General features: G+C 37.4%; 1 protein-coding gene across 1 annotated transcript; it reads left to right on the forward strand.

Moving 5' to 3' along the window:
• The first annotated feature begins 1,267 nt into the window (after positions 1-1,267).
• On the forward strand, positions 1,268-57,237 carry IFIH1 (interferon induced with helicase C domain 1). Its single transcript, XM_024735969.1, has 16 exons — positions 1,268-2,073; positions 9,201-9,369; positions 13,836-13,976; positions 28,285-28,389; positions 33,601-33,821; positions 40,833-41,043; positions 42,326-42,543; positions 43,705-43,821; positions 46,248-46,371; positions 46,899-47,171; positions 48,465-48,724; positions 51,193-51,342; positions 52,157-52,318; positions 55,582-55,772; positions 56,242-56,335; positions 56,733-57,237. The coding sequence occupies exons 1-16, from the start codon at positions 1,618-1,620 to the stop codon at positions 56,910-56,912; spliced, it is 3,072 nt and encodes a 1,023-aa protein (XP_024591737.1). The 5' UTR covers positions 1,268-1,617; the 3' UTR covers positions 56,913-57,237.
• The last annotated feature ends 14,852 nt before the right edge of the window (positions 57,238-72,089 follow it).

The raw sequence follows: 72,089 nt of genomic DNA on the forward strand, positions 1-72,089 counted from the left end.
TACTCAATTGGGTATTTTCTATGCCTCCGGTAAATACAAAGATTCTGTGTTTCACTTATCCAGTCCAAAACTCCACCAAGCTTCCCTGGCCTATCCAAACTTCATTGAATATGCATTGCTAGCAGATTCCTTTTCCTAAATATATCTTTTTGACAGCCTAAATGACCCCTTCCTCCTCCATATAATTCTGGACCATGAGGTTCTCATTATGAAGCAGATAAACTACCACCCACAGTCATCCAGGGTTGCAGAACACCTGAATGAGTAGCCGCGTGAAGGACTCACATTTATGTGGCTTCTGTACTGAACCAAAGCTGCCACTTCTCAGTGTGGGTGTCTCTTCCCTCATGACATAGACAAATGTTGATGTTTACTACAAGTTGGTACATTAGTTGCTAATTAAGTTCCTAGCTGCTTCAGCCAAAACTTGCTGTATTGAATCCAAGAAAAGAATGGCAGCTACATCAAAAATAAGTTGTTGGGGATTTTGTTTTGTTTTATTAAAGGAAAGTTGTATATTAAAGAATATGGGGAACTTACATACTAGGAGATGGGAAACCTTCAGTCTTGGCTTCCTCCTAAGCTGAGTTGGTGGTTCAAGTCCTTCAGCATCTGTCGTCACTAGGCCTTGGTCAAAGCCAAATAAATACTACTATCTATGCATGAGGCGATAGTTAATTGCTTATCATTACTTGCTCTTTTGCATACCCACCCACAAATTCCCAAAGAGTTACTTCTTGGGGACCCACAGAAGGGCAGGTTTGTTCTGGAAAGGGTACAGAGGTCACTTCATCCTGGGGTTCAGGGCTTAACACATCTCTGAAAAGATGTCTTCTTAGCTTCATCTCTCTGCCTGTCCCCTGTAATCTTACCACTCAGGCGCGGCCAGGGGCTGCCTGCATTCACCAGCCAAGGCTAACACCTTGCTGCTGACATCAGGATCTGTGGCAGTTTCTCTTCCCCTCTGGGCTGGGAAGCCCCCAGTCACGCGCTTGCACCCCCTCCACATCTTAGCTGACAAGGGGTGATGCGAGACGGCCCTGGGAAAGAAGTCTGAATTTTAAGGCCAAACCCTGCAAGGTAGACGAAATACCCGCTGGCATTGCTGGAGCGCTGCTGTCTTACTCGCTGGAAGAGAGAATTCCCTTTCCTTTTCTTTTTCCCACAGGGCCCTTGACCGAAGGACTGTGCATACCGGAACCGACCAAAGGGTGGCTCCTCCCAGAGCAGACACTCCCCGCCCGGCGGATTACGTGTGGAAAGTCCTGAAGCAGAGAATCGAAACAGAAACCGCAATCAGGCAAACTATATAACTTCCTGGCGGAAAGCTGGCCCAGAAGCTTCCACCCCAGTGCGCAGACGAGGCGCACCGGTCCCCGGCCCCTGCGAGCGAGCGCCCGCCGCCGCCGCGTCCTGCCTACCTGCCCGCCTGCCCAGGTGCGACCGCGCCCTCGCGCGCCCGCCTGGGCGTCGTGCAGGCAACCCCGTCGTTGCCAGGAGCATCGCTGCAGACCCTGCCGCTCCAAAGCAGCGGGCCACACATCTCATCCGCTGAGCTGAGAACAGCAACTTGTCCGTCTATTGGGGAGAATCTTCTCCGGCCTCTGAGAAGGAAAGATGTCGTCGGATGGGTATTCCGCAGACAAGAATTTCTGCTATCTCATTTCGTGTTTCAGGGCCCGAGTGAAAATGTATATCCAGGTGGAGCCAGTACTGGACTACCTGACCTTTCTACCTGCAGACGTGAAAGAGCAGATTCAGAGGACGGCCGCCACCACCGGGAACATGCAGGCAGCTGATCTGCTTCTGAACACCTTGGAGAAGGGGGTCTGGCCCCTCGGCTGGACTAGGATGTTTGTGGATGCCCTCCGGCTAGCAGGCAACCCCTTAGCCGCCCGCTACGTGAACCCTGAGCTCACCGACTTGCCCTCTCCGTCCTTTGAGAATGCTCACGATGAGTGTCTCCAATTGCTGAACCTCCTTCAGCCCACACTGGTGGACAAGCTTCTGGTTACAGATGTCTTGGATAGATGTGTGATGGAGGAGCTGTTGACAGTTGAAGACAGAAATCGGGTAGGTGTCAGTTCAAATGGAGCTGGACTTGTAGGCAGATACAGGTATTGCATCTCGGGGTTGTTCCTCCATTTGCCCCATTCCAAATGTTCTTTGATATCTTTTGGTAAATTTGGATCCCTCCTTGAGAAGAGAATATCTAGGCTTTTAAAAACATAATTTTGAAAACGGCTACTTTTCTAATTCTTTCACTGAAATAAACTAAAGAGGAGTTAACTTTAGAATAATAATGTATGCTAATAGACGACATTTATTAAACACTTACTGTGTGCAATTAGTATCATTTGCAAAATGTATTATCAGAGTTCATGCTTGCAATAATCTATTGAGGTTTTTTTATGTTATTAACTGTGCCGTTTTACAGATGAGAAAACTGAGGCAGTTTAAATAACTTGCCGAAGTTCTCCCAGGAAGACATTAGCAGAGCTAGGGATTTAGTTCCTGATGGTGTGAAATTTTATGTCTTATTTTATAAAGTTCCATAGAACAGGGTTCAGCAAACCATGATCCATGGGCTAAATCCAGCCCGAAAGCTAAGAATGGTGTTTAAATTTTTAAATTTTCAGTTCATAAAGAAAGTTTTATTGGAACACAGCCAGTGCTCATTCATTTACATGCTATGATTGCTCTCCCGCTTTAAGAGCATTTGTACAGAGACGTATATCCCACAAAGCCTAAAATATTTATTATCTGGGCTTTAAACAAAACATTTGCCAATATCTGGCCTATATTATGCACTATACCATTTAATTTTGGTCCAAATGGGGAAACTACATAGTACACACACACAGACACACACACTTTCTTTTTCTTTACTCAAAGTTTCAACTCTCTGGGAATCAAAAATTGGAGATAATTAACTGAAAAAATATGTTGCTAGTTGCAGTTTTTCATATTAATAAAAGAATAGTGGACTTTTTACGTGGCATTTTGACAGGATGAATTTTACAGGTGACTTTACACTTAATGTTTTATTGTTCATTGTTTTTCAATGAGCGAGGATGTCCTGTGGAGTATAGAAATGCTTACCTATTTAAATCTGACTTACTCAGGGTGTGCGTCAAAAGTCTTATTTTGAAAGGCATGTAGGCAAATAAACCCATTTTGAGGGTCAAAGTCTAACATGCTATGATTTTTGACACTTTCTTTCTCTCTTTCTTTTTAATTCATCAACTGTTTGTATCCTTGTTACAAAGTTCTGGGCACGGGACTCCTATCAGCCTATGATGTGACTTGGTCTTTAGTGACTAAAGTTAATACTCCTTCGTCCACTTGACAGCCATAGGGCCTGTCCAAAGACCCAAGCATGCATCTAATTCTGAAGACTGGATTTCCCAACTAGTAAATTACATTACACTGTTGTCGGTAACGTTTATGTAGTTTTGTGTATTGAGAACCAGCTAGAACGCATTATAGTAGTCCAGCTGGATATGACAAATGTGTACATCACTGTGGCAGAAACTTAATTTGGAAGACAGTATGCAGCCTTCAAGCCAGCTGGAGATGGAAGATGGCATTTCCAGCCACAGTAGCTGTTAGGAAGTCCAGAAGCAACAGAGTCCAGTAACACCACAAAGCTGTTTATGTTTGGTGGGTACGATGTCCCGATTGCCAGCGAAACAGCACTTCTCCTTATTTACTCTAAATATGTCTGCCTATCAGCATCACTTTTGTCTTGCCTGGATTGAATTTCTGCCAGCTAGTTTTTATCCAAGTTCTTGATTCTGGCAAGCTTGGAGGCAGCTAGCAGGAATGCAAGGGATTTGACACAAAGAAGATATTGAGTAAAGGGACATTTGTGTAGTGGTAGCAGTTAAGGCCAAAGCAACCCAAATCCTCCCTCAGAGTCGTATTTCAAAGGAGGCCCTGAAAGCTAGAGGAGCTATGTATCTGAGGCTTTCAAAGGAGCAATAGTGTCTGCGTGAAACTTTGGAATAGTTTTTGTACACGTCATTTTACAGGTACCATCAGTCTCAAAAGGAATCAATGGCGGATGATGGAAAGGCACCACTAGGTTTAGAAGAATCCACAGCATGTTGATATGGGGTCCTTGAGGAATGTTTATCGTATAACAGCAAAGTGTAGTGGGGAAAGCATGGGAATTTGGAATGGCAAGACCTGGATTTGAGATCTATCTCTGTTTCTTACCATCTGCGTTACTTTGGACTACATTATTTGTTTCCTGATCCTAAGTGTACCCATGAAAATGGACATAATAATAATTTCCTCTCTCATTCACAGTATTTTATTGAACGTGAGTGAGAAATAGTGTTTATGAAAAAGCTTTATAAATAAGAAAGAGCTGTTTGGTTATGATGGTGACTTCTATTATTTATTTGGTCACATTTCCTTGTGAATTTAAAGTTTCAGGGATTTAGGTAAATACCCCATGTTGAAATTGAGATCTGCCTCCTAAAGTCCCTGGATTAAACTGTGATTTGAGGGAGAAACAATGCTTTTCATCTAAGGATGAAACCAGAACCCAGTTAGGACTAAGTATAATATTGGTGCTTAATAAGTATTGATTGATTGGATTTATTTCCAAGGAATTGTCTGGAATAAGAAATGAAAACACTTGGAGTAATGAATTGCCTTGCCAGGCATTGGGGAATGGATGGGTGGATGATGAATATAAGATCTCCAAATCTGCTTTTTTGACACCTTAAAATAGCATTTAACTAAGAAATCAGAACTTCTAAAAAAATATTTTATTTTAATGCTTTTCCTGTTTTCCGGTTGACACTTTCTACTTGATCTTGGATTCTCACCTCCACCTCCCAATCCCTGCCCCTCTTACATAAGCACTTCTAAAAACATGGTCCTAGATTTAGTTTTGTGACCAGCAGGTACCCAAAGAAATTTATTTAATCGACTGATTATTCATTCATTTGGTTTAAATTTATGGAACGACACCTTGCATCAGACACCATGCTAGTGCTGAAATGATTAGAGAATAACACAAATACTGTCTGTGCTTTCATGGAGTTTACGATGCAGTGTTGATCAGTGTTCATTCTTCTAACAAATAATTAAAGAATGTCTAGTATATGTGAGGCACTATTGCAAACACTGAGGACTCAGTAATAAATACAAGAATCACTTTATAGATCATTATAATAGAATGCTCCCTAACAGCAAGGGGGTGTCCCTGTACTGGCCTGCTTCTATTTAGATGCTAAGTGACATCGTAGCACATCCATGACTTAGACAGCCATGAACTGTGGATCATGTAAACATCTCTATAGTGTTTTTTAAAAAAAATAATTAATTTGTTTATTCATTTATTTATTTTTGGCTGTGTTGGGTCTTCGTTGCTGTGCAGGCATTCTCTAGTTGCCTCAGGCGGGGCCTACTCTTCATTGTGGTGCGCGGGCATCTCACTGCAGTGGCTTCTCTTTTTGTTGCAGAGCAAGGGCTCTAGGTACGCCGGCTTCAGTAGTTGTGGCACACAAGCTCAGCAGTTGTGGCTCACGGGCTCTAGAGCCCAGGCTCGGTAGTTGTGGCACGTGGGCTTAGTTGCTCCGCGGCACGTGGGATCTTCCCGGACCAGGGCTCGAACCCGTGTCCCTTGCATTGGCAGGCGGATTCTTAACCACTGCACCACCAGGGAAGCCCCTCCACACTGTCTTAATATCAATTTGAACAGATTAAGTAAGCTGCATGTTTCAGCCCTGCCCAGTTCAAAGCATCAAACATCTATAGTCCTAGAAGACACTCTGTACCTTTCATTTACACAGTAGAACCGCAGATAATATCACCAGTCCAACTAGAAACCCTCCAGTTCCATCTACATGAAGTTGATATTAGAGTTAATCTCCTTCTAGCTCATTGTAATGTCAGGTAAATTAGGATGGGTAAGAATTTTATTAGCAACAAAAAGTACAAATAAGAAATTAGTTATGTCATTGTGACAATACATAGTCATTCAGAAAGACATTAACTTTTGGAGGGAACTTGTTCTTTAAAAATTCTTTGTTTTTAACGTAAGAGTTTTGCTTCCTGATTTACTGGTACTGAGGGTTGAGCTCTGCTATATTAAAAGGTCACCATTATATTTAAATAGCTATCTATGGTTGTTCTGAGGGGGAAGAAAGCATTTTTATCTAACTTTACAATTGTGTTGGCAAGCCAGTGCTTAAACGAAATATCTTTGGTTTCTCTACTGATTTCTGTTAGAAAAAACATAGATCAAAGAATTCAGGGAGCTTCCCTGGTGGCGCAGTGGTTGAGAGTCCGCCTGCCGATGCAGGGAACATGGGTTCGTTCGTGCCCCAGTCCGGGAGGATCCCACATGCCGCGGAGCGACTGGGACCGTGAGCCATGGCCGCTGAGCCTGCGCGTCCAGAGCCTGTGCTCCGCAACGGGAGAGACCACAGCAGTGAGAGGCCCGCGTACTGCAAAAAAAAAAAGAATTCAGGATATGAAAGCATTGAACTGTATTACCCACAAACTCATATTTATTTTACACTCTATAAATTAGTTAACAATGTATCCATAGACATTTTTAACTTCATATTCAGAGAATACATTCAGTGGGGAAGGAACATGAGTGGGAATCATTATATGTCCTGTTTCAGGCTCAAGTCTAAATATTCATTTCCCAAGAATTTCAGTAATCAGGTGTATATATTGGGATCTTTTTTTTTTTTTTTTTTTAGGTACGCGGGCCTCTCACTGTTGTGGCCTCTCCCGTTGCGGAGCACAGGCTCCGGACGCGCAGGCTCAGTGGCCATGGCTCACGGGCCCAGCCGCTCCGCGGCATGTGGGATCCTCCCGGACCGGGGCACGAACCCGTGTCCCCCGCATCGGCAGGCAGACTCTCAATCACTGTGCCACCAGGGAAGCCCTATTGGGATCTTATATATAGGAGAACAGATTAAGTAAAAAACATCGTGTGATTGCTTTAAAGGGAATTGATGTACTTTCTAGCACCCAAACTAGGAAGATTTCTTAAAAATTCAGAATCTTGATGACCCTGCTAAAATTGCACGGGTATTATATATGTAGTTCCACATTCAAATAATAAAAATACTTGCAGGAAATAATGGCATAATGATTCTCAAATGCCTGAACTCAGTAAGGACAAAGCAAGCTTGACAAATACAATTCTACAGTAAAGATCGACTAACTGGTTAATAGTCAAAGAAGATTTAGTGGCTATAATATGCTTAGGTTTTTAAGTGTAAGTATTTATTGCAGTGCTTCACTTGTTCATTTTAGAGAAATGCTTTCTGATTACTACTTCTGTGGAATGAGTTTAAAGCTGATAAAAGGCTGAGATAATTAAAAATGGAAATGGTTGAGTTAAAAATAAGGTGCTCAAACCAGTCTCATTTAGCATCTTTAGAGATTACTGCTTAAATTAGCAGGTAATAAATAGAGATGTTACAAACATCAGAGAAGACAAAGAATTTCCATTAGAAAATTAACAAAATTAAAGAAAAGTAGGAAATGAGCAAGAATCTGCTTAGAGATGCTGTGGGGGAGATGGACTGAAATCGCCTAAATTTTATTAAGTCAAGTAGTCATTTTAACCACTTCTTGTCAGAAAATGAACTTAAAATTGGAGACAATTACCAGCTATAATTACAGCTCAGTAAGGCAGTATTCAGCCTCTGAAGCCAATGCCTGGGATCTAATTCTACCTCTGCCATTTACTAGCTTTGTGGCCTTAGGGAGGTAACTGGACTTCTCTGAGCCTTGGATTTCTGATCTGTAAAATGGGTTAATATCGGCATCTTCTTCAGAGTTGTTGGGTTGATATATGCAAAGCATGTATAATAACATAACTATCTATTAGCTGATGAAATGAACATAGTCTTTGGGTAGAAATCATGTGGTATAATCTTGTACTAAGTAGTGTCTGCTGGTGAAATGTTTGTAAAGATAGATGCTTTTCCCAGTCATCATAATAATAAACACTGAATTCGTACCAGACATTGTTCCAAAAATGTGAATTCCTGAAATTAAATGGTTATTGGATATATTTATAGGACTAGAAAATACACAAATTCGTAGGAAACAATTAATCTAGCTGAATAGTCCATATTATACATGTAAAGATGGGCAAATGTTGAGAAAGACCTTTGAGAGTATGTAAGTTAGTACTTCTTACCTAAGCTGCTGATTAGAATCAAGAGGTGCTTTTGAAAAAAATTTCTGGTTTCCCCCCATGGACAAATCAGAATCTCTGGGGGTAGATTTCAGACATCAGTATTTTATAAAGCTCCTCAGGTGATTCTAACATGCAGCTAGGATGGACAAATGCTGTCATTTCATTTCAGTTGCTTCATTTTACACATGTAGAAACTGAGGTCTGGAGAGGAAGTGGCTTGACTAATGGCCCAGCAAGTTGATGGTGTCCTGCCTAATTTCTTTCTGGTCTAAATGTGATCTTTTCTCCAAATGTTTGGTGCTGTATGAAGAACTGGGGAGATGCACTGTAGTAAGGATTACACAAATGATTCACATTTTAAAAGATTTACTAGATTAATCTAAAGGAGAAATTAAATGAAGGTTAAAAATAGTAATGAATGGATATAGAAATGCTTCTGCCCAATACTTAAAAAAAGGAATATAGAAATAAATGTCTTATAATGTTAAGTAAATACAAATTTTTAAAAAGATGTATTATAGCAGTAATAAATAATACAAATATTAAAGAATATAAATCTCTGATAGTAATTACTTATTCCATAGTGGTAATAGTGAAGAAAGAGAGGTCGGATAAGAAATGTTTGATTTCCTGTTTATAGGCTCCATGAGTTGAAAAGATATAGCAAGCCCTAGATATACAGAAAGAAATTGATGCAAATAGGCATAACATGGCTAGAAATTAAAGACGCCTTCTTTTGCACACTTATTCAGAATGGCGGAGGTAAAACATGTTTCCTAAGTGTCAGCTTTGAATATCTCAATAGTGTATATTTAAAAGGGGGATTGGCCCAGGGATTTTTTTCCCCCTAGAATCCAAAATTTCTGTAAGCGGTATTGCTGTTTTCTTTAGTATTTGAATATGAGCCTTTCTACATATGCTTGATTGTGCGATTTTTCTAAAGGCTAGTTCCTGTTTAAATTTATTCATAAGATAGTTGGACTTCTTTAATTCTGCTTTTTTCTTAAAACAGGTTTCTGCTGCAGAAAATAATGGAAATGAAGCAGGGGTAAGAGAGCTACTGAAAAGGATCGTGCAGAAAGAAAACTGGTTTTCTACGTTTGTGACTGTGCTGAGGCAAACAGGAAACTGTGCGCTTGCCCAGGAGTTAACAGGCACCGATTGCTATGAAAGCAATGCAGGTATTGCTAATTCTGCAAAGGAAGGGTTTTTGCGTTTCGCCCAGTGACTGAGAGTTTAATGAAACCTGTAGACACAGTGCCAAATACTAGGGTATGTAGAATCAAAATTTCAAGTGATTTTGAGAGGTATGTTTTCTTCGTTTTACAAATGAGGAAACTGCTGCTTGGGAAAAGATGAACCTTCCAAAGACCACAGCACTCAGCAAGCTGGGCTGGAATATTGGCAGCTGACTCCTTGTCCAACATGTTTTCCATTTCCCATCTTATTTTGGAAACAAAGTAATTGTCTGAGATTTTTATCAAGATAATTTCAACATTGCCTAGACAAATAAATTGGAAGAAAATATTTTAGTGGTTATTACAACTGCTGCATAGTCTTCTGGACATTTATATAAATTTTTAAGGAATTTATTAAACATTTGATAAAAGGTCTGTAGTTGCTAACATATCACAGTGTTACTTTCTGTGAGTTTTTAGAAGTATTCAATTATAATAATAAAAATAACATTTTAGAGCTCTTTCACATATATCATTTGTAAATCTAATATAATCTGCCATCTTATTTTTCTTTACAGAGTATGTATCCTGTGCTTTTAAAAATATCGTATGTAAGACAAATTGAAGTTTAATTGGTAATGAATGATTACCAACTTATAATTGGTATAATTTATTCACAATTATATATAATTTAAATGATTATAATCATTTCAAGCTTACTTCACTTCTTTTATTCAGTCATTCAGTCAACATGTAATGAGTACCAGACACTGTTCTAGGTGCTGGGGATATGGATTTAAATGAGACATACAAAGTCCCCATTCCCATAAACCACACTTCCTAGTGGAATAAAAAACACAGTGAACAATTTTCTAAGTTACTTATGCAAAAGAAAAACAGATAGTTACTAAATTATTAGAGTAAACAGCATATTATGATTTTATGCTGTATTATTTATGAAATAGCTTAATTTTGCTCAGTGGTTAGAAATACACACAATATATATATACACATATATATCTAGTGTATATATACACATACACACAACAGTGTGTACGTATGTGTGTGTATATGTATATATAGCAAGAGAGACAAACATAAACACACACAAATATTTTTACTATGAAATATTGAAAAGCCCAGAAGAATTACAAAATAGTATTAATGGACCTGTGTGTAAATGAATCGTGGGGAGTGAAGTGTAATCCATGTTTAGGGAAGGTCTTCTTGCTTCAGCCCAAAGCAAATGCTGTATGGTGTCATATGTTTGGGATGGCCACAAAGTGAAAAGCTCAAGAGGTTCCCCTTTTTGAGATTATCTAGGGATTTGAGGGGGATTTATTCAGCCAAATGTGGTTAATCCAGCTTTCAAAAGCCAAGCAGTAATTCCATGATCTGTCCACTAGCAGGTCTCCCAGTTTCCACTGTCATTGTTTCTATTTCCACAGCAAAGTGTAACTGTATTTAAAAAAAAATCCCTCTCGGTAGAAGCACCTTGATTTTGCTTCAGTTCTCTGGAATGGGCTCAGTGGTGCCACTTGCTTGCAACATCAAGATTATGGGTTCTTTTGCGTTTATATATTATGGCCCAGCTATTATTTCCACAGTGTAACTCTAATGCCAGTTTGCTAATTCTAAAGGGACTTCAGGCCAAACTTACATACAATAATGGGGCCAAATTTCTCCTACATACCTCAAGGATGAGCTGGACCCCAGTGCAGATCACACCCTCTCATGATGAGTTCCCTTTCAAGACCTCGTGGGACCATTTCCATCCATGACAAACACCCTAGGACTTGAACTTCAAAGGGAAATGACTGCAGTCTCAATTTTTTTGTTCCCTGGGAAATTTTGGCCTCAGTGTATCGAGGGATATTAGAAAGAGCAGCCTTGCAGATCACAAAAGACCTTGTTATATCCATCCCCCAAAGTAGAGGGTACTTACCCAATTTACGGTTGTGTACTAGTTTAGGAAAAAGTCTAAAAGATCAACTCTAAGTGTCTTCTAGCTTCTCCTGACATAGACAACGTCTCGCCATATTTCTGTCTTTTTTTTGTTGGGGGGGAGCGGAGCAACAAGTTACATACAACATATTTCTTTCTAAGATATTTTTAAGTTCCACTTTACAAGGTGCCTTGTTGGAAGCGAATGTGATTTTTCAAATTCTAATGCTTTGAACGATAGCAATCCTAGGTAAAGTATATATACACGTAATACCTGTATAATAAGACACCTCATCATATACCTCATCTAATATTCACATGCCTTCCTCTTTACTTTCCTTATAATATGCCATAACTTCGTATTATGATTAAGTCTTTACATGTCTGTTTCAGAATGGCTTGGGGACTAGTTTATCCAAACTCTCCTAGCCTGTGCACATAATGTCGGCTGGCCAAGGCCAAACACTTTATAAAAGGGATAAAGGCCTTCTGAAAAGAAAAAAGTGGCACCAATTATCCATCATCCTTTTCGCCCTCCCTGGTCCCCTGACAGGATCCTCTTACATTTGGGGCTTTTCCTTCTTTCAACCAAAGTGGGTGATGATGGATGTTACCCCAGATATGTGGGCTCTTACAAAGACAGGGAGCCCAGTAGAAAGGGATTTCTAAGCTTCTTTTGAAGGTTGGATGGAAGATGCAATCCCCTTCTGGGACTCAGCATCCTTACACTCTCACTACCCCTACCAGCAGTCAGGGTGCTTCTGACCAACTCATTCCAAGTAAGTAGGGCTTACTTCTCATGTCCTCCACTGAAAATCCAATCAGGGGAGTCAGGAATTTAAATATTGTTTGCTAACCTGTACATATTATTAAGGGAATCTAACCATTTTTCTAGCAGGTCTTGATGCCCAGAACAAAGTTAGCTGTCATTATTCAAAGTTAGCTGTGGTAGGAGCTGCTGTGGATGGAATCGAGCCCCCCGCCACCAAATTCATATATTGAAGCCTTAACCCCCAATGTGACTGTATATGGAGCTAGGTCTTTAGGAGGTAATTAAGGTTAAATGAGATCCAAAGGTTGGGGCCCAATCTGATAGGACTGAGGCCTTATACGAAGAGGAAGAGAGATCTCTGTCTCTTTCTCTCTCCCCACCATGTGAGTTCACAGTGAGAAGGTGACATTCTGCAACCTCAGGAACATGCTCTCGCCAGACACCAACCTGCTGGCACATTGACCGTGGACTTCCTATTTCTAGAACTGTGAGAAAATACTTTTCTGTGACTTAAGTCACTCAATCTATGGTACTTTATCATGTTGGCCCATGCTGACTAACACAGGGGCCTGGGCTCTGGATCCTGACACTTAATGAGTCCTGGCTCCTTCATGTCCCTGGATGTGTGACTTTCACCGGGTACTTGCCCTCTCTGTGCCTCAGTTTACTCCTCTGTGAAATAATATTACTGATTACCCAGGATTATTTTGAGGGTTAAAAGATTTAACATTTGTAAAGCACAAAATAAATTGACTATTATTATTATAAACCCCAAACATACTTAATATGTACCTACAAATATTATAAAATCATCTTGTCTAAAGACAAACTCCAAAGTCAGAACAGTTTTCTTCAGGAAATTCTCCATACACACGCACACATTTTCTCCTTATTCTTTAAGATGGGTTAATCGAAAATGACACTTTAAGAAATTTTCTTTATGGCATCAGTCTCTGACACATTGTACTTCAGAAGGGCAGAAACTCTTGCCTTTCTTTGTAACCTTCTTTCAAAGGTCTTAAGAAAACACTCAATACATGTTGGCTGAAGAAAAAAAAGGTCAGGTGGAAGAAATGGTGGGAAGGAGAAAGGAAGGATTCAGAATATTTCATTAAATTTCTAAAAAAAATCTCCAGAAATTCAGAATACATGAATGTAGGCTGACATTAAAGCATATGTACATCTCGTGTAGAACACGCAGTGAGAGAACAAAAAGGCTAGAGCACAAGCTGAAGAAAAACTACCACCAAGTTTGCATTTTCATTAATGCAGTCTTACATGTGACTTTGTATCACTGAACAAGGGGCTTACTTCCTAAAGTTGATGGTCAGATAGGAAATCGTCACACTTATGATTAGCATAATACTTATTATATTGGCTTTTTAGATAAAATTTAGTCATCACAAAAGAATTATTCACTGTGTTCATATAAAAAAATAAAAATACTTTGTCACAACATAAAAACATGTTCCAAGCCTTACAAAATGTCAAAGTATTGTAGTATATTTAGGCAGATCTCTACTAGGGACCCCACTTGGTTTTCAAAATAAAAATAACAGCTCTTTATATTGTATAAAAACTTGCATTGCAATACAATTTACATTCCGTTTAGAATTTCAAAGTATTTAAGTATATTCAGGTTAATCTCTATTAGGAACCCCTATTCTGTTTTCAAAATAACAATGACGGTTATGTATACTGTATAAAAACTTGCATGGCACTATTGTTTATATTCTAATACGTTTATTCACAGAGTCTGAGAATCTATCACCAGAAGATGGTCCTGAAGTCAAAGAGCCCCTCCTTTTAGCCACAGATCAGCCCAGTCTGGAGGCCTGGGACATAGAGAATAATTCATTGGAACCGTCTTTTGCAGATTCTTCTGTAGCTTCAGGTACTTGGGACACACACACACTTTTACATGCACTAATTAACTACTTCTGGAAAAATCAGTTGCTGCATTGATGACATTAGGATTTATTAAACAGAGGGAGAAATTTGGGGCTTTGGGGTTTTGTGAGTATTTATGTTAAAATAATATTTCTGGAGGAGATTAAATGAAAATAATTGCTCTTTGTGTCTAAAAATGTTTTAAAACTAATGCAATAGTAATATGTTATGAACATGAGCACACTGGGTTCTAATTTTATTTTATAAGATATCCATGGTCCTTGTCATGTGGTAAATATCATAAGCAAGTCCTGCATTTCATGATTTCGAAGTACTTTCAAATACATGAATTAGTGGGTTTTTTAAAAAAAGATTTATTTATCTATTTTGGCTGTACCGGGTCTTAGCTGTGGCACGTGGGATCTTCGTTACAGCGCGTGGGATCTTTTAGTTGTGGCATGCGACTTCTTAGTTGTGGCATGTGGGCTTCTTAGTTGCAACATGTGAACTCTTAGTTGCAGCATGCGGGATCTAGTTCCCCGACCAGAGATCGAACCCAGGCCCCTGCATTGAGAGCATGGAGTCTTACCCACTGGACCACCAGGGAAGTCCCCATGAATTAGTTTGACTCATCCAAATTTCTGAGAATTAAATGAGGCCATTACGTTTTCCCCTTTTTACGGACTGGCGTGTCACAGAGAGGTTCAACTGGGTTATAGAGATCAAAACCAAGGCTTTAGAAAAGAAGATGAATGAGTGCTAAACAGGAGTTGGTTTGAATTTCAGTAACTAATTGGTGTGGGTACTAGATCCACCATGTCCACCTTTTAGATATGAAACAGCCCTGGAAGAATCAAACTAATTTAATTATTTCCCCTCCCTAATTTGCTCATAATAGGAGAATCCTTCTCTCCTTCCCTCTGTCCCCCAAATGGCCACATTCATTTTTCACTAGAAATAGTCAGGTTGAAGTCTGGTGTGCTGGTAAATGTTTACCAAGTGGCTCTCGGAGGAAAAGAAAAAAGCCCTGATTTGTAGCATATGCCAATCTTCATGGTGTAAATACTCCCACTAAGGCTACTTTCAAGTGCCCACATGATGTCACCAAACACTAGGTCAGGAATAGATGTGCAGTAGCGCAGCACTATTTGCCATTTCCATTATACGGAAACAATAGGCTTAAATAGCCTCAACATCATTGATGATTGTAAAATCTAGTAAAATGATTAGAAATTGATGAGTCTTAAGTATTCCTTACCTTTGTTTTAATATAACTTTTTTAGTAAGTCCATATAATTTAATTTTTAAAATTGCCTGCACTTAACATTAACAACTGGCTCATGAAATTCTAGAAAATTTAACAATTGTTCTTGTGCTGTATGAGCTGACTCCATCACACTATTACAAAGTATACTATTTTCGACTCAGAAAAGTAATATAGCTGCATTGCAGGAGATTTGGAAAACATAGAAACCTACAAAGAAAAAGTCGCGCACACTTTTACAGTAAGATATATTACTCTTCACATTTGGGTATCCCGTTTTGTTTACATACCTGGATGTTTATATATAATGGCATTTCTCCTGAATTCATTAGATGTTCTTCTACAGCATGGTTTTTAACAATTGAATAATAATTCTATCCATTGGATGCTTTATGATTAATTAACCAACTGTTGAACATGTAGGATGTTTCCAAATTTCTACATCATGAATAAAGCTGCATAACCCTCTTCATATTTATGTCTCAGTTTAATTCTTTTTAAATTTATTTTTAATTTTTAAAATTTATTTTATTGAAGTATAGTTGATTTACAATGTTGTGTTAATTTCTGCTGTACAGCAAAGTAATTCAGTTATACATATACATGCTTTTTCACATTATGGTTTATAACAGGATACTGACTACAGTTCTTCGTGCTACACAGTAGGACCTTGTTGTTTATCCATCCTCTATATAATAGTTTGCATCTGCTAACCCCAAACTCCCAATCCATTCCTACCCCACCCAGTTTAATTCTTAAAAACATATTACATAATTGAAATTTCTGGATCAATGATTTCTACAGTTTTAAGACATTTGATACTTAATGTTCTATTTCACTCCAGGAACTTGTACCAAATTACATGTGGTCTAACAGTACAGGAGAGTACTTACTGCCCTGAAGTCTGTTCTATAAGAGTGGGTGATATTATTTTTAAACTTTGCCAATTTGGTATTTTACTACTTGAATTTGAATTATTTTCTAATGAAAAATGTTTTTACAAGTTCATTCTTTTTGCTGTTGCTAATTGCCTATTTTTCTATTAGGGTATTTTATATTCTTCCTGCTGGTTTATGTGAATTAGCTAAATATACAGGATAGCAATCTTTTGTCATAAAATAGTATCAAGATTTTTTATAGTTTGCCTGCTATTTAGCCTTGTTTAAGGTGTTTGTTCTTTTAGTGGAATACTTCTGAAGCTTTAGTGTGCTTATGTGTCACCTGGAAGAGGAGGTCTTACTGATATGCAGATTTTGATTCGGTAGGTTCTGTATGGAGCCTGAGATTCTGCCTTTCTCACTTGCTCCCAGGTGATGCTGCTACTGCTGGTCTTGGACTACACTTTAAGTAGCAAGGTTTACTGTGCAGAATAGCAAAGCTTTTAAACCTGAATTCTAGAGGACCTTTTATTTTTCATTTGAGCAGCTGCGCTTTCTTTCAGAAATCATGATTGCGTAGGAATGCCAAAACTACTACCTGAATGTGGGTTTTTCACGTCTTAATAAACTTCCTTGGTAGGCTACCTGACATCTCTGTGGGTTACTGGCTATTTTCTAAATTCGCACTGGAAAGAATTGAAGCCAGAACTGAGGCTGGGAATTGATCCTGCATCTCAAATGAAGGTTTTTCATCCAAGGTTGCCAACCTAATGCATCTTGTCAGCCTGTAGTTTATTTATCTGTGGAGCATTCTGAGTCCCAACAAGGACAAAATTAAAGACAAAACCTTTTTAAAAAAATCTGTTTTCTTACTATTTAATATAAAACTTAAAGCTGCATCAAGTGAAAAAAATCTGGATCTTAATAATGGCCTTAAGGGACAGAAAGGGGTTTGTTTTTCCCTCTTCGGGTCCCCTCCCTCCCTTCCTTTCACTTCTTTCATTTAACGAATCTTATTAAACTCCTATCATGTGTCAGGCATGCACTGTTCAGTGTTCAGCACTGTAAATATTGTGGTGGAGCAAACCAGATGTGGCTTCTGCTCCCATGGAGCTTTCAAATGATGGGCATGTCAAACGGTAGTCACTATATAGCTGCACAGTTAAGTGCTGCGAAAGAAAAGTACAGACTATTAAAATGTGTACTAGTCTGAGAACATGTGAGAGCACAACAAACTGTACAGTAATCTGAGGACTCCATCCAATTCACAGACTTTAACAGTCTTCTAATCTGTAAGGTTCTTGTGGTGTCTGGACTTCTCATGTGGATTTGGGAACAGGTTCGTCCAATGCATTCTGGTCCTTTCCAGAGCAGTAAGAAAGGGTAACTGATTTATGAAAATGGAGTGCTTCTGCTTTAGGCCTTTGCCTCTGCTTCTGATAGATGTTGTGGATCATTCCAGGTATTCATTTCTTTTCTTGCTGCTCTTCAGAACTAAGAATTACCGATGTAAATGACTTGTAAAGTATCATTAACCCAAAGAAGTTATTGTAGTTCTTTGGACTGAAGTTTTTGTTGCAAAATTAACTGTAGAAGGATTTTGCCTACGTTGGCATTCTTTTACAGGATTAACCATCAAAATAAATAAGATAATATTCAATAATCTGTAATATTTATTTGCATAATTTTTTGTGTGTATCTTAATGATATTTACAATATATAATCTTTATTTTGAACTTCAGTACATTGGGTTTAGATTTCAAATACAGTTACCAAGGTAGCATTGAAAGAAACTTATTACTTAAGCTACACACATTCTATAAATATGAATTTTCATAGGCAAAAAAATGTGACTTGAATTATTTCTGATTTTAAATTAAGACTTCTCTAATTTCTATTTCCACATCAGTTTCTAAAATATTGTTTTTCAGTGCATAATAGTCTTTGTGGATACAAATGTTAATTATTTATAGTTTTAATGCAAAGATTCTTTATATATTGTTTTTAGCCTTTTTTACTCCTTAACACACCTGACAGGTAAGACACAGTCGTATTAGTAATAGTGGCCCACACTGAAACCAATTTTAATCACTCCTTCAGTGATTAAATCAGTGATTTAATCACCAAATTTAATCTCTCCTTCAGCCTGGGGTGATAGATGAGAATTCCCTAGTGGACAGTTCTGGACAGGGATTTTGTCATGCCTCCGCATCAGAGGCTGGCATTTCTTCTTCCTTTCTCCTTTCAACTTCTTCCCATTAAAAAGTGGTTAATAATTAAGATTACCCCATTTTTTAAAATTTGCTTTTTCCACACGAATACAACCATTTATAAAGGATATTTGAATAGTTCTCAGACTATTCATAGAATTTTACTGCTGGATGTAATAATTCTGCTTTCTGAGGTCACTGGTCATTTTCTAACAAGAAATTATTGGAAAACTTTGGTGTTTCTCTAGACCACACTTCCCTAGAAAACATCAGAGGGGCACAATGCCCACATTCATTTTTTTCTATTAAAAATATTTTAATTATAGAAAATACACAGTTATCTGGTTTATGTTAATCCTATAGGCTTACAGTAAAATTGGTTATGCAATCATTTTTAATTGTCTGCTGCTGTTGCTTTTTTAAAATAAGTGAGTGGTTATTTTACATTGACTTTTTTAATATACTATTTTAGGAATTAATGACATATATAAAATAAAAAATAAAGCAAATGAGGTTCAAAACGAAATAATAAAATTTACTGTATTTGGAATGAACTTACTTTTATGCAGAGTTCCACAGAAAATCCCCCAAATTTCTTTTATCATCCTTTGTTGATCTCCCTGTTATGAAACTAGAAAATGCAAGTACCGCAGGTTGGCCAGCAGAGGGCGCTTTGACATTTATAAAGAGAATGGAATGTCACTGTTCCAGGGTGGACGATTATAACGTACAGGGTGAGTGTGCCATGTGTGAATACACAGTGCGCATGACTGTGAGTGCATGTGTATATTTTGATTTATATATTCGTTCACGTGAAGATTTTAAAATTCCACCCAAGCTAATGAGCTTACCAACCTGCTTGTTTTCAGACTTTAGTACCTTCTTTTTCATATTCCCCCATATGTTCCACTCCTTAGGTTTATCCGGTGACATTATGCTTTGGAATATATTGTGGATATATTTTGCATAGATCATCTTCTGTAGGAGGGGTTTAAAAATTGACCTTTATAAAACAGCCTCCTTCTTTCTGGACCAATCTGTTAGTGCACTTTTTTTGTTGTTGTTTTGTTTTCCCTTTTTATAGACCGAAGTCCAATCTTAGATTTGGTCTATAGTAATCTCTGTAAAAATGCCACAAAATTTATCCTTGCACTTGAGGACCAGAATAATGTTCCATAATACTAACCTCTAGAAATTTAGAGATTTTTAGAATCTCTAGAAACACATACCACATAGACCTTGAGAGCTTAGTGGGAAAGATAATTGATGTAGCAGTCTGCAATAATACTGTGGGAGATCACCCATACTGTTACAGGATTGCTCTGAATTAAGATAGCTCTCCTTTACATCTATATTTTTTCTAAATTTAGTTACATTAATTATTGGGAAGTAGGAATACTACTACAGCAATCCAAAAGGCAAATATTATTATGAGCTGAGAAAGAGAGAGAGAGAGAGAGAGAGAGAGGGAGAGGGGGGAAGAGATGCTGTTACAGATGCTGATATTGGTGTTTGTTAAAGGATAATATAGGTTTGTATTTTATATGAAACCCACCAAGAGCCATCTAGGTTAGTTATATGACCTCCAATTGCATAATAGTTCTAGGAGGGTGACTGTTCATATCTCAGGAGTGAGAATGTAAGTATTTTGATGGAGAGAAACCTCTTTACTGCGCAGCTAATACATGTTGGATTTATTTTCATGACATCTTTTTATGACTACAAGCCTAAAGCTTTTTTAGCAGAGTTTTAACAAAAGCAGTGGTTTTAATTTGATCATTAGACCTTACCTTCTCTATTTTGGCATATGAATGAAAACTAGAAGCTAAGAATGAGTTGGTCAGGTCATATTATTGAGAAAACCAAGCACTGGGGTGTTGTCCTCACCCTCAGAGAGTTTATAATCCCGTTCAAGAAAACAAGTTTTATGTCCTCAAAGAGAGACAGTAATCTATCTCTAGCAAAAGAGAAGGTATTAAAGGATGAGGGGAGAAGTCTGGTGAAAGAAGGAAGACTTAGAGAAAGCTTACCAGAGAGGAGGAATGTGAGGCAGTTCATCTGCACCTTGAAGGTCCTGTGTTGGACCTGTAAACAGAAGTGGTAGCCAACACTTCCCGTTACACGGACACCATGAGCAAAAGTGCAGGTATAGGAAAGTTCAAAATGTGTTGTGTGTGTGTGTGTGTGTGTGTGTGTGTGTGTGTGTGTTGAGGGGATATTGATAATGGAGGAGGCTATCCCTATGTGGGAGTGGGGGGATATGGGTATTCTCTCTACCTTCCACTCAATTTTGCTGCAAAACTAAAATTCTAGGAAAGAAAATCTATAAAAAATTCATCCAGCTGTAATAAACACATCAAAATCCAGCTGTAATAAACATAGCAAAGTTTTATAAAAAGTGTGGGTAGGGAAACAGTTGGATTAGAGGGGAACATTTATGGAGGAGGGTGGCTGGAGATAAGGCTTCTAGGATCAATGAGAATTAGTGGGTTTCTCTTACTATGATTTTTACAAAGCCTTGTCCTAAGGCAAAGCAATACTTAAATGTTTATCATTCGTTGTTTGGACAATTATGGAATATTAGCCCAAAGCATGTGTGATTATTTCAGATGGCGTTTGTGGGAAAGTCCTTAGTTAGAGGGATGTATCCATCAGGGTGCTGGAATGGGCTCCTTCCAGCTTGCAGGAGCCCAGTGTGCAAGTGTCTTCCCAGTTCCACTTGGTGACGTCATGCTGGTAGCTTGAAATCAGCCATGGTGGGAATATGAATACCAGCAATATTGGCAAACACTTTAAAATTGTCGCTTTTTTCTCCCCAAGAGCTGCTATTGAATATTTACCAGGATACCTCTAAACAAATCTCTCCCCATACTTTCCTCAGGTCTACTTAACTTGAATAGCTCTTCCTTAAGGGTGCCTACCAGCCAAAGAGGTTTCCAGTTCATCGTCTTCTATCTTGCCACTTTGGATTGCCAAGACTTACTTCCCATGTGGTCGTCACGCTTATCACTCTTAACTGACTCTGCTCTTGGACTTTTTGCCTCTGCTGCTGACTAGCAATGAATGAATGGGTCACTCTAGTGGGTATGGTTATCCCCACAGCCCTGTACTTGAATCATCATCTTTCCCTTTGAGACCCAAGTCCAAAAGCTAAAGGGCATGGATGATACAATTTCAGCCAACATCAATATACACAATTCCAATTTAATTCTGGCTGAAACATTTCAGCAGTGTGAATTCTATAAACAGGAGCACAGGAGCTCCATGGATAGCGACGTGGGCCTGTGGTTCTAGGAGATTTTTTTTTTTCTCTTTGGGGAACTCATTTCCTAGAAGCTTGGATCCAGGAGAGAATATGCAAGGTGGGTGGAGGTGGCTTCTCTCCATTCTGTGGGAACACATGTTCCCCAGCACAGAGAGCAGAGTCTGACAGACCAAAATGTTAGCGTGTGTGTGTGTGTGTGTGTGTGTGTGCGTGCGTGCACGCACACACACAAATCCATATACATAGAGCTGAAAATAAAAGTCCTCTATCTCCTCTCAAAAAAGATTATTTCAAAAGGAAAGGAATTAGGTATTATTAGTATGACAGTAAGCACACTTAAGAAGCTCATGAGTCTCATACGTGCACATGTGTTTGAAGCTTTAGGGGTGGTCTTTGCTGTTCCAGACTTTGGAGATTATGCAACTGGAGGGAAGGTGGGGATAATTGAAGAAGTGAAGCTGATGTGCGTCATGAGGTCAGAACTAGAATAAATATACCATTATCTGGCAAGTGAAAGTAGACTATCTGCAGACCCTGTAAGCACTACCTCTCAGGAGAATGGATCTGTTGGTGCCCTTCCTCTTTCTCAGTAGCACAGAGGCTTGGCCCCCTTCCTAATGTAATGCAAAACGATTTTCCAGCAAAGAGACTGAGAGCCTGAGGCGAGGGGTAAGAGGAGAAATCTTTTGTGGAGTTAGACATGCATCTTAGGCTGAAAATAGGAGGGACACTACCTGGTAGGGGTAGAAGAACCAATCTGTATCTTATCTAGTGAAACTCACTCAGTTCTTGGGCTGAATAAACAGTATACTTATCAACTACTTGTTATAATAGCATTTCTCCAGCAGAGGGCATACTTTACATTGGAATAGATCTAAAAAGGCTTTCAAGGAAGAGGTTTTTTTCAATTGAAATTTTTTAATTTCAATTTTCTTTGGCTTCTAAATGGTTTAAAAATATTTTAAAGTATTTAAAGTTCCAGAAGATGTTAAATATAAAATTTCTCAGATTCAAGTTAATATTTCTTCCATATTAGTAAGCTATTCAAGATGTGATTATAAAATGAGGCAGTTTTTTTCCATGGCTTATGGACTGGTCTTAGACACTATTATTGTAAGCAAAGCTGTTCTGTATTGTGTTGTTTACAAAATTATTCTAGAAATCCTATCTTTTAACTGGATGAGAATTGTTTTTCTTCATTCCAATAGATTTTGATAGGAATAACTGCTTTTCTTTAACGGGAATCACCAGTGTTTTCTAATCTGTTTCATAGCTAGCTTTGATATTTTTCCTAGAGGAAATGACACCTACCTAAAAGTTAACTAAACTTATTATATAATCTAACTCTAATATTCAAAGCTCATTTAAACAGCAACTTCATGAGAATTTAAGATTTGTTTCTTTTAAAGATTTATTTCCTTGATCTAACAGAATCATTCTCAAGATAAAGGAGAAAGTAGAAACTGCTATCTATATTTTAAAAAATTTTAAAGATTAAGTCACTTGTCAGCAGTGGCTGAGCTCAGATCTGGAGACTGATCTGTTTGACTCCACAGCACATGTTCTTTTCATGGGAACACCCAGTCTCCAATTGGCTATTTATCTGATCTATTTTAAAATCATAGACACATGACTATTCATTAGGACATAAGTCCAGATCGATACTGTGAAAAATATTGATACAAAGAATGAAACACGATAATCCTATATAATCAACTGTAGGAATTCTTGGCTTATAAACTCAATAGGTTGGCTTAATTTTGTCATCACATAACACATTTTTTTTTTTTTTTTCGGTATGCGGGCCTCTCACTGTTGCGGCCTCTCCCGCTGCGGAGCACAGGCTCCGGACATGCAGGCGCAGCCGCTCCGCGGCACGTGGGATCCTCCCGGATCGGGGCACGAACCCGCGCCCCCCGCATCGATTTCTTTAGGTGAATGCAGGAAGAAAATCTCTGGGAAAGGTATTCTCAATGTTATGGGAGATAATATATTTTCTTTAATTATTAGAGTTATTTCCTTTAGTACTTCTATTTCTATGAAATCAAAAAAAATATCAAATGAATAAGAATTTGCTACCAAGGAAACAAAATTATTTTTGTGTTGAGAAACTGGACATTTATATATCCTTAAAATGACAAAGAAATAGACCTCTATATGTTCACTTTCATTTTCATAATGATCTCTAGCCAAATTATTGCAATTAATTTTAATTAATTTTAATTTTTAAGAAGGATAGAAATGCTCTTCTTTTATTTGTGTGCAGAAAATGTTTAAAACTTAGTGCAGATGTTTAATCAACTATACTCCAATATAAAATAAAAATTATAAAAAAACAGTGTGGATGTTTAAAAGTAAAGTAAATGAAAGTTTGTGGGTGAAATCAGAGATGTTAGTTAGCAAAATAAAATAATCTCTAACTTTTTTCCTGGAAAGATAAGCTACTTCAAGATTGATAGAAAACTTGACATTACAATGAAAACTTAAAAAAAAAAAAATTTCATTTCACTTAACACTATGGATACAGTACTGTTTTCTTGTTTACAAAGCTTTACAATGATCATCAGCCATGCCATGCATTGGGCAAAAAGCACTGGAATTTCATTTCTTTTTATGGCCGAGTAATATTCCATCGTATATATGTGCCACATCTTCTTTATCCATTCATCTGTCCATGGACACTTAGGTTGCTTCCATGTCCTGGCTATTGTAAATAGTGCTGCAATGAACATTGTGGTACGTGACTCTTTTTGAATTATGGTTTTCTCAGGGTGTATGCCCAGTAGTGGGATTGCTGGGTCATATGGTAGTTCTATTTGTAGTTTTTTAAGGAAAACTTACATTCCCACCAACAGTGCAGGAGGGTTCCTTTTTCACCACATCCTTTCCAGCATTTATTGTTTCCAGATTTGTTGATAATGGCCATTCTAACTGGCATGAGGTGATACCTCATTGTAGTTTTGATTTGCATTTCTCTAATGATTAGTGATGTTGAGCATCTTTTCATGTGCCTCTTGGCCTCTAGTCGCAGGGCAGGAATAAAGAGGTAGGCATGGAGAATGGACTTGATGACGTAGGGTGGGAGGGTGAAGCTGGGGCAAAGTGAGAGTAGCATCTACATATATACAATACCGAATGTAAAATAGTTGGCTGGTGGGAAACAGCAGCATAGCACAGGGAGATCGGCTCTGTGCTTTGCGATGACCTAGAGGGGTGGGATAAGGAGGATGGGAGGGAGGCTCAAGAGGGAGGGGATATGGGGACACGTGTATGCATATGGCTGATTCGCTTTGTTCTACAGCAGAAACTAACACCGTATTGTGAAGCAATTATACTCCAATAAACATCTATTTAAAAAAACAAACCTCAGAAGTCACAGGAAGAGAAAAACTGGAGTTGCTCATCTTAACCATGAAAAGTTTTCATTTGTTACTTTGAAAATAAACTTTATTAAGTTGCTTAGAAAAAAAAAAAGACAGTGGAATGGTAGACTTGGATTCAGAAAATGAGACTCCCAGCTCTGCTCCATTCTAGCTGTGTGATCTGGATAAATCATTTAACCTCTCTGAGACTTGGTTTCTCACCTATGAAACTGAGGCGATAATAGGTATCTACCACATAGGATGTTGAGAGCTTAAAATATCACTGGCATTACATCTGTGGAAGCACTGAGCTCAGTGTCCTCTGACACATTGCAGATTTGTCTGCTAAATCAGAATAATCCAGATAATAAACTTAATTAATAATACCCTATTTTGGTAGTAACTTTCTTTAATATACATAAATTATTCACACATATTGCATTAAGCAGCTCTCCCAAACCTTATGTATGTTGGAACAAAGCTTGGGGAAAATCCTGACTTTACATATACACGGAGGAGTTCTGAGATAGTGGTTTAACTGCTAGTGATTAGAAAATGAAATGAAAATCAAGTATAATTCCCATGTGGATTATACTTAGTGGAAAACTTAAAGATACAGTGTTCAGTTTTAGATAATATTTGTTAGTGTTTTTCAGTGTTTTTGGCATTGTCTTCAGTTCTCAATACCACATTTAAAACAAGTGAAAAGCATGTCAAAATTCACTTTTTTTGCCTTAAAAATCTTGGTCTCTCTTTCTAGATCTAGAATTATCCTTGCAGTGACATTTTCCCCATCTCATTTTACACCTTGCCTTTTCCTTACAACTCATATTCTCTTTTCATCAGTACATCTGCCCAAAACGCTCTCCTACTTGACAGTTCTATCCCACACTCGCCTCTGAGTTCCTAACAAGGCATACCTCTGGGAATTGCAAAGTGCCATATTTAAAATCTCTCAGTGAGATATACAGGCTTTCCCGTGTGATCATAAGGGATTCCTCAAATCTGAGTTTCAAAGCTAATCTACGACAACTGGTAAGCACAGTATTTTCACATGAGTATATTTGTGTTGTGCTAATATATTTAAACAGTATGTAAGTCCATTGACAATTTTTTTTTTTTTTTACAAATTTCTTATAAGCTTCCTTTTAACTTTTAAGAAAGATATCTTACATATTTAATTGGCATTGGCTGCAATTCCATTGTATTTCCCAAGCTAAATGGGCTTATCCAAGTTGGAAGGGAGATGTCACAGACACACGTCACAGATGCTCAAAGGAATAGTAGTCGGCAATAAAAAGGAACAAATTACTGATATAAACAGCAATGTGGATGCATCTTAAACGTCTTATGCTAAGTTAACAAAGCCAAACAGAAAGACTACATATTGCCTGAATTCATTAATATGATATTCCGGAAAAGGTAAAACTCTAGGAACAGAAACCAAGTCAGTGATTGCCAGGGGACCGCAGGAGGGCAGTGACAACAATGGGGCTTGAGGGGATTTTGAGGTGACGGAAAAATCTTGATGGTGATGGCGGTTACAAAACTATACATTTGTCAACTCATCAAACTATCCACCTAAAAATAGTGATTTTTTTACAGTATGGAAATTATACCTCAACATACCTGACTTAAAAAATGAAATAACCAGTTAAAGAAGAAGAAGGTACTTGTAGTTTTAAGGAGTTGTATGTTGTCCCTTTCCAGAGACATTTTATTGATAACATACTATCTGTCTGTTTTTCACCCGTTTCTATTTCCAGTTTAAATATGTGACACTCAGACTAGTTTTACAGAGCTTAAGCCTTCTTTAATATAATTTATTTAGTGCATTTTGAAGCTTTAGCATAAAATAATAATTATCTAACACATATAAATATTATGAAATATTATTAATTGTAAAGATATTTTATATATTTATTTATTTATTTATTTAAGCTGCACCGCATGGCTTGCAGGATCTTAGTTCCCCAACCAGGGATTGGACCCAGGCCCCAGCAGTGAAAGCACGGAGTCCTAACCACTGGGCAGCCAGGGAATTCCCAAGAGATTTTTAAATGACATCTTGCCCTAGTAATCCACCAACTACTTGAATTTAATTTCATTTTCCAATCACCAGTAATTAAAGTGCAAAGAGCTTGTTGTACCTAATATTACTCCATGGCTGTCAAATCCTGTGAGATAAATTGTGCTAGCTCCATTTTATTTTTTATTTTATTCATTTATATTTATTTTATTGAAGTATAGTTGGTGCACAATATTTGTATAGGTTACAGGAGTACACAATTTTTAAAGGTTATAATGTTTATAGCGATTGTAAACTATTGGCTATATTCCCTGTGTTGTACAATATATCCCGTAGCTTATTTTGTAATAAGCTATTTTATAATAGCCTGTGCCTCTACTGGCCCCATTTTAAATAAGGGGAAGGAAGTTAGGCTCACAGCATTGCCAACAGAATATTTCACAAGTCTTTCTAATTCCAAAACCAACATCTGTAACCATCCTTCATTTATTTTTACCAGTTTAGCAATAGTTCTGATCCTTGCGGGTGGGATTGAATAAATCCTTGGAAATAAACTGTAAGGAGGGAAGTTTTCCCTTGACGGAAGGAAGGTTTTCAAAAGGAATTGATACTGAGTACTGAAAAGAAAAAAATCAGGATTAATAAGTGAAAGACGTACCCTTGACCCTCATATTAATTGTAATTCTTTGATGGAAGCTTAGTTTACGTACAGTAAAGAAAAAAAATTATTTCCAACTTCACGTAAGCTCCTAGTGCCACTGCAATGCCAGGCTTTCATGATATTCTTCCTGAGTAAATTCTTTGTGAGATTTTATGTGTATCACTGAACTGCTATTTTCATAACCTACCAGTAGAACCATGTACTTCATTAATTCATTAATTTTTTTCTATAATTTATTAATTCTCTACCATTTTACATGAAAATGACTCATTGGTTTCTATATAGTACTTTTGTTTAAATGACATTATCAGGCCTAGATCTTCTTTTTTTGGACAAAATGTACACATAGGGGGATGACAAAAGTCATAAACCCTTACAAATTTGCATGACTTCTCATATTGGATGAATGGTACTTTAAGTAGGTAGATATATGTATTTGATTCAGTCCCCGACAGCTGCTCATCCATAGTGGAGTTTTTAAACGTCGCTTGCCAGAAACTCTTACCTTTTATTCGTAGTCGTCTGGGTGTGCCTTCTCCACTTGCATTGAACTGTATGTACTGTGTGCTGTAGAGGTGTGCAGTTAAAATACGTTTATTCTCAGAAATATTTTTAAAATATTTTAAAATGTTTTCCTTTGCAGAATCAGACACAAGTTTGGCAGAAGGAAGTGTCAGCTGCTTAGATGAAAGTCTTGGACATAACAGCAACATGGGCAGTGATTCAGGCACCATGGGAAATGATTCAGGTACTGCCTAACTGTTGTGTAAACCTTAAAAAGTGTGAAATAAGACACCATATAGTGGAAAGCATGGGGGCTGTTCTTACCCTCCCTAATGTATTTATGCAATTAAAGCAATTCTTTTCTACAGTTGAAGTAGTTTTGGAACTTTGCCATTCACTTTCTTTAAAAGTACAACTTACAAAAGTCTTAGAATCAAGCTCTCTAATTTTGATCCAGCACATAGCTTTTTGGTCTGGCATATGCCACGTTCCATAGAATCATGTAATCTATGTTATTTATGTGATCTGTTTCAATTAATCTGACTGCTTTCAAATTATGTACTCAATTTTGTACATTTATTTCCAACCCCTAATTTTTTAAAATTAAAATACATTATAAATAAAAAATACTATCAATAAGATGAGTATGACTGTAGTTAATGGCATATAATGAGTCCTTCTTAAAATAAGAGCTAGAATTTACACATATAGTTAAAAGAATTTCAATTTGTATGAACACCTCTTGAATTGAGTTTGCAAAATATTTTCATCACTAAATGAGAAATTTACTAGGTATTTCCCAAATTGTTCCTCATATCAGTTGAATATCCCGCCAGCAATAAATAAGAGTGCCTCTTCCCAAACCCCACACTTCAGCAAGACTTCCTGTTATCAGACTCCCCAACTTTTGTCCGTCTGATCGATTTCAAATCTCTTCTTTCTGTTCTTTGAATGTGCACTTCCATTATTATTACTGAGGTAAAATGTTAACATCTTTTAAGAATGGATGATGGGTCCTTGGATGTCTGTTACACAACTTTCTAATATTTGGCTATATGTTTGAAATATTTTATAATTAAACTTAACAAATTAGCACAAACAAAAAACAATGTTTTGCAGTGTGGCCAGCTAAGAGGCAGCAGCAAAATGGCAAATTAAGAACAAATTACTTCATTCTTCATTCGTTCTGTGATTGAGTTGTAGAAAACACAGAGAAAATATTGTGTACTTTGATTATCCTGCCTTGTCAGAAGGATTCTAGAAATTTACATCTACAATAGGCCTAAAGGGGCAAAACAGTTTACACAAAGATGGCCATCTGCCCTAAAAGCTTTCCCAATTGGAATGTATCACCTCTTTTATTTAAATGCCCTTTTCTCTTAGTAGCACCACTGAATCTCTTAGAACAAGTTGGTTTGAGGAAACACAATTCACCAAATGTCAGTCATAACTTTAATGTTAATTAAAAAGGGTTAATTAATTTTCTGTTCAATTTAGTCAGTGTTTATTAAGTTCTTGCCATGTGCATATTTCTGTAGATTGTATTTGTTTTTTCTATGCTTGTTATACAACTGTTAAATTTAATATTTAACATTTTTATTAAATGCTATTGATGCTAGAACTCAAAATATACTCTAGCTAATATTTAACATCTTTATGGTTGCTTTAAGCTTCTGAACCTCATCCTAATTTTTGTTTGTCTAAGTAAGGGCTTTTCAACAATATTCATTCATTTAATAAATATTTAATGGATATTCTCTATGTGCCGGGAATTTTGTCAGTTTAGAGCTGTTAGCAAATGTAACTATTTACTGATTTTCAGTCTTCAATGTGGCATGAAAGACATGATAAATCTGAATGCAGCCTACTTTTAAAAAGCAAATACGTTTTCAAAGGCAAATACATTTGAAGACAAACACATTTTTAAAGGGCACTCGTTGAAGCTCTGGATGGTCAGTGTTTAGGAACAAAGACTAGTGGGTATGAAATTGCATAGTGGGTAGCAAAATTCTGAAATTCCTTTCCCTCAGGTGCATGATATAGGCTGAAGTGGAAATCAATTCAAAAACAGGTTTATGTAAACTGTGAATTATTAAACACATATTGAATCACTGAAAGCATTGCAGTGTTTGGGATTATGTTTTAACTTCTGAGGTTGACATCAAACGGACCCTATTCCACATGCCCTTTGTCCACCTTCAGAGGTTACATGATGGGCCATAAGGATCATGGACGAGACATTAAGTTCCTTCTTAGAAATATTATTATGCCCTAGTAAAGCATAATTAGTGGCACTTTTAAAGTTTAAATATTCTAATTATACTATGGGAGGCTTTTTTGTTTTTCTGTTTCTCATTCTCAGAGAGATATACTGCTTCTCTCAAAGTGGCAATATTTTTGGCAGTGCATATTGGCCTGATACATAAAAAGTGTTTCCTTACTATTTCGAGGTAATATCTGTTAATATTTCTCCAGCTGGAATGGTGTATTTTTCTGGGGTTACATACTATAGGTAAAGGAATACTTTGTCGATTTCAAACACATGCAGTGACAGACCTTTTCTCTCCAAGAATAACTCAGCTGTCAAAATCAATGTGAGAATGAAATTTGCCACATGGTGTAGTTCCAATAGAATGTTATTATTTAAGCCCTATTTGATTTCATTTTTTGACCATTTGTATGGTATAGTATAACTTTAAGGTCTTTGATTAATATTTGTCGTAGAGGATGGGCACAATGTTATTCAAAGACTGTGCATATTTTAAATACCATTTTCGTTGTTGCATTTAATTGATTTTGCTTTTCAAAGAGAGCCAAAAACAACAAACAAACAAAACCCAAACATTTTTTTTTTTTTATAAAGGAAATTGGCTCCTGGCTTCTTGATACCAGCCCAATTCTCTCCTTCTGGTGGCAGAGAAGAGAAAATTCTCTTTTCGTTGCTTATGTGGATACATTCTTCCATCCCTATGTCAGAGGATGTGATAAGGCAAGAATCAGGCTGAATATTTAGCACTCACCCAGCTCTTTTTCTTTGGATGCTATCCTCACAATGAATCCAGCTCTAATTTTTCCATATTCACTCTGTGCCTCTCTTTTAAACTTGGGGGCACCCATCAAGTTTCCTGGACTTGACTCAAAAAAATATGGAAGATATTGAGCTGTCCACTAGCCAGATATTTTCAATGGCAGTAGTGGAGTGCCCTAGCCTCTGAAGTCCTTGAAAACAAGGACTGTGTTCTTGGGAGTGCCTGGCATTTAGTAGGCACCCAGTAAATGTTTACTTCGGAATGAATTAGTGGTACATGACTAGATAAGTAACAGTAAACATCATGCATTTGGTTCAAGAATTAAATTTTGAGCACAGTTAAGAGCTCTTAACTCTTCTTAAGCGTATTAGTACAACAAATATCTAATATACGTGAGGGATATTGATGTCTTACTCATTTGACATCATTTTAGATTCCTGGAAAAGAGACTTAGAAAATTGGTCTCAGTTTCTCTTTTTAATTTTTGTTACCCAAGGATATAGTAGTAAGCATGAAAAAGAAAACGGGAAAATGATTATTAAAAAAGTACATGCAACTATTTTGAGGGAAGCTGAATTTTATCATTTTCTTAAATCTATGAAAAAATGTACCTAGAGTGAAATTAAACAGAGAGAATTTGCTAATATCTTTTAATAAATTTCCTGCTTCAAATGGCAATTTAGCAAAAGTAAATTCCTGGATCTTGGTGTTAAAACACAATTTAAAATACATCTTCCTTTGCAAACATTCTGGCTCTTTGGTAAAAGTTAGGTGGCAAATGCTCAAAATATAGGTGGAATATTAGAATTTTGACAATCTATAAAAGCCACTTAGAGAAATAATGATATTCTTAAATCAACTTGAATCTTACATAAATATAATAAAGATGAATTATAATTGCTATAGAGTTCAAAACAAGCATGGAAAGAAAACTTGTCAATGTATGTTTTTAAAAGCTGGTGATCTTGAATGAGTTTTTCCTGACAGTCATAGTAAATGAATCAGCAGATGAGCCAGTGATAACGTAAATGTATTGCATGTGTTTACTCATCCATACAGAAGACAAATTTCCTGCCAGGTTAGTAGATGACCCTTACTAAGTGGTGTTTGGTGTGAATTTTCCTACCTGTTCAGATAGTGCTATAACAACAAGTTAAAACCCAGTTAAATAGAATCATCCAGTTCCTGAAACGGAACAATCAGCAACTTTTTTGAAGTTAATGGGATTATGTTAGTTTAGTTTTATTGCAATCATTGATAAGAGAAAGAACGCTTACTTCATGTGTAATGAAATATTGATAAGTGCTGTCATTTCATTTTTTCTGTAATTACGTAAAGCATAAGATGGGCTTTTAAATTGATGTAATATTTATTTTACTGCATTCCACATGGTAAGTTATACATTTTTAGATCTTTTCCCCTGACTGATTAGATAAATATGGTCACTTCTAAACAAAATATATTTAAACCAAGATATATTATAATGATTTGATTCTAAAGTTTATAAAATTAATGTATGTTAGTACTTATTTTATCAGTATTTTAAATTTAGAAATCTATGTTAATTGGAAATATTTTTAATATATTGTGCTTTGAGTTTCAGGAAAATATGAATACGTGGAGACATACTTATAAAGAAGTGATAAAAATCACATTCAAAACCAAATGGCAAAATTAGTTACAATTCAGTTAAAACCAACAAAATCGTTTTTCATCTTTCAGTGAAAACATAAAAATTAAAGGCTAGCACGGGAGGTTTTCCTTTTCCCTAAATATTGCTTCTGTTTAATCTGTTTGTCTTAAATGGCAAAAATGGGATTTGGGGGAAAACATTTTTAGATATTTGAGATAGATGATAGATAGATAGATAGAAGTGCTCTTTGGTATTTGGTTTGTCAGGTAAAGTTTTTCAAATGAAGGAAAGAAGCATCAGCTCTAATACTTCTCTGCAATAAAAAGTGAAGGGAAATACAGAACAAGGAGGACTAATGAGTCCTACTTTCCCAGTTCCTCTTGATCTGTTGGTGGGAAGGCTAAGAGAAAAAAGTGGGGCAGAATGGTTCCACAGAGAAATGGCAAGTCTGATGCATTAAGAACCATAAACTGCCAAGTCTGCACCACAGTCATTTCCACTTGGCTTTGCCCACTCTGTGAAAAGACTCTTCTGTGTTGCCCCCTCCTAGGCCTGCATCCTGTTAATTCATTCCCTCTGTACCCCTATCTCCCCAGGCCACTTCCATAGCGCTTGGGTTGTATCCTGCAGATGCAGAGAGCTGACACGCATTTGGTACAGAAAATAGAAATTTGGTTTGGACCACACGTGAAAGGGAATTTAAGCCACAATATTTGTGTTCAGTTTCAGGCCTCCTAGCCTTAGTTATTTTGTTGCCTATTTCCTTATTTTTCTTCCTTTTCACCTCCTTCAGATGAAGAGAATGCGCTACCAAGAGCATCCCCTGAGCCAGAAATGCATCTCAGGCCTTACCAACTGGAAGTGGCCCAGCCAGCCTTGGAGGGGAAGAATATCATTATATGCCTCCCTACAGGGAGTGGGAAAACCAGAGTGGCCGTTTACATTGCCAAGGATCACTTGGACAAGAAGAAAAAAGCATCTGAACTTGGAAAAGTTATAGTCCTTGTCAATAAGGTATTCAAACAGCACATAAATAGAACGTGGTTTATTTTCATTTTATTTTTCTGAAGCATTTGTATAGCGACATTTGTAACAATGGATCACACATTTAGTTTAATTAGGAAAAATGTCAAAATAAGTATTTTAAATCTTTGCTTTTCCAGCTATATGTAATATCTCAGTTATTAGCCGTTAAAGTCGATTTTTTTCCTCTTAAGCCAGAACATTATGTTAAATGGCTGTAACTGAGGTATAAAGAGTATTTTACCCAGATTTTCTTTAAGGTGAACTGGTACTAATTTATCACTGCATATGAACATAAATGACCTCAAAATATCCCTGGAATCTAGGCTTAAACATTGTGTTCTAGAGCCTCTTTAACCACTGACCCTTAGTCAAAAGTGGCAAGTGCTCTTTATTCAGAATATATGCAATTTGGTTTGAAGATGAAGAGAAAATTAAGTGAATATTTGGCTGATTTATATCAAATTAAATCGATAAATAATTTTCAGATATTTTGTATATGTAAATATATACATATATCATTCAATGCAACTGAGATTTTCTTTAGTATTTATATCTTAGGACTTTTGAAGCCTATCTTCATAAACAGGTATAGGTCTCCTTCATTTTAAACAAAATCTAGTTACCTGAGCTTTATTCAGATACATCAGAGTTTATTAATTTATAAATTTGCAAATTGGGGATATTAATCTTTGCCATTTTATGGAGTAAAATTGAGTACACTTTTCCATGACCAGAAACAGTCTTTTTTCCCATTACTTACAGTAACTAGATTCTCATTTACTCCTTTACAGAAATTATAGTAACTTTCCTCTATTTTTTGGATTTCTATTATGCTGAAAGTTTTAGCTGCAACCTGCTTTTCAGTACTAAAGAAACATACTCAGAATCCACTATCTTAGTGATTTATGTCATGTCGCTCCAAATGTACTTTGTATGTACATGCTAAGCTTAAAGATTGCTCCTTTATTCTTACATGCCCACTATTAGAACAGTTTTTGTGTATGTGTGTGTGTGGTAATGGTGATACGTTAGAATTTTTTTCCATAGCTTTTCATGTATTTCCTTTATTAAGGATATTATCTTTTGGAATAAAAGAAATCCAGGTGTTAATACAATTTCTACCGACCAGTAATTTGATCTCGGGCAAATCACTAACTTCTCTTACTTTAGTTTCCTCATCTGTAAAGTGAATAAAAGAATACTACTCTATACAGGGTTGGAAGTTTAAATTAGATAATCTATCTAAAGCCTAAGAGTGGCTCAGTAAATATTAGTTCTTTCTTCCATCCCTTCTTCCATTATAACTAATAAAGTGGAATTCCTTAACCAGTGAGCAGGGTCTTAAGTGCCAGGTCCAGAGAAGAGAACAAAGTTAATTGGATTTGAAACCACTTAAGCTGATGCTCTTGATACCATTTGAACATTCTGCCATTTCCTCAAACTCATTCCCTTCATCTACTCTCCCAAAGAGCTCTCCTTCCCTACTTGCCTGTCTCTCTGTTCGTTATATTACCTCCTCCGAAGCACATAGCCTCAAAACCTATGAATTATTTTTGATTCATCACCTTCCTTTTCTTCCCTTATTGGGTCACCGCATCATTGACTATTAGAGTTGAAAGACTCCTTCGAGATCCAGTTTTTATCCATTGCTGAGTGGTTCTCTCACCTCTGCTGAGTAACTTCTCATATCAAGGAGGTCCTCAATCCATTCTTTGAACAACTGTCACTGCTGGAAAGCCCTACCTGCATTCATCAAAATCTGTTTCTCTGGAATACACACTGATTTGTTAGTGTTCATTCCTCTGTGATTATACAGAGTAAGCTGAGCCTTAATTCTTCTGCCTTATGACAACCCTTCACATAGAGAAGGAAGGCTTGCATCATGTGACCCTAAAGTGATTTTTCTCTTAGTTTCCTGGGATAAATACTTCCAGTTGCTTTATACGTTCTTCATATAACATGGTTTCCAGACTTTTCATCATCCTGAGAGCTCATACTTTTCCAGACATTATCTAAAACCCTGTTAAAACACAGTGTCTAGGGCTGGACAAAATACTATAGATATAGTCTCAGTGCAGAGTATAGGAGAGATAAGACGTGACATTTGGTCCGTGACTGGGTTTGTCTTTGTCACCAGTTCTGGCACCACAGACTCGTCTGGAGTTTTCTATAACCTAAGAATCCTCAGCTCCTTTTCATTTGAAAATCTGTGAAACTAGGCCTCTCTTGTTATTTTTGTGCAGTTAATTTTGAGCCTAAATGCAAATACTTACATTTATTTTTTTCATATTATTCATCTTGATTGATCTTTTCAGGTCTCATGTTTTTGTATGCATCTCACGCACCTTCCTTTTTGTATAACTCCTTATCCTCTCAGTGCTGTATTCTGGTTGCGAATCTTTCGTCCCATTGGATCGAGGTGATACTTACAAATGCACATTTGCAGCCATGTTTAAATGTTAAATTATCCTCATTAGTTACTCATATTCATTGCATTGTTGTGTAGACATTTAAGGACATGGGTCTAATTCCTGATCTGTTTCCCTGTTGTTTTTCCCTAAGAATTATTAGAAATCCCTCCACTAGATCTTCCATCTATGTCATAATCGTTTACTTTATTATCCCATTTCTTTGAATTTTAAAGTAATTTCAGCTTTAATTCTTTTTGATTGAGTCCGGTAATCTCAGACCCAATAAGTCAATATAACCTGCATTCTGTATTTGGCCCAATGGCAAGGTATTTTAACCCTTGATCTAGGAAGGAGAAATCCTGTTCTTAACACCATTTACTTTTATCACCCTCCATCCTTTCCAAAGCTATCACCTTTACAGGCAGGGAAAGATGAAAACACCACCTGTGTTCCCAGACTTTCTATTTCCTATCTAGGGCTTCAACATCATGAGAGAGAAGTCCCAGGTTCCTTCAGATGCTATAATGCAGCCCCATATGATTCAGCAGAAGTGGGTAGCAGTTGGGTTTGATTAGTCTTGGCAGGCACTCTGTCACACCTCAGGAAAAGGCTCCAAGAGGCCCACATGCCTCCCAGTTAGCCATGTCAGGCTTGCATCTGGCTCTCTCTGTGTCCTTCAGTAGGAAGTCAACACCACCCAAAGTGAGTCACAGGATTTCCAACACCTGCTACCACCTGTGACACTGTCTTTTTGTTCTGTAGATCAGAAGATGCGGCTTCTTTGGAAGATCTCGGCCCCCCCTTTATGGGCAGAACCTCAGGTTTTTGTGCCACTCCATAGTATAGAGATTCTTAAATCATTCAACAACATGAGAGTATTTAAAGACAAATCAAATGCAGATCCTGCCCTCAAGGAATCTACAGTCTAGGAAATGAGAGATATGTATTAATATAATAATAAATATTGTATTACACTTTATATTATCTCATTAAAACCACACAGCTATTCTTTGAAGTAACCATAATTATCTCCATTTTACCAATCAGGAAACAGAGGCTTTGAGGCTTTAATTGGCCTGTCAGGGGTCATCCAGCCAATTAGCAGCAGAGGTGAGACTTGAATGCTTTTCTTCTGAAGTGAACTGGTCCTCCCTTCTGTCATTCTCCACTGCTAGAATAAAAGGATGGTGAAATACCAGGGAAGTTTTCTTAGTACTGGCAATATATCAGCCTCTATTTCATTTAATTTTCATAACAATTCCACCACAGGTTAATATTTTCCTGACTTTATTAATGTGGAAATTGAGATGATTAAGAGCCTTGTCCAAGGTCACACAATAAGCAAGTAGCTGGAGCAGTTGTTTTCAGAGCTCACTTTCTCTCCTCTGGGGCATGCTATCTCCACTAAATTTAATTTTCCTTCTCTTCCCCAGAATCTTTTTTGCTGACTTCCTTCTTAGATTATTTCCTCTTTCTTGTATAAGTAGAAGGAAAAGAATAGTTCTAGAAAAGTGAATTGGAAATGACTTTGTGGAAGAAAGATAAGAGCTGGGGTTCTCAAATTTTAAAAAGACCTAAATGTCATATTGGAAGCTTCATAAAAGGGCAAACTTCTGCTTCCCTGGTGGCTCAGTGGTTAAGAATCCACCTGCCAATGCAGGGGACACGGGTTCTAGTCCTGGTCCGGGAAAAGCCCACATGCCGCGGAGCAACTAAGCCATGCTCCACAACTACTGAGCCTGTGCTCTAGAGCCCGCAAGCCACAACTCCTGAAGCCCGCGCGCCTAGAGAGCGTGCTCTGCAACAAGAGAAGCCACCGCAATGAGAAGCACCCAGAGATGGTCGGTCCCTAGATTAAGTAGTTCTTGGGTGGGGCTGAGGAGTCTGTATTTTCCAAATCTCTGAATTGATTTTGTGGCAAGTAGACAAGAGACTTCACTTTGGGGTTGGAGGTGGGTGGGTAGGCGGGAACCACTAACTGAAAATTTCTCTTTCTACGCTGTGTTATGCTCTTTCACTTACCAAACTTGGTTATTGATTCACTTTGTTTCCTTGGAATTTATGGATTCCATTTAACCCCCTTCTGCCCTCCACATTCACTCTTAGAAGCCCTCAACATTTCTACTAAATAATAATACAAAGATGTGTTCTTCCTACACGGTTCTCTCCAGCCAGGAGGATCAGCCAGCCCTTATTTTTCACATAACTGGAGTTCATCTCAGGTAAAAAAAAAAAAAAAGAATAATGCATACCTTGCAGAAAGATAACCACTGATCACATTATCAGGGAATTAAATGATGAGGAGTATAACACACATTCTTTGATGTTTGGCCTTGAGACTCTTCCTGCCAACTCTATTTGCCACACTGTACACTCCTGGGCTTCCATTGTACAAATTCTCCTAGGATATGACCTTCAAGATGGCCTGGTTATTCCTTTCCCCAGTATAGGAGCTATTCTGAATGACTAGTGATGTGTAGCCTTGAGGTGTCAACTCAGCCACCTTCAGCAGGCACTACAACATACAGAGAGTCAGCTCTTTCTTTCTCTACATGCAACAAAACCTTTGTTAACACTTTGAACATGTTCAGCTATTACCGAAGCTGGTAATTTCTAAGTGTAAATTGGGGTAGAACAAGGAGTAATGCCATCATTTGGGCATTGTGAATGAAAGACTGAAGAATTGATAGCCACCCCTCCGACAGAGGAGCAGGTGCAAGGGCAATGTTTTCTGGAAGTTGTAGTCAGATAGAGTGGGGCTGTCTTCCATCTGCTTGCCTGTAGAGATGAGCTCTGCTGGCCAGTGGGGATGCCTTCTTTATTCTGGATTTTAGCTTTCACTTATATCCTCCACGAAATCACTGGGTTCCTCCTCCAGGGTGATGGTCCTGCAGGTCAGGGTCTTCACGGAGATTTGCACTTTGACCTGTTAGTGAATGTGAAAATACTGTGAGTCAACCATCAGGTGGAGTCACCTCAGTGCCAACGCACTCACTGGACAGCCTCTCTGAAAGAGTTTTCACTGATTTGGTGTTTTTGTTTTTGTTTTGTTTTTTAATTGAAGTATAATTGATTTACAGTGTTTCAGGTGTACAACACCTGTTTTTTTTATATATATTATATATACTCTTTTTCAGATTCTTTTCCACTATAGGTTATTACAAGATATTGAACATAGTTCCCTGTTCTATACAGTAGGTCCTTATTATTTATCTATTTTATATATAGTAGTGTGTATCTGTTAATCCCCAATTCCCAATTTATGCCTCCCCTGCATTTCCCCTTTGGTAATCATAAGTTTGTTTTTGTTTTCTTTCTTTTTTTTTTTCTTTTTGACTACACCACGCAGCTTGTGGAATCTCAGTTCCCCGACCAGGGATTGAACCTGGGCCATGGCAGTGAAAGGCCGGAATCCTAACCACTAGGTCACTAGGGAACTCCCATAAGTTTGTTTTCTATGTCTGTGAGTCTATTTCTATTTTGTAAATAAGTTCATTTGTATCATTTTTAAAGATTCCTCATATAAGTGATATCATATCATTATTTGTCTTTCTCTGTCTGACTTACTTCACTTAGTAGGATAATCTCCAGGTCCATCCATGTTGCTGCAAGTGGCATTATTTAATTCTCTTTTATGGCTGAGTAATATTCCATTGTGTATATATACCAAATCTTTTTTATGCATTCATCTGCTGATTGGCATTTAGGTTGCTTCCATGTCTTGGCTATTGTAAATGATGCTGCTGTGAACACTGGGGTGCATGTGTCTTTTCAAATTAGGGTTTTCATCTTTTCCAGATATACACCCAGGAGTGGGATTGCTGAATCATATGGTTACTGAATTTTTATTTTTTAAGGAACCTGCTATTTTGTTCTTTCTCAGCCACCAAAGCTAGTCCAGCAGTCCATCCTTTCACCGCCATCCTTTCCCTTAGGCAATGTCTTGCCTCTTCACCTTTGGTTTTCTGCTTCCTCCAATTCCTTAGGCAGGTTGCCTCTGGCCTGATTCCCAAAAAATAACTCTACAGAACAATTCATAAGGGTCCTATGAACTGTTATACAAAATTTAAAGTACTCTGCTTGGTGTTCATAGCCCTTTATAGCTTGACCCTGTTTTACAATCTCAAAATTTATTTCTTATTCAGCCTTAGTTTCAGTTTATCTCTTCACTGACCCATGGTTTACAAGATTAAAATTCCTCCTAAACCCCTCCTTTGAGGGGTCAGTTGCTTCTTCCATTTTGCTGTCACTTTCTATGTGTTTCCATGGGAGAATGATCACATTGTGTTGTGATAATTTGTTTTGTTTTGTTGATTCTTGGTTCATGTGCTCAGCTAGAATGAATTCCTGACAGTTGTGAACCATAATTTAAACATCTTTGTGTCCCAGACACAATGTCTACACCTAATAGACATTCAATAAATACTTACTGACACGTGAATGAATGGAATGATGGATAGGTTGTTACACCTAATTAACTGATAATGCAAACACCTCTGTTAATGCTCGACACATAGTAGGCCTTTGATCAATACTCCTTTTGTTTGACGATGCTCTTTCTCTCTTTTTAACTTTGGCATTTTTAAAGGTACCATTAGTTGAACAGCTCTTCCGCAAAGAGTTCGAACCATTTTTGAAGAAATGGTATCATGTTACTAGATTAAGTGGTGATACCCAATTGAAAATAACATTTCCAGAAGTTGTCAAGTCTCATGATGTTATTATCAGTACAGCTCAAATCCTTGAAAACTCCCTTTTAAACTTAGAAGAAGGCGAAGATGATGGTGTACAGTTGTCAGGTTGGTTGAAATGTTTATTTTTGTAAAAAGAATTAGTTATACTAAAGGTAGTAACAGAGGCTGTATTAGTTACATAATTTTTAAAATGTTGATTAATTTTGATTTATTATTTTTTGTCAATTTTTAATTGATGTATACTTGATTTACAATGTATTAATTTCTGCTGTACAGCAAAATGATTCATTTCTACATATAATACATTCATTTTTATATTCTTTTCCATTATCATTTATCGTAGGTTATTGAATATAGTTCTCTGTGCTGTACAGTAGGATCTTGTTTATCCATTCTAGGTATAAAAGCTTACATCTGCTAACCCTAACCTCCCACTCGATAATTTTGATTTAGATTGTCTTCCATTGCTTAAGTTTTCATTCAAACCCTTCTTCCTTAGGGACGCAAACAAAAAGTTGGGTAAGTTTTTAATTAGATCACTTTATTCTGCATAAGAATATCATTGTTAAATCAAACACTTACTGGACTTTTCATTCACTCCGTATTTTTAATTACCGACAAGTTCTTTTTACATATTAGTGGATCCTGTAAGATATGCCTTCTTCTCCATAGAATAAGTACAATCTTTTCTATTTTGTGGGGGATGGGAAGAAAAGGTTGGAGAGAGGTAAGGAAAGAAGTATATATAATCATAATAATTAAATGCAATGATAAAACAAGGTAAAATTATTCCTTTTTTTTTTTTTTTTTTTTTTTTTGGTACGCGGGCCTCTCACTGTTGTGGCCTCTCCCGTTGCGGAGCACAGGCTTCGGACGCGCAGACTCAGCGACCATGGCTCACGGGCCTAGCCGCTCCGCGGCATGTGGGATCTTCCCGGACCAGGGCACGAACCCGTGTCCCCTGCATCGGCAGGCGGACTCTAAACCACTGCGCCACCAGGGAAGCCCAAAATTATTCCTTTTTAAATCATGTTTTTCATTTGATAGAATGAAAATAAAATTCACCAACTTAAAATTAAATATTTTTTAAAGAACAAAAATGTAATCCTGAGAGTTTTGAGGAATAAGCCAGGGTTTGAAGTCCATCCCGTAACAATTTTTAGATCTATAAATTTTCCAAAACTCATCTATTAAGTGGGGATAGTGTCTAACAGGGATAGTTTCATGATTAATATACACAAACATCTGTATATACAGGTGGCTAGGATAGTTACATTTCCCCTTAAAAGGTGAAAGGTGCTTGGCTGCTCAGTTTCCTAGCTTAAAGGTACTTTTACACTGTACCTTGCCAAGATGGACAAATGAACCATTTGAATTTTCTTTTAAGACTTTTCTCTCATCATTATTGATGAATGCCATCACACCAACAAAGAAGAAGTCTATAATAACATCATGAGGCGTTATTTGAACCAGAAGTTGAAAAACAACAGACTAGAGAAAGAAGACAAACCAGTGATTCCCTTACCTCAGATACTGGGACTGACAGCATCACCAGGTGTTGGAGGGGCCAGAAAGCAAGCCAAAGCTGAAGAACACATTTTAAAAGTAAGTAAATCATTAACTTTATGCATAACCAAGAAAACCAAAGTTAAAGGAAATGCCAGTGCTTCTTGGGTAAGATTAAGTCCAAGTGCCATGGCGTGCATGAAAGATGGTATTCCATGATCATCACTTAAGTGAAATCTATACACTTCAAAGTAAATACACTCAATCTTCTACAAAACAGTAAGTGCCTTAATAAACAACTATGACACAGAACAATATCACAAAAATTGTGGAAAGCAAACGTACTTAGTGAAAAATTGGGACAAATGAAATACCTTCTTTTAAATATCTACCCCTATTGTTAAACTTTATGATCTACTTGATATAGAAATATGCATAAACTATGAAAGTTTCTAATTTTTATACACATTCCATGAGTTTCTAAATTGTATATTTTCTTCTGTGCCTTTTTTTGTTCTGTGTGATACTCGGATTCTGGGCAATTCAAATTAAATAGGAAAATGGAGATATGAGAACCTTTAATTAAAGGTGTATTTCTTGTCAGCTGCCCCCAAATGGTAACAACACATAAAGTACTATTGTTGATCTCAAGCATTGAATGAATTCAGAGTAACTCACAAAGTATGTTGGCACCAAGGCGTTGCATTTGTATGTTAAGTCCCTTTAAGTTGAAGTCAGTAAAAATCATAGAGTAGACAAGAGCACAATTATTGGTTCCAACATATAATTTATTACTAGCAGTAAGGACTAACTCCAATCCACATCCAGGCACATGGGCTCTGGCTGCTCCTGTCTTTGCACTGCCCGCTTTTATATGTAGAGGAAAGTGGTAATATGATCCATGGATGTCAAGATGACCCTTAAAATGCCTCAGGTAATATGGTTAGCTCATAACCATTCTCTTCCCATCTCTGCAATTTTCTGTACTCCCTCCATGTCAATTTTTCCAGCTGGAAAATGGAATGTAAGGAATGAAAATAAATACTTTTTTTTTCTGGAAATTTTTACCAACTTGATTTAGAAGTTCTTTTTTTAATCTATCAGAATAAATGTTTTTGGTTAGTCAGATCCACAGTAAAGCAATACTAAAATGCTATGTTTAGCAAATCATGCTACTTACTTCTTACATGAGAAAGAATTCTACATTGAATCAATTGAAAGGGAAAAGTATTTGAATATTGCAAAATGTCTCTTTTTCAGATATGTGCCAATCTTGATGCATTTACCATTAAAACCGTGAAAGAAAATACTGATCAACTTAAAGACCAAATAAAGGAGCCATGTAAAAAGTTCGTAATCGCAGATGACACCAAAGAAGTATGTGCTTAAATTTTTATATTCATTTGATGGATGATATGGTTCATAACTGAACGATGCAAAGGTTATTTATACTGACCATCTGAAGAATGTTATTTTAAATTTTTAGCAAAAAAGTTACAGTGTTATTCCTTTTTTATTGATATTGGGCAACAAAGCACTGCTGTGAAGTCTCTCTTCAATTCTTCGTTCAGTTTCCTAGTTTGTATGAAGAGTAGCTCAGTAGTTGGTTGACTGCATATGAGCCACGATGGGGTGGGGGTGGCGGAGGGGATGAGGAGGGTTGTAAGGCTAAACTAGAGGGATCACCATAGTTTCTTTTATTCTTTTTACTTTCTTGATGAATTCCAGAATTGATTTCCTGACATTGAAGAGAGGCAACAGATTACAGTTGGCAATGATAATGGGAATCCTACCTACCTGACACATTTACTTTCTTATGAAAATACTTACAGTAAAGCAGTGAAATATTTAATTTAATGGTATTTTTGTGGTGAACACCTTCACTGATTATAAAAACCAACTGAGAGTCAGTTTGAACATTATAACCAGTACATTATGTCAGTACTTTCTTTTGTAAAATATAAAAAGCATCATAAATTTTAGCTGTGTGTACTTGATAATAAGTGTAATCTTTGCAAATCTACCTCATAAGGATGTTGAATTATGAAATATGCATAACAGATAACATTGTGTTTGAAATGTAGGAACTGAACTAACGTTAGCAACCAATTGCCATAGGTCATTCTTTTTTGGAAATTCTGAAAAACAGCACTATCTATTCCAGCTGAAGTAGCACATTTGAATGTACTTTATTTTTCTTCACTTTTTGTTACTTATTCAGTTTTATGTGATAAGTTTAAATGCATGTTTCTAATCATAATCATTAAAAAAAAATCCACAACATCTGTGGCCATCCATTTACAATGCTTGGTGTCAGTTTATTTATCTCTTGTAAAAATAAAATACAGTGTGCGTGTGTGAAAAAAAAAAGTGATGTAAAAAAAACCTAATATAGCCTCATATGTCAATTATATCTCAATAAAAGAGCAAAGTAATAGTTATTAATCTGTTCTCCTATATAATTTATCTCTTGTATATAATTTTTTCATTTTGAGAATGTTATAAATGTTTGATTCTTGTACGTAGGACTTACCTGAGTTTTAAATCTCACAGCATTTTACCTTTTAATTGGTATGTTTATCTCATTTATATGTATGTGATAATGAATATATTTGACCTTCAGTCTAAAAAAAAATCCACAACATCCTCCGAGTACATTTTATTTTATTTATTTATTTTTTAATTAATTAATTTATTTATTTATTTTGGCTGTGCCAGCTCCCAGTGGTGGCACACAGACTTCTTGGTTGCGGCATGCGGACTTCCTAGTTGCAGCATGCGGACTCTTAGTTGCGACATGCATGAGGGATGCATGTGGGATCTAGTTCCCCGACCAGGGATCAGACCCGGGGCCCCTGCACTGGGAGTGCAGAGTCTTACCTACTGGACCACCAGGGAAGTCCCCTCAGGGTATATTTTAAAAGAATTTGCCATCTTACCTTTTAACTTAATTAACTTTGGTTATACTTTTTATTGAAGCATAACACACGTACAGAAAAGTTCAAACTCGTAAGTGTACAGATTGCTGTATTTTCATAAACTGAACACACCTGTATAACCAAAATCCAGATCAAGGGACTTCCCTGGTGGTCCAGTAGTTAAGACTCTGCCCTTCCAATGCAGGGGGGCTCCGGTTCGATTCCTGGAGAACTAAGATCCCACATGCTGCGCAGTGCGGCCAAAAAAAGAAAAATCCAGATCAAGAGACAGAACACTGCCACAACCCTCAAAACTCCTCATTCTCCCCTCCAGTCACCCACCCCCCGTGGGATAACTACTATCCTGATTTCTAACACCAAAGATGGCTTTTGACTGCTTTTGAACTTTATATAAATGAAATCCTATAGTCTGTACTCTTCTGTGTCTGGCTTTTTTCAAAACTCTACCTTTTAACTTTTTATTTTGGTAGAAATAATACTGAAACCAGTTCTTCAAAAAGGAATGCTTTCTAAATTAAATTACAAGCTTTCTAAATAATTGGGGCATTACTTTAATATATATTTTTTAAATTACTATTAGCATTCAAAGTGTATATCATTCATTAATTTTATTTTTGTAAACTTTTAAATTGGAAATTCCAGCAGGGATACCTGGTATTGGTGTGGTGTGGCTCGAGGCTGGAAGTAGAAGAGAAGCTGATAAAAAAAATCAGTGTACCAAGAAGTGATCAGAGTGACTTGTTACTTTGTCTAGACAAAGATTCTGAATCATATTTGTTATAACATGGAGATTATTTTAACAAAGATAATGTTATTCATTCAGCAATATAAACATGTAAGAATAAGTGTATAATTTGTTTTTAGGATCCATTTAAAGATAAACTTCTAGAAATAATGACAAAAATTCAAAGTTTTTGCCAAATTAGTCCAATGTCAGATTTTGGAACTCAACCCTATGAACAATGGCTCATTCAAATGGAAAAACAAGGTAATTTGGGTTTTGACATAACACAATTTATCCCATGTTTATGCCATGATTCCAGATCACATATTCCCAAGCAAACTGAAAGTAAGTGTAGTAGGGAATGGAATTTTTGTGTTCTGAGTAGGACAGGGATAAACACGTTCTAATTCCTTATCTAGGGAAAGAGGCACCAATTCATTTTCTCTTTATCTCCAGAGTCTTTCACTTATTGTATATTTAAAGTATTAAGATAAATATCAGTGTCTCTGTTTCCAAATGCAAACGCAAACGATATGTTTTTCATGCCATTCCTCTGAGTCAGCATGAGTCAAGTATATTTTCTTGCTGATGCAGAATACAAGTAGCAAGTCTAGGAGTCTAAAAACTTGCCCCCTTTTAGTGCTCATGGCACGTTTTGAGCCTTAATTTGCTCATTTCAAAAACATGGTGAAGCCTATTTTCGAGTCAGTATCATAAACGTATTCAAGTCCACAGCACAGTTGAGGGGGTGTTCTATCATTGTTTCACTCCACATAACATATTTTTCATAGCTGCAAGAGAAGGAAATCGCAAAGATCGTGTTTGTGCAGAACATCTGAGGAAGTACAATGAGGCCCTACAAATTAATGATACAATCCGCATGATTGATGCATATAATCACCTTGAAACTTTCTACAACGATGAGAAAGAAAAGAAGTTTGCAGTCCTAGGAGATGACAGTGATGAGAGTGATGATGGTGGTGAAGATAATGGAGATGCGGGTGATGAAAAGAAACCTTTGAAGCTGGACGAGACAGATGGATTTCTCATGAGTTTATTTTGGGGTAAGAATCAGTGTAACATTTTTGCATGGTCTTATGCATTTACCTCTTTGGCATGAACACACTGCTTCTCAAGAGCTCTCCAAAAGTCCCTCTTAAAATAATCTTTCATTGTGAAAGAAGAAATCCCCCTCATATTGGGGCTATTTCTGATTGATGGGATTAAGTAGCCATGAGCTGTATGATCATAATTAATCATTTGGTCATCTGGTTTTATTGTCAAGATGACTGCAATAAATTTATATTAAAGACTAGCCTAATTATTAGATATGGCACAAGACTAACTGTAGTTGAACATCTTAGTACTTCATTATAAAAAATCTTCCAGTTAGTTATTCACATATTTTACTAATTTAAACTAATTATTTCTTGCAAATCAAAACTGTAATGAGGTATCACCTCACACAGTCAGAATGGCCATCATTAAAAAGTCTACAAATAGTAAATGCTGGAGAGGGTGTGGAGAAAAGAGAGTCCTCCTACACTGCTGGTGGAAATGTAAATTGGTGCAGCCACTATGGAGAACAGTATGGAAGCTCCTCAAAAATCTAAAAATAGAGTTACTATATGATCCAGCAATCCCACTCCTGGGCATATATCCAGAGAAAACTCTAATTCTGAAAGATGCAAACACCACAATCATAGCAGCACTATTTATAATAGCCAAGACATGGAAGAAACCTAAAAGTCCATCAATAGATGAATGGATACAGAAGATGTGGTATAGATAGATAGATAGATAGATAGATAGATATAGATAGATATAGATAATGGAATACTACTCAGCCATAAAAAAGAATGAAAAAAAATGCCATTTGCAGCAGCATGGATGGACCTAGAGATTATCATACTAAGTGAAGTAAGTCAGACAGAAAAACAAATAATTATATGATACCACTTATATGTGGAATCTCAAATATGATACAAAGGAACTTATTTATAAAACAGAAACAGACTCACAGACATAGAAAACAAACTTATGGTTACCAAAGGGGAAAGGTAGTGGGAGAGGGATAAATTGGGAGTTTGGGATGAGCAGATACAAACTACTATTTATAAAATAGATGAGTAACAAGGTCCTACAGTGTAGCACAGGGAACTATATTCAATATCTTGTAATATCGTATTCAATATCTTGTAATAAACCATAATGGAAAAGAATCTGAAAAAGAATATATATAGTACTTACGTATATATAACTGAATCACTTTACTGTACACCCGAAACTAACACAACATTGTAAATCAAGTGTACTTCAATAAAAAAGAAAATAAATAAACTAATTATTTCTTAAAGAAAATAAGAAAATGTTGAAAAAGCTGGCTGTAAACCCAGAACATGAAAATGAAAAGCTGACCAAATTGAGAAACACCATAATGGAACAATATACAAGGGCCGAGGAATCAGCACGAGGAATAATTTTCACAAAAACACGACAAAGTGCATATGCCCTTTCCCAGTGGATTACTGAAAATGAAAAATTTGCAGAAGTAGGAGTCAAAGCCCACCATCTGATTGGAGCTGGACACAGCAGTGAGTTCAAGCCCATGACACAGGTGAAAACATCCTTTTGGATTTTTTTTTCCTTATGCCGTTATTTCCCTTCCCAGTTTAGTTGTGGTCTTTTGTTCATCAATCTTCCCACCAACCCACCAATACTTTAATGGAATGAAACACTTGTTCTTGAAAGAAAATTGTTTAATAGCAATCAATCTGTGGTATTTGATAGGCTAACCATTGTTCTAGGAATCATTTTTTCCACATTCTCGGAGGAACTTTCTAGATTGAGTTTCCTTTGCAAAAAATGATTGACATTTAAACTTAGTAACAAAATGGGAAAACAATTGTTGCAATATAATATCAAGTGGAAAAATCAAATTCCCACAAAAATGTGTGCATTATAATTAGAATTATGTAAAATATGTTTGCATAGAATGAGATCTTTAAGGGAACTTGGAAAAATTAAGACATTTGATGTGTTAGAGATTTGGGACTATGAGAGATTTTCTTTTCCTTTTTAAGATTTGTTTTGTTTTGTTTTCAATTCATTATACTACTTTTGTGCACAGTATTAAAAAAAACACTTGGGAGAGAAAAAAGACAGTCATAGAGATTACAAGCACGGGTGAAGCCGGGATAGCTCGTTAGAGTAAAATGTTCTGAAGCCATATTGGTCCTCAGTCTTACGGGACAAGGGGACACTTCACTTCTGTTATGCTCATCATCATTTGGTCCACTGGAGCAAACTAAATCTGTTTTCCTGTTTGCTGAAAAAGAGTCATTCTTGAAATAACTCTCAGTATACTCTCTACATGTACTCATGTTAAAGTTGCCTCTAAGGTTTATGCCAGAGAATGCACTGTTTTCTTTCAAAGAACAAACTCCTCGTTGGGTAAGGAGTTTACATCCTTTTTTATGATGAGAGCTGGTTTACTTAATATGTTTCCCTTTTTGCCCTAGCTTCCAGGAAACTCACAGGCAAAACTGAAGTTCATGTTCTCAGCCTATGTGTTAATCCTTGCAAGTAATACACCTGTACTCTTTCACTTTTGGTCCTGTTTTTAAGTTTTTATTCTATTAGCTTTAGTGTTAAGACTTTGATTTTATGTGGCCTCAGCTCCTCTTTGAAAAGAGATGGGGTACAAATGGAAGGTATACATTCAAAGCTAGTTTTTGCTCCTTATCCATTTCAGACTTGGCGGCTGCATGCCAAAATTTAGAACATGCCCCCTTCCTCACTCCCCACATCCTCACCTGTAAACTGGGCTGGACTTATTGGAAGAGGAGTTAGGCATCTATGTGATATGATTTGAGGGTCTGACACTGTGTCTGAAATTTTCCTTTTTAAAGTTACTCCTGTGAATGAAGGCAAAAACATCTGCTAAAATCCAAAAACATGTAAGTTTTTATCAGTGGATATGAGTGCAAGAAGGAGAAATTTTCAGAGAAGACTGGAGAGCGATCTTTCTGCAGGATTCTCCAGCAGTTAGGAGTCAAATAAAGACGCCTGACATGCTGCCTCTGAAAAGAAAGGGATGGGAATAGGAGAACATACGTTTGTCTGACAGGTGTATTTTTGTTTAATGTTTGGGGGCAAAAGATAGGGTGAATGTGCACCAAAGGCCACTGGACCAACAGCTTTGATAAGAATGGTTATGAAAATAAAACTCTACTGGCCACGTCGAGCTAGAATTATGCTCAATCATTCCTCCTATGCAAGGGCCAGAGTGCATATTTGATTTCTTTACCTACATTAACTTTCAAAATTCAGATTTTTTCACAAATATAGCTGTTTTAATTATGTTTTTAATAACATCTTTCATTTTTATTTATATCCTTTTGAACAGATAATATATTTACCTCTTTCAAAATTAATAAGGTATAATATTTACCTCTTTCAAAATTAATAAGGTACAGGATGTACCACTGTCCTCCAGTCTCCCAGCTCCCCTCACTGGAGGCAGCCAACGTTTTCAGTTTCTTCCACGAATGTTTCTTTCTTTCTTTTTTTTTTTTTTTTTTTTTTTGCTTGAATGTCTCTTAAAATGACCAAATGCAGTATACCGTGTGTATTTTCTCTGTGACTCAAAATTCAACTATATCTTTAAAATTGTCACTGCATCTTATCCTCTGTTAAAAGAGTCTGAAATTAATGTATCAATAGTAAAAAGCAAAGCCTATTTTAGTTTCTCATTGCTGTATCCTCTTCTCAACTGAAAGCATCTCCTTTCTTTCTCCCAAGTCACCCATCAATTTGTTTCCTTGGCATAAATGATGGCCTTCCCACCTCCAGACTGGAGGATGGAAATATTTTTGTCATTGTATAGTAATCCCAGATTGGAAATCAAATGTTGTCTCACCATCATGTCTTTGTTCAATGCCAAAAACAGATGGCAGCAAATCCGTGTATGATTTAATCCTTTAATTTACACTGACCAGTTGCAATTTAATATTTCTTTTCCTAATTAGAAGATTTTAATGTGTTTAGTGTTACAACATTTAATTTACTAAAATGTTTCTTCAGAATGAACAAAAAGAAGTCATTAGTAAATTTCGCACGGGAAAAATAAATCTGCTTATCGCTACCACAGTGGCAGAAGAAGGTCTGGATATTAAAGAATGTAATATCGTTATCCGTTATGGTCTCGTCACTAACGAAATAGCCATGGTTCAGGTAAATTCAAATACCTCGATTATGTTAATTTTTGATTTTGTGTTCTTGTTTTGTTTTCTTTTAGTAAAACAGCACACATAGTTTTAAAAATATATGTTTTCCTACGAAAATAGAAATCAACCAGATAACCAGACAGCCACCAAATTAAGAAATACTTGGATTTCAGGGGTCCATGTGTTATTCAGTGCCTCACTACTCAGAATGCATTTTTCACGAGGATGATATTAGAGTTGATAGTGAGGTTCCTGGGCAAGGCCATAACATTTTCTTTTACTGAAAATGTACCTAAATATTATCACTTTATACAGAAGACTATAGAAATGTATCACCATGTTGAACACGTTTTCATGGAAATACGTGCTCAACATTGAAGGTAGGATGCCAGGAACAGAGCAGCATCCTCCACAGCTCTGGTGGCAAGGTCAGAGATGCCCTTCTCCCCATTCATCCCTCCTACGAGGTGGGGGGCAGTGGGACTTCCCCAGCCCAAACCGCTGATGATGGTTCACAGGGTTTGAGAGGGGTGCCCCGGGGAACAGAAAGGCAGGACAGGACAGTCTTGTGTTATTGAGGCTTTTGAGGGCTGGTGTGGGGACTTAACCACCCTCATTCTAGCACATTTTTTCTGCATTAAGGTGCATTTTGAGTTTGAAATAGCCGACTAATAAAGAATGAAAAATAATTAACTTTACAGAGAATAGAGGGATCATTGGAGGACTGGGAGACTGAGCAGTGAATATCATTCCAGGACAAAAATGGGAGCATTCACAGCAAGGCATAGTCCTTCATTGACTTGATTTCTTTCTGTTCTCAGAGTCGTGGTCGAGCCAGAGCTGACGAGAGCACCTACGTCCTGGTTGCCCAAAGAGGCTCAGGAGTTATTGAACGTGAGACAGTTAATGATTTCCGAGAGCAAATGATGTATAAAGCTATAGACCGTGTTCAAAATATGAAACCAGAGGAGTATGCTCATAAGGTATTGTTTTGGGCCAGCTCTGAATTTTGGTTTTCCCTTGAAAATGGCTGCCTGTGGTTACCATTGATATCTCTGTGGCTAAGTCTCCAGACAGAAATTGTGCTGAATTATAAATTCCAGTTTGATGAGCTGTGCTGAGTCCAGATTCACATACAGAGAATCAAGATCCATGGTGGGCAGAAATTGTCAGGGAGCCGTTCTATAAACTTTGATAATATAAATTTAGGTTGTCCCTAATCCAGAAAGACTAGTGCAACTCACTCGTTCAACCCCACCTGGTCATTTTGGTCGGGTCTAATCGGTACAGGCACAATTTTTTCATTCCAGAAATATCTGTGAAGTGCCTACTGTGTGTCAGGCAACATTGTAGAAACAGAACATAGCGGCAAGCAACGCAGATAGACCCCTGCTGCATGAAACTTATATTCGAGTACGTACATGGTGAGATTTGAGGAGGGGAAACAATAAACAGAAATAAGGCAACTTATACATCGAATGGAAAGAAGAGCTGGAGAATTGTAACAGGATAATGTGAAACAAGCTTCTAGATGAGCACTTTAGGTTTGGTGTCTGGGAAAGGCTTCTTAGAGGGAGAGACATTGAGGCTAGCCCTGAATGGTAAGAAAATACATCATATATCATCTAGCTGCATCTCAGTTTACTAACATGGAGTCATTTGAGTTGTGAGAGGAATGCAGTGAAGGAAGAATGTAGTTCTACAATATTTCAGGAAATCCCCCATACCACTGAATTAAAGACTGTAACTACTATAATAGCAAACAATCCATTTAGAAGAAAATTCACACCCTTGCATATGGGTGTGAATGTTAGTTTCTTAACATTGGAATTGGCTCTACCCTAAATAGAGTTTCACAAAAGGGATGCTTTCAAATTGGTGTGCATTGCTATAACCAACTCCAAGGTTTCCTGGCCAGGTTTCTACATGAATTTATATTTTAAAACCCCTTTAAATATAAGGCAAACCAAACATTTTGTGGCGTCAGATCAAACATTTGTGGCCATATAATACCCCTGGAAAGTTATTGTTTTACATTTAAAGTCCTAAATAAATCAGTCAAGTGGGATGTTTTCAAAGGTTGATATTTCAAGACCTGTTGTTCTGTATAAACTCTAGAACCATCTCTGGAGTTTATGAGTCACATTTTTCCAGATAATCTCTAGAAAAAGACCCAGTCCCTTTGGGGGCCCCGGAATGGACTATATTTTTAGGTCTCCTTTGGCTAAGAGACCTACTCTCCTGAAACTACTCCAGGTAGACAACCCCAGAGAAGGGATGGCAATGACGTGGGGTATATGCCACCACTACTCTGTACAAAGCCCCCAGCACCCATTGCCACCAGGTCAAAGCACTCCTTTCTTCTGATTTAAGAACTTCCTCAACACAACTTTCAGGCAACCACTAATCAATGGTGAGAGTTGACACATAAGGGGAGGTTTATTTTCCACGTCCTATACTGAGTTTATACATAACCGAAAGCTTCTTCAATCAAATCAGACTTCTGGGAGCAAGTTGAAGGTGTTAAACATGTTCCCTGGCCTTCACCCAACAACATTTGCCACATTTTTACATTTTATTTGGGCTTTGATCATAGCTGTGCCTCCCATATATTTGTTATGATTTATTTTCTCTTTTTGCCCCTCTAATTGTTTCATATTCTTTACTAGTTTAGAGCTACTCTTTTGGTTTCCGGTGTCCTGATTACATTTCCAAACACTGACCTCGGTTTTGCTGCCTTTTTTTCTGTCAAGCTCATAGGTGTTTCTTAATTGCCCACATGTATCTGTTCCTGTATGCCAAATCATCTTTGCACCAGCTCCCTGACCTGTAAATAGCTTGCAAGAACAACCTAATTAAACTTTTAAAGAACAGAATACTTCAATTCATTACATTGTTATAATTTACATGGGAAATAAGTCTTCATACTTGTCTGATTAAACTATGTCATAGCCTGCAGGCTCACTTGCAAGGTTTTGTTCTCTTTTCTGTGCTAAATATGGCTGCCTCAAATCAAGGTCTAAAACACAGAGGCGAGAGCCAAAGAGATGGACCATTCAGCTTTGCTCCTCAGCACTGGTAGTCTACTTTTACTGAAAACTTTCCTTCGATCTTAAGGAAAACAATGGCTTCCTCCACAACTTAATATAAATTTGTCATCTCTGAGAGGTTTAGTTTGGAGGTAAATTATTTAAGAACTAGGTTTTCTATTGTGAAATTGTATAGGTATGAGAAATGGCCAGTCCCTACCTCAGGTTTTATATCTCTCACAACCTATATTTTCTCTGTTCTGAAATATTGATAAGTTTCTCTACTAGCCACAGAATGGGGGATATAAAAATTTAAGGAGTTATTCTCTCATATAAAGAATGTGGGCAGTGGGCAATCTAGACCCATACAATCGCTCCATGACGTCATGAGGAAGCCAAAACTCCTCTCTCTCTCTTCTCTGCCCTTTTATTATTTGGCTTCCATTCTCAAGGTCAAAGCTTTTAGAATTTCAGCTGCTGCATGTTCACTCTAAGAAGGAAGGAAGAGGAAGATGGAAAAGGCAACAGTGCCCATGCCAACTATCTGATACTTAAGGAACTTTCCTGGAAATTTCACTCAACATCTTCTTATGTCTCAAAGACCACTGGCTTGGAAATGTCCTCATTTAGCTGGCATATTTCCACTCAGAATAAAATTATAGTTCTGTTCCTATGAAGAATGGCTGCTGAGTGGGAAACTAGTATTTTCTGTCACAAATGTATAGAGGAGATAAAGATAGCTAAGAGTCTGGAAATTACAACATATGAAGAAAAATGAAAGAAACCGGGGGCTTATCATGGATAAGAAACGACTAAGGGTGATGAAGTAACAGTGTTTAGTTCTTTAAAGAGACTCCATGTGGAAGAAAAATTAGACTTATTTTATGAGACAGAATTAAAACTAACGGAGGTGGGGCTTAGAGGGATTTTTTTTTTTTTTAATATTGCCAAAGACTTTCTCACAACAGAACTTTTCTAAAATGGAATGGGCTGTGTTCTGAACACCTGAGGATTCCATATTTCTGTGATTACAGGGGAAGATTCTATACTAAATTCTCTGGGGGCCATCACCTCATTACTTCTATTTCTAGACCAAGTGTAGAATTTCATGAGTCAAGTGTACATTTTCATAACTGTCTAAGATCTCTGAATTCCAGGAGACTTACTTCAGTGAAACTATGAAAAAGACCACATTGAATATTCTTTTCTTGATGCAGATTTTAGAATTACAGATGCAAAGTATATTGGAAAAGAAAATGAAAGTCAAGAGAAGTATTGCAAAGCAATTCAAGGACAACCCATCATTCATAAGTTTTCTCTGTAAAAACTGTAGTGTGCTAGCCTGCTCTGGAGAAGATATCCACGTAATTGAAAAGATGCACCATGTCAATATGACACCAGAGTTCAAGTAAGTCCAGGAAGACTTAATTTTAAATTTCTTTATAAGGGATGAAGCAGGTTGTATTGTAAATGTTCTTCCAAAATAGTACAAATGAGATTCATTATTTTTCAGAACTTTCCTTTCTCAGCCCCCAAATTATAAACCCTATTTCGTGTACAGTTTTCAAATATATGCACTGGGGCAGGAAAGGAGAAGTGAAAGCCACTTGCATCCAAGGCACATCAGTTTGTGAATGCTCATATTTGTTCTCAACTTCTTGAACAACTTAAGTCTAGTTAAAGTAATCAGCAGACTTGAAAGAAGCTACAAAAGGCCACATACCCCTTGAGAGGTGCCTGCTGATCTGGAAGAAGGGATGAGGTGCTGGCTGGTGCATGCATGTGGACAGGTGGCAAGCCCAGCAATGCGTACCATGTGCTGCATACTGGTCCTGTGTGAATTCTCAGGGGTGATTCTGATTCCTTGATAATTTTAGGAAACTGTACATTGTGAGAGGAAACAAAGCACTGCAAACAAAGTTTGCTGACTATCAAACAAATGGAGAGATAATCTGCAAAGAATGTGGCCAAGTAAGTAAATTGCTGTGGGCTTAATTTTACTTTGGCCAAAAGGAATTCTTAATTGAATGTTCTTTAAAAAAAAAAATTATTTATATATTTATCTTTGGCTGCATTGGGTCTTCGTTGCTGTGCACGGGGTGGGGGGGCTACTCTTCGTTGCAGTGTGCGGGCTTCTCATTGCAGTGGCTTCTCTTGTTGCGGAGCACGGGCTCTAGGCGCGCGGGCTTCAGTAGTTGTGGCTCGCGGGCTCAGTAGTTGGCTCACACGGCATGTGGGATCTTCCGAGACCAGGGATCAAACCCGTGTCCCTTGCATTGGTAGGTGGATTCTTAACCACTGTGCCACCAGGGAAGCCCATGAATGTGCATTTAATTTTTCCTCTTGCTCTCTCTCTTTTGTTTTTCAGGCTTGGGGAACGATGATGGTGCACAAAGGCCTAGATTTGCCTTGTCTCAAAATAAAGAATTTTGTAGTCGTTTTCAAAAATAATTTACCAAAGAAACAATACAAAAAGTGGGTAGAATTACCAATAACATTTCCCGATCTTAACTATTCAGATTATTGTTTGTTTAGTGATGAAGATTGACATTTGATTCAAGATTCTTTTAAAATATTATCAACTTGACATTTAACATGATTTTGATGATTGTTTTCATCATACTACAGAACTGATGTGAGAATTAATAAAAATCATTGCTTTACTCTGTGTTGAGCTGTATGCAAGGAGACAATATATTATACTTTCAATTTCTACCTTGTTAGTGGGCAGAGGTAAAGAAAAGCTACCAGTAAAACTCATTTGTGTGGAGCATTATAGTACAGTGGAAAGAATGCTCGGGTATAAATGTGGATCTGAGGTACTAATCTCAGTCCTGTCACTAATTTTCAGAATAAAATTAAGCAAATCCGTTCATCTTTCTGAATTAGTCTCCTTGTTGGTGAAATGGTTATGGTCTTATCTGCCTTTGCTTTTATTAGCTTTCTATTGCTTCATAACAAATTACCACAAATTTAGTGGCTTAAAACAACACCCGTTTATTATTGCACATGTTCTGTAGGCCAGAGGTCAAGGCGGGGTCCTCTGCTCAGTGTCTCAGAAGGCCGAAATCAGGCCGTCAGCCAGATGATGTTCTCATCCAGATACACTGGGGGAAGAATCACTTCCAAGCTCTTTCAGGTTGCTGGCTGTCACCTCCTTGCAGCTGAAGACTAGGATTCCTGTTTTCTTGCTAGCTGTCTACTGGGGATCATTCTAAGCTCCACGGGCACCCTCACCACGTGGCCTGCTCACGGGGCCTCTTACAGCTATTTGCTTCTTCACGGCCAGCAGGAGACTCTCTCAAGTCCGCTAAGGCAGTCTTAACTGTAATCCCATCATACTCACAGGTCCCGCCCACACTCAAGGTCGGGGGAATTTTCAGGGAATATACACTGCAGGCGGAGATCTTGGAGACCTTCTTAGAATTCTGCTTCCCACACCACTTGCCCAGTTTTTGTGATTAAGTCATATGTGTGTATATATATGAAAGCACTTTGAAAAATATGAAGCACCATGAAAGGCAAGGTATTATTGAGAAGCAGCCATCAGGCAGGTTAAGGCTTACTTCCACAGCTTTCCCTCCATGAACATAACACTATGCTCAAAAATTACCTAACAAGAATGGAGGCTAAATCCAGACTCGTTATGAATACACAGAAGATTTCCTGTGTCAGTGGAGATGTCCAGGGTTCATACAGGGTTGAGCAGGCAGCAGATGCTGGATCATTAGAGAATAAATAGAAAATGCCTACTCTACCACTCCCTAGTCCTAAGCAGAAGAGTAACCTCTCTGTGTCTGGGACGTTGTCAGCGTTCCTGAACTAAGTGTGATCATTTGGAGATAGACACAGGGCCCGGTACAACAGAACATTCTCCCAGCAAATAAACAGCCTCTTTTGTCATGGAAGAACCACATGATAAAGACAGAACCACAGCTGACCATTTTAACCCACACTTACCCCGTCTCACAGATGGTCTGCTCCACAGAAAGTTACCTCCTATGACTAAGGAGAAACAAAATGTTGGAGGGAGTGAAAAGTAAATTCTTCTGTGGTTTTTGGATTAATTAAATTCAATCTAACAGTAGCTTTGAATCTTTTGATTAAGACCTAAGCAAAGATGAATATTAGCCAGTCAGAGCTCTTCAGAATGCAACAGGACAGAAGATGATTGTGGTTTCCTTAAAATACTTTTTAAAAATCCAGCTGACTCCATTTAAAGTATTGCTGTCTTCTAGAACATTCTGTCAAGAGGACAGATGATTGTGGTTTTCTTAAAATACTTTTTAAAACTCCAGCTGACTCCATTTAAAGTATTGCTGTCTTCTAGAACATTTTGGAAATTATGCAAGAAACCAAATGCATAAAATAGCTAAATATACTACCGTAACATATGTAGACTGTTTTTAAGGTGTCAGCAAATATCAGGGTTTTTTCATCTATGTTTTCTAGTAATTTTTTCAATAAAGAGGTATTATTTCTCCTGAAAAGGTTTGAAATACATGTTTCAAGTAGCATAAAACTTAATATGCAATTGTACTTGAGAACTCAAACTACGATGCATTCAAAAACAATTGTAATCATTCTAACGTTTTGATTGTTAATGAACAGTTTAATACTCATGACATTTTAAGGTCATTTAACAGAATATGCTCATGACAGGTAGACACCCTGTTAGATGCCTGAGTTTCAGTACCCACAAAACCTTCTATTAGTTGGGTGATTGAACAACCTCACTTCACAGGGCTTGTGTTTGCTTTCCTGGAAAATCAGAGATTGTATTAAATGGTATCAAAGTTTCCTTACAATGCTAGCATTCTCATAATTCATGCTTCTGTCTCCCTGGCTCCTTTCATATGACCCTGTTTAGTGATTTGTGGTAATATCAGCTGTGGGCTAAATATCTACTGAATACGTTACACATTTGAAGGTAGCTCCTATTTGCTGAAGGGCATTGCAGGGGTCTCACAGAACAGGTACACTGGCTGGAGTCATGCGCCTTAAGGCAGGTTTGAAAGGCCCAAAGGGGTCAGGAAATTTTACAACAACAAGCATTTCCAAGCCAATAGATCATTGGCCAACATTGGGCATAAGAAATGTAAAGGCTTACTACCAAAAATCTGAAATCATTTCAGACCATATGAAATTAAGATACAGTAACTTATAGTTTATACAGATATTTTGAATACAAGGCATTGAGGCAACACAAAAATGGGTAAGAAATGGTTTTCCACAGGATGATCAGTGCAAGTCACAAGCAATTGTTGAAAGTGTAAAACGCTATAAGAGAGGTGAATATTTTCCTCCCTGAAATTTAATAGTCCCTATATCAGAGCGGAAAAGGAAGGCTTAGGGAAAGGAAGGCTTCTGGCATTGTTTTCAATTGGTTGAACCCAAAGCCAAAGAGGATTGATTTGGTGTTTCTTGTTGTCATTGTTGCTTTTAAGCTGTAAAAGACTTGAACACTTTTAGGCACTAATGCGAAAGAACAACAGGAAGTGAGAAAATTAGCAATGTTCAGCCCCAAAGTAAATTGCTTATTGGGTGTTACTGATATTTCCTACCAAATATTCTTGCTACAGAATTTTCTGGTCACCCTGATCCTTTCTCACCCTGATGCCTTTCCACAGAGGTATAAGTCCTTCTTTGCCACCTCTTCAGCAGACATCCTTTGTTTTTCAAAGACAAAATCCGTGTGTCACTTCCCAGCGTCTAGCATAGTTCATGTTTTCAGAACTAGAACAGAGAGCACATCCCTGGAAAGTAATGTTCACGCACCCTGAGCATAACAAAGTGCTCATTTCCAAAATCTGGTAAACAACTACATGAATCATAGCAATAAAGAAAAAACAAGAAACTTATTTTATTTTCTTCTAAGAGTTATGAAGTTAATTTGAAGTGAATGCTTGTCTTTTTTCAGTTTGTGAATTTCTCCTTAATTAGTTGTACTAGATATACAATTTTATATCTTTGTTTTTATGGGGAGAGCATGAAGTGAGACAAACTTGGGTTTGGATCCCCACCAGCTTTGTGACTTGAGTTATTTAATCTCTCTAAGACTATAGGAAGTTAATAACAGCCTTGAGGAACTGTCATGAGACTTTGGATACTGCATGAAACACACCCAGTAGTTGTCAAATGCATTTGGTTTCTTGTGTAATTTCCCAGTATAATATATGTATAGAATATATTAGTAAGAGTTTCCAGAAAAGCAGAAGCAGTATTAGAAGCACAGCTGTGGGTATAGCTTAATAATAGGAAATTTTAGACCTATGTTTGATTATGAGTATTATAAACACTCAATGTTTAGCCCAGAGGGCTTATCTCAAGAAGTAAGTAGTAGCTGTGGTGAAACATGATTGCTATGAATATGCTATGCAGTGTAGCTAGAGGAAGGATTTAATGTTCAGATCTTCTATAGGTGCAATACAAAGATAGGCATCAATATAAATAGAAAGATCAACACTTTTTTATTAAGTGGCTGTAGGACTTAAGTAGGTCTGTCATGTAGATACAATTTTAATTAGAGTCTGTCTTCATCTTCAAGAAGTATATAATAATGGAAGCAACCTAAGTGTCCATCAACAGAGGAATGGATAAAGAAGATGTGGTGTATATATATACTATGGAATACTACTCAGCTATAAAAAAGAATGAAATTTTGCCATTTGCAGCAATATGGATGGACTTGGAGGGCATTATGCTAAATGAAATAAGTCAGACAGAGAATGACAAATACACTATGATATCACTTATATGTGGAATACAAAAAATACAACAAACTAGTGCATATAACAAAAATGAAGCAGACTCACAGCTATAGAGAACAAACTACTGGTTACCAGCAGCAGATGGGGGTGGAATATAGGGGTGGGGGAGTGGGAGGTACAAACTATTGGGTGTAAGAGAGGCTTAAGGATGTATTGTACAACACGGGGAATATAGCCAATATTTTGTAATAACTGTAAATAGAAAGTAACCTTTAAAATTGTATACAAATTTAAAAAATAATAATATAAAAATGTTATACTGAGCAAGCCAGCAATTGCATGATAAGAGAGAGAGAGAGAGAGACAGATTCCACTGTAGCATATAAACAGTAATTTATGTCCAGCACAAATGGTGGTGGTTTTTTATTTGTTTCTAAATCTCTAAACATTTTTTTTCAGATCATAGGCTATAAAATATGAGATATATATGGAAAGCAAAGCATTGCAGATATTCTTTAAAATTTTTAGGTATTTTCTACACAGAGTATTACCAAGTCCCTCTTTACAGGAAATTAATCATCTCGTAAGCATCTCATTTGAGGATGACATTAGATAGTGCTGAGTCCTATTAGTTTATAAGTTAAAATCCAAATTAAAAGCCACATTCTAGGTGAGAAGAGGAACAGACTGTTTATAGGAAGTAATATTTAACCATGCAGCTGTTAGAATACATTTGAACCACTATTTAAGTTGAATATATTTGATGAAATATATTAATTTTTACATACTAATTTAAAAACTGGACATTATTTTGACATTTATGAAAGAAATTTAAATGTTTAATTCAGTTATATATATATATACATATATAATAATGAACCAAAGATGAGCATTTTTTCAGCTTAAATATTTCCTTCAAACTCTGCCTTCTGCTTGTTTTAATGAGTGCTTGTATTTTATTGTACACACATAGGATGAATGGATTGTTGGATTGTTAGTTCTTTCATTCTGAATCTCTTAACAGGCATGGAAATGATCTTAATTCACTAAGATGTAAGGATTTTTATCACGCTAAAATGACCAGAACAAATGATGAGAGTTTTGTAGATAACATAACATTTAATTTAAAAACATCATTTTATCTACCTAAGTAATTATAAAATAGTATTAAAAAGATTCAACTCCTCTGTAACGGTTTGAAAAAGGACTAGACTGATGAAAGAAGATGCCAACTTTTGATGTAACAGTCACGGGGAGAGGTCAGGACTTCTCTGAATGAAGCTAGACACAGCAGGAAAATTGTAAGATGTCTGTGCTCTGATCATATCCATCCTGTTCAAAAGATGACTCGAGACACAATCCTATTTTTCCAACATTCTGCAAGACAAAGGCCTTAGCAACTGGCCCAGCAGAGTCATCTTCTGGCCCAGGCTAGGTCATTACCTCATAAGCAGTGTGAGGAAAAGAATGCCTAGACAATCATAGTTTGCTCTGGAACCAAGGTGGTGGATGGAGGGATGGATAGTTGATGCCATGTACATCTTTAATCACAATATCCAATGATTAGGATACTTAAAAAATGTTCTCTAGAAAGCTTTGTAATGAGTGCTCAATTTGACTGCACTATGTGTTTGGGCTAAGGAAAACTGACCTATACCAAGTGAGCTTGGTAGATATTCTTCAACAAAGAGTGAATTTGGGGAGGTGAAGAAATGGATGTAATAAGCATAGATGATCTTTAAATGGGAATTGTAAAAAAATAAAAGAAAGAAAGAGATGGGGGAAAATTTTTGAAAGGGAATCCAAAGTTTCAAGCCTGTGTACAGGCCAAGGAGTTAGAGTCAAGAAACAAGGAGAGGGTCAAGATTCAAGAGGGAGAGATGAGGACATAATTGTTGAAACAAAATGTGGGGGAGAAGGAAGAGGATGAAACCAAGAGCACAGGAAAGACTAAGTTTGGTGGAAGGATAGTTCTTCTAAAGCAGGAGAAACATAAATATGAATAAAAGATACAGCGTAAAGGTACAGAAGTAGGAGGCTGATGGAATTATTCTACTGGCATCAATCACTAGGCTATCTGCTGAGTTGGGTTTGGGATTTGAGGATGGACATTGGGGACATAAAGTAGTAAAGATTTTTAAACATGCTTTGATGAAGGCAAACTGACTAATTAGAAACAGAGAAAAAGATTGCCACGCAGCATCAGGACTAACCTAATTGGAAATAATAAATAATACTTTAATAAATATTTATGTGCAGGATATTAGACTAAGTTCTGTTATGTTTATTCTTGGTGTGTAAAAGGCAAAAAATCTGAATGTTTAAAAATCTGATGGACTCACAAGGCTTTAAAATGTTATGGTCAGTGTAACCCAAATATAGCTGGTTCTGTTTATAGCTTCTCTCAGCATGAAGTTGTATTACAAGAAACCTAACATCAACAGCCAGACTAATTAAAAATTAATTTAAATATTATTTCTGGCATGCAAAAAAAAAATCCAAATGGAAATTGCATATTATAAAAATATCTTCAAATCTTTTAAACTCTGTTTCCCAAAGAAACACATTATACATGAGAACATTATACATTATACATGAGAACAAAAACATTATGCATGAGAACTACTTCACCACCTCTTTTTCTCTTTTCAAAACTCCTCAAAATTACCTCCCTATATCATCCTATATTACTTTTTATCTTCCCTACTCCTTCTCCCAGTCTCTTCCTTCTAATGTAAATTAGTATTGTTTTACTGTGTTCATTTCTTTTTCTCCCTTCATTATCCTAGGTTTGATGGATGCCTGAACCACAAAGGGTTTTTCCACCTTGGAAGTGTGCACCGGGAGGTGGGGTATTTTTGTGAATATCCATACTAACATTTTTAGTCCCTGGAATATCAGAAAATAACAGTGACAATTATCAATTTATTGCTTTTGAGCTCCAAATTCAACCTTTTTATCTGCTCCCTAAAGATGCATCTGGGCCCTTTAAACATTTTTGCTTTGCCTGTTGGCATGACATTAAAGTTTGCCTGTAGAGGGTGCTGGAGAAGCAGTGCAGAAAGAAACGGTTTTGTTTCCTGGCTCAGGCTTCGGCAGCCTGAGTGGCTTCTCTAGCATCCAGTTCCTGCAGTACACATGGCTTTCTCCAGCACCAGGGTCTTGCATGGCAGCCCACAGCACTCAGTGACCAGCAACCGCATATTCCCAGGCAGTTTTGTGCAGAGCACCTCCAGTAAGACACCTCCCCTTGAACAGCTTTCCCTGGTCCCCAGAGAGCACATTTCTAGCATGCTCCAAAAGGTAGACAGACTTCCGGCAAGTTCTGGTGGCACCATGGCAACTTCCTTGCTTCCAGTAACCTGCAATTGCCCTATCCAATAAGGTCTGAATCGGCCTTGGGTGCCCTATCTCAGCCACAAGGGAAGTGGCTGCTTCCTATGTCTGCTATTTCGATATTCTTTAGGGTTCTTTTTACTTCTTCTTAGCTAATGCTCTGTTACTCCAATCCCATCGTAGTTAATAATTATTTATATTAAAATTTACCTGTTCAAATTACTCTGTGGTTTCTCTAACTAGATTGAACTCAGACTCATACAGTAATATCTAAAGGAATTAGTCATAAGAAGTTATACTTTTCAAATATCCAACTATGTTCTCTTATGTATAAGCATTGAATTTCACATAGGAAATGATCCAAATGCATCTGACCAATTCTCTAACCAAAAAATTTAGAAAAAGGACAGAATGTATTTTATCACTAAATAATTTCATTTTCTGAATCCAAACAATCAGGTTTATAATACCAATAACTGAACCCCAAATTCCTATCTTACATGAAAGACCATGAAATGAGTTGTTGAGAGGATGAAACGAGAAAATGTGTGTATGATATATATATTTTTTAAATAACTAAAACTCGCAGAGTAACTCTGAGAGAGAGAAATACCTTGGTTTTAGAATGCCCTGCTAATGTGTGTGCTTATTTTTGAAGATGAGACCTTCTTACGGCATTGGTAATGAGTCAAAGAAATAGCTTAAATGTTTTGCGTAAAACAGAATCATTTAGAAGGGGCTAAAGAGGAAGGGAGAAAATGTCGAAGAGAGAGGGAATCCCAGAAGCAAGGCAGGAGGCTGCAGCCCAAGTAGAAATTACCGGTGGAAATTCTACCATCGTTGTCCCAAAGCACAAGTAAATCTGCTTCTTACTTGAGTTGGTGTTATTTGGCGTCAGGCACTGGGGCAGTCTGGCAGGGAAATACGGAAACAATGAAGGGAAAGCACACATACAAGGAAAAGTGGATACAGAGAAATTGCAGATAACAAATGTTGGACACATTTTACAGTGACTGACACAAAGAAGGCATTCAATAAATATTAATTTCCTTTCCTGAATTAAAGTATAAGGAGTAATCTCTGACCTTGGGGAGTTAACAAATAGGTTGAGAGTTCAAAGATTATAGGCACAAAATTATCAGGAAAAATATGAGTGTACAATAATTGTGTGGTATACAAATTATAGGTATTGTAGAGTTCTGAAAAGCCAGGGATTGAGAAAAGCTTCTGGATTAGAGTAAATAAGGAATTTGAATAATACCTTGTGTATAATAGATGTTCATAGTTCTTTAAAATAATTTTAAAAGGGAAAGAGTAGGAAATACATTACAAACGGAGGTAATGAGGAAGAAGGAAGAAGAGAAATGAATGTGCTTTGCACATCTATTGGAATGCCAGACCGAGCTTGGGTCTGACTGGGTGACCAATACAAATGAAGTCATTCTAGTTTTTTGCGCAGTGGAGTGACACGTTTTAGAAAAGATGGTCTACAAGGAGTTAACAAGCTAAATCATACTGAAGAGAGAAAACTTGGAAGGAAAAAGATTAAGGAAGGAGCTGGTTGCAGTCATTCGGGCTGAGGTGATGAAAATCTGGACTCGGTCTTTGGCAGTGAGAGTGAGAGAAATGAGTGGTTCTGGATGATGTTGAAATAAAATCACGAGCTGGGGAAAACACGGCTGGCATAGAATTGATGGCAATCAACAAAATCAGTACAAAAGGACTGCTGCACAGTTGGTGATAGAAACAAATACAAGTCACTTCTTTACATTACCTTATTTTTGCTCTCAGTGTGACTCAGTTCTGTTTGGTCGTCATCTAGTGCCGCATGTGGTCATGCTCCTGGCATATGGAGTAATTGTTTCACTATATCCAAGAGCTTGCTCACTGGGCTCCAGCTGTTCCCTGGTCCACCCAAACTGATCACTGAGCTGTGGTAGATACAATTCCTTTGTCCTGAGGAAAAGGTTTGAAATGAGTCAGAATCTGTTGATTTGTGAATAAAGCAAAACCTTTTACTTGCCAGAGGCTCTGGTTCCCAAGGAGGATGGCACAATGAATCTTGCTTACTTCCTCCATCCACTCCCACTCTACAAATGAGGCCCAACTGGTTGTATGACCCAGGTGCTATCTTGGTCTCTCAGGAGCTAAATAAGGCGCTTTGGGGTTCCCGTGTTAGTAAGGCCAGGGAAATGAATTTGTTTTATTTATTTATCTATTTATCTATCTATTTTTTTAACATATTTATTGGAGTATAATTGCTTTACAATGTTGTGTTAGTTTCTGCTTTATAACAAAGTGAATCAGCTATACATATACATATATCCCCATATCCCCTCCCTCTTGCGTCTCCCTTCCATCCTCCCTATCCCACCCCTCTACGTGGTCACGAAGCACCGAGCTCATCTCCCTGTGCTATGCGGCTGCGGGAAGTGAATTTCTGGTAAGTGGGGGAGATGGTTTCTGCACTCCCCATTCTGTGGCCCTTTCAGTGCTGCTCTGTCTTAGGCTGTGGCTTGAGATCATGACACTTTGTCAAGATTTAAGATTATTCTGGACCAGCTCTGTCCAATATACATATGATACACATAATTAATTTAAAATTTGCCAATAGCTGCATTGAAAAAGTTACACAGGTGAGATTAATTTTAACAACACTTTATTTAACTCACTACAACAGAAATATTATATTGATGTTAACAATGTAAAAATTATTAATAAGATATTTCACATTATTTTTTTCCTACTAAGTCTCCAAAATGCGTGCATTTTACACTTCTAATACATCTCAGTTTGGACTTGCCATATTTCAAGGGCTCAATCGACACATGTGGCTAGTTGTCATTATAGTGGATAGTGTCATTTTAGACATTTTATTTTTTAAGAAGGACATAGATAAAATTCAGCTTAAATGTGAAGTTCCAATCTTCTTGCAAGTTACTATCCAACTTTGAATTCTCTTATTTTCTCCAAAGTCTTATCTTCCTGGTTTTGCATATTTTTTTAATCTGGTAAAACAATTACTTGTGAGAGAACATAATGGACACCATAGTTCTCTGCTCAGATCCCATCTTCAGGACGGGGATACCTCCAGGCCCAGCCCTGGGAATATGGCTCCCAAGAGCCCACAGCTGCCTCCCTCACTTGGTACTACCCTAGGCCCTGGGAACATTCTCCCCTAAGGTTATGCCCTTTTGGGGTGGCCTGAACCCAATGACTGATGAATGAGGGACCACAAGCCTCTCCTCCCTTACTTCATTTGGGAACACTCTGAAGGGCCATCCAAGTTCCTGAGGTCCCCATATAATGAGGCTTCCTTTGCAATCATACTGCTGGTCAGCATCTTTCACTGCCCCATCCTGCCCTTTTCACTTGCCTACTGGTGGATATGCTTAGAGATCTTTCTGCTCTCGATCTCACCCCCAAAACAAACCTTGCTTGCATCTCTCCATCTCAGAATCTGTTTCCAGGGAACCCAGGTAAAGAGAGAAGATAAAGTCATCTTTATTCTACAAAAGCAAGATTATAGGCACTGTTTGAAGTGAAGTGAGGAAAAAGCAGGAGGCACGCTTTGATTGACATCCGGGTACTAAACTAGACTTAACCTTCAGGTGAACAAGGCCAGAGCCCTCTCTGACCCTTCCTCTCTATATGTCTGTTCACTCCCATTATCTTTATTTTTTTTCCTGTATCTTTTGTCTCCCAAAGGCCAAAGTGACAACTGAGTAAAGGGTATGGTCAAAACTGGGATGAATCAGCACTGGGTCAAAGCATGAGAAAGGGGAAATCAATCCTGTTGAAGGGGGAAATCAAGATATCAAGATCCCCCTTGTCTTAAAACGTGGGCTTGTCTGCCACACAGATCTGTGACTCGCAAACATCTGATTTCATTCTCCTGGAGATTGTTGGCTGTTACTATTCCACCTTTAGCCCTCTTGGATGACTTCATATCTCTGTCTTACACACACATACACACACATACTCGTCCAGGTTAATGACAGTTTGTTCTGCACAGCACTTCGGATGGCTTTCTTCCAGATCTCACCAAGTCATAATCAATTGATTATTGTTACAGAGAAGACCATTATGATCTAGGGAAGTGGAAGAAGGAAGACATCATTCCCATCATTTTCCCCTCCCCGCCCCTATACCTCAAGTCCTCTAAATAAGATGAGGTACTTAGTTCTTGGTTCTCCATCTGATTTTCTTCTCTTACCAAAGTTTTTGTGACTGGTTTAATGTCTGGAGTATTCTATTACCTAATTGTTAAATAGAGTGTAGCAAAATAATGATTAAAAGTGTTTCGTGTCCTGCAAATCTTTTCTAACCCACAAATTCAAGATTGGATAAAATCTTACACAAGGTCGACAGTGTGTCTTTTCCTCAAAAACCTTGCTGCCTCTTTGGTCCTGGAAACATTCAGAGGGGTGGTAGAAAAGAATTTTAGAGCAAGTGGATGTTTTCCTGAAGTATTATGAAAAAAATTTTTTTTCTGGGTATTTTTATCTCGTCTATAACTAAGATATGACCATGTTAGAAATACTGAAACCATAGAAGTCTCTGTGCTTCTATGAAATATTAGGCTTACCACTAGGCTGATACTGTAATGGCACCCAGAGGTCAGTGACTATGGATTTTTCAAAGGAGGGACCCTACATTTAGCGAAGGACAAATTGTGTGCATCATACAGATAAGGAGATTCTGGCATAAATAGTACTTCGGGCTGTAAGATTACGTTTGAAAATATCGAGTGATGCACGTTGGATATTTTATTTGAATAAAAGCAAAAGTAGAGCAAGTCCTCATGCAGTCAAGCATGGCCCCTCCTGTTTTCAACAAAGGGGATTTTCTTCTTTTACCTTCCATCAGGAAATGGGAGTTTATATGGGAGAAGGCAATGTTGTTGTTCCTTTTTCCTGTTACAGTAGGAACAGGGTAACAACAGAATAAAAGGCCATGCCTCTGTATCACAACAAAAGTAATTTCTCTGACCTTCAGTGTTCGCCAAGAGTGAAATTGTGGGTTTGCACTCATGCCTCAGTGTAACCAGTTGTGGTATCACATTATAGGACAACAAATTCATGCCTGACCAGACTGCGTGTTTGCACAGAGTCCACCATCTGCTTTTCCTCTCTCCTGCCTGCTGTTTCCTTCATCCTTCTTCACAACTTCCTCCCCTGTGACAGTTCATCAGTATGAGCTCTGAGGAGGCAGCATGAAAGGGAGAACTTGCTGCATCAGAGTCGGTGCTAATTAGAGGAAAAGCACAATCCCTTAGCCACCAGATGGTCCAGACAGCCCACAGTCTTTTTGGATCCCACAGGCTCCCATACGACTCCTTGACCACATTAGCTAAGCCTTGCCATTCAAATTGATTGTTACACCAAGTCATCCACCATGAGCATGGAACAGCACAGGGAATGTAGCCAATATTTTATGATAACTATAAATGGAGTATAACCTTTAAAAATTGTGAATCACTATGTCGTACACCTGAAACTTATATAACATTGTACATCAAATATACCTCAATAAAAAGTTTTTAAAGTCCTACAAATGTGGCACATGAACTCCACAGACTTTTTTCTCTCCCTCTAGAATTTGATCAAATGATTGCTCTTATAATTAATTATAATATTCTGATACTATTATATGTATATATTTTAAACTACAAGTTGCTGGTGTAAAAAATTAATAAACAGAAACCTCAATTAAGTATAGTTGGGGAGCCTCAAGGGGGAGCTCTCATGCCCTGGAGGATAGCAGAGCCCAACTGGAAGAAGAAAGCCTCCTCTTCTTTCCTGGCAAGGATTCGGCCAATGAAAAGCCATGGACCCTTTGTTTACTATAGCCCTCCCAACTTCCTTTTCCCCTCTGTAAAAGAGTTCTTCTTTTGCTGTGCGGGAACTTGCATGTGGCTCACATTGTTGCAGATCCTGAATTACAGTTGTCTACTGATCCTGAATGAACCTATCTTTGCTACAGAAATATCTGGCAATCTATTTATTTCCAAATAAATATTTCCAGCTACCAAAATGTTGACCTGTACTGGGACCAGAGAAGGCCTCCAATAGCTCTGGGGTTGGTTAGCAAACAGGTGCAGTATCCACAATAGAGCCCATTGTCACTCACTGCTTTCTTGCCAACCCTGGAGTTTGAAAGCACTTCTTTCTCCTGGATCAGAACTCACATCCTCTTTGCATTTGAAGCTCTCCAGGATTTATCTGAGATCTATTTTAAGGTTTTGTCTTTCCGGTTAAAGCCTTGTTCTGTATATGAGTACCTTTTTGGCATTTTGGTTTGATTCTGAGATCAGTCTGTTTCAACTGAAGCTGGCTAAAAAAGCCTTCGGCCAATTCCTTTGGGAACAGGGTCTGCTTCTCTGAAACGGCTGGTTTTCAGCCTTTGGCCTATTCCTTTGGAAGGGGCTATTCTCTGGAAACTGGCTGAAAAAGCCTTTGGCCTCACTCTTCTGGGACCAAGCTGTTTCCTTAGAATTGGCTGGTACTGCTTGCAAGCTGTTTGAATTGAGCTGTTTGTGCTATAAGCTGTTTAAGCTGTTTGAAAATTGTTCTCTACTCGAGAGAAAAACCTCTGAGAATAGGATCCCAGTTATCTAAATATTTTGAGGGTGTCCCCCTACAAGGTCTCTGGTCAATTTTATGTTTAAAAGCTGTGCTTTTTCCTCATGTTCATTTCTAACAAAATGGACCAACCTGGCCAAAGGCAATTTAGAATATCAATGGCCATTATGGAGAACTTTCGGAATCTCTAAATTTAATTTCCTTAAAACTGAATTGGACTGCAATAGCTCAAAAATTTCCAGAGCTTAGTGGAATGCTTATTTCAATTGGTATTTTAAGGCTTCTCAACATTATCAGGAGTCTAAAATTGCTTCTCTGCAAAATAAGATTTTTAAGATTTTTAAGAACTGAGGCACCAGTCACCAGCACCATCTTCCTCCTTTCCTTCTACACCACCCACGTCTCCTCTATACCCTCAGTTCCCTTATACTCATTCTCTTGCCAGACTTCCCCTTTTCTGAAACTCTACCCACTCCCTTTTCCTCTGAACTTGTCAGAAGTTGTCCTTTTTAAATTAAGCCTTCTGTGGATTCAGAGGCTAAACCTTTAATTTCTTATATCCCCTGAATCAAAGCTGAACTGCGAGCCATAGCCAAAGATTTTTCCAGAGTAACTGAAGATCCTCACAGATTTGCTGAGGAATTTAATATAGTCATTCAAACTTGTTGACCTGGTTTCTCTGACTTATATCATCTAGTTCATATATTTGTCAGTGAAGGTCAAGCCCAGCATTGGATGAAAACCACTAACTGGGAAAATCCTGAAAGATCTCTAAAATTACAAATGGGAGACCAGCCCCCTAACTTATTATTTGATCAGGCTCAAGCGATCACCAGGCAGCTTCATGGAGTCATTCTTAGGGCTTTTCCAAAGCCTGTTAGTTGGAACAAAATTCAAGTTTGCACATAGAATCTGATGAATCTGTTCATGATTCTTACAATTGACTTCAGATTATTTTTAAAGAAAATTCTGGCTTTTTTTTTTTAGATGCTGACTCTACCTAAGTAGCTTTTAACTTTATGCTTATTAATGAGCTGAACTGTGACCCTTCCCTTCTAGTAAAAAGGACCAGAATGGAATGGGAAACTGTGCTTA

This window comes from Neophocaena asiaeorientalis, unplaced genomic scaffold (assembly GCF_003031525.2).
Source record: "Neophocaena asiaeorientalis asiaeorientalis breed wild unplaced genomic scaffold, Neophocaena_asiaeorientalis_V1.1 scaffold72, whole genome shotgun sequence".
Lineage (NCBI taxonomy): Eukaryota > Metazoa > Chordata > Mammalia > Artiodactyla > Phocoenidae > Neophocaena > Neophocaena asiaeorientalis.

What these genes read in the sequence shown, in the direction of transcription:
- IFIH1 (XM_024735969.1), top strand. Translation starts at nt 1,618, where the DNA reads ATGTCGTCGGATGGGTATTCCGCAGACAAGAATTTCTGCTATCTCATT. An exon ending in TCTCATGAGTTTATTTTGGG is followed by an intron (nt 47,172 to 48,464) that starts GTAAGAATCAGT and finishes TATTTCTTAAAG; the next exon opens with AAAATAAGAAAATGTTGAAA. An exon ending in AATATGACACCAGAGTTCAA is followed by an intron (nt 55,773 to 56,241) that starts GTAAGTCCAGGA and finishes TGATAATTTTAG; the next exon opens with GAAACTGTACATTGTGAGAG.